The 72,089-nt window shown below is 37.5% G+C and overlaps 2 protein-coding genes across 4 annotated transcripts; one reads left to right on the top strand and one right to left on the bottom strand.

Moving 5' to 3' along the window:
- Positions 1-12,039: 12,039 nt before the first annotated feature.
- Positions 12,040-33,159, top strand: cracr2aa (calcium release activated channel regulator 2Aa). Its single transcript, XM_063004793.1, has 18 exons — positions 12,040-12,140; positions 15,206-15,460; positions 19,523-19,634; positions 19,977-20,172; positions 21,121-21,267; positions 21,762-21,852; positions 22,000-22,095; positions 23,816-24,003; positions 24,614-24,685; positions 24,773-24,818; positions 24,936-25,024; positions 26,011-26,383; positions 27,019-27,151; positions 28,046-28,127; positions 28,701-28,815; positions 28,968-29,069; positions 29,410-29,486; positions 31,515-33,159. The coding sequence occupies exons 2-18, from the start codon at positions 15,269-15,271 to the stop codon at positions 31,597-31,599; spliced, it is 2,196 nt and encodes a 731-aa protein (XP_062860863.1). The 5' UTR covers positions 12,040-12,140; positions 15,206-15,268; the 3' UTR covers positions 31,600-33,159.
- Positions 33,160-35,807: 2,648 nt separating this feature from the next.
- LOC134323306 (protein arginine N-methyltransferase 8-B) lies at positions 35,808-55,366 on the bottom strand. Of its 3 annotated transcripts, XM_063004791.1 has the most exons (11): positions 55,298-55,366; positions 54,131-54,145; positions 51,413-51,643; positions 48,336-48,491; positions 45,169-45,232; positions 43,541-43,683; positions 42,996-43,083; positions 40,549-40,664; positions 37,886-38,036; positions 36,561-36,682; positions 35,808-35,891 (listed from the first exon to the last, which is right to left on the bottom strand). In XM_063004791.1, the coding sequence occupies exons 1-11, from the start codon at positions 55,364-55,366 to the stop codon at positions 35,808-35,810; spliced, it is 1,239 nt and encodes a 412-aa protein (XP_062860861.1). The 3 variants fall into 3 exon arrangements, with proteins under 3 accessions (XP_062860861.1, XP_062860862.1, XP_062860860.1); XM_063004792.1 differs by lacking the exon at positions 54,131-54,145 and having other exon boundaries at positions 51,413-51,620; positions 55,284-55,366; XM_063004790.1 differs by lacking the exon at positions 54,131-54,145.
- Positions 55,367-72,089: the final 16,723 nt, after the last annotated feature.

Genomic DNA, 72,089 nt, shown 5'->3' with positions numbered 1-72,089 from the left:
TCCAGGGCAGTTTTTTACAGCTTATAACATTAACAGTGTCTTTCAACACTCAGTTGCAGTATGTTTTAACACATCTGGCAAACACCTAAGTCCATGGGTTAGACAATGGAAAAAATGAAAAAAGGCACATGTGGTGAAATATATCACTTTGTCAGTCAAAGAGTAAAATCCCTTTCTGCTTTTTAATCTGAGTCAGTAAAGTTTTCTTTAGTTTACTACAGTATCATGAAATGAGCTTTCTCAATACCCACAAGAATAGTGATCCCAGTGCTTAATAATCCAAAATAATGTAATGATTGTGAAAACTGACATTAACAGTGCTGCACTGGTAAAATGTTGTCTAGTCTAGAAGCAACAACAACTTACTCACAAAGATGTAAGCCACACAAGCTTTAAAAAGTAGTAGCAGCATGTATAGAGTAACAGAAGTCTGTTGCTTTCAGCCTAGGAGAGCAACTTCAGTACAAATCCATTCACCAGAAGCTTCATGGATTGTGTTTCCATAGCCAAGCAGTCACACTTAAGCCTAATATCACTATTTGCAAGTGTCAGCTAGAGTAGTACACCACCACGGAACTCTGGAACGGGGGAAATGTATTTCCTGAAGTAATAAATAATGCTTTAAGGTCCAGCAATATGGTGGTCAACTCTAAGGAATAAACTTTTCTAATGGTTTCCTATGTTTGAGACCCCATAGTTTCAGTAAAAGAAAAATACATTACTAGTAAGGAGCAAGCATCAAAATGGGGTTTGGGTCTGCGTTAAGCCTTGCGGTTTTGGATGTGCTGTTGTATATCATATCACTCAAATAACACATCTTTTTATTGTAAGTAAAAGAGAAGGAAAAACACAAACTACATTTGTTTAGTCCAATTAATTAATAATTAGTATCAAAGTACATGCAAAATATACTGAATAAGTGAACACTGCATAGCTAATGTAAATTCTTAACAAATACATTTTATTTGCATGTATCATATAAACAATACATTTTTATTAAACATTCAGCATTCACAAGCATCAAACTAATTACAAGTTATACATGTTATAGTGTGTAATTGAAACAATTTATATTAGAAAATGTAAGTAGAGCCTTAATGTAGTTTTTAAGGTGCAAGGGCAAATACAAATTACAAGTCAACTTAGCACCTAAATGTAATTGCTAATTTTTAAGGTGGAATAAAAACCAGTTTCGATGGTTTGGTGTCTTGAAGGCATTAGTGGGGCAGGTTGTCCATTACTACTTCTTCTTCAATTACAACTGCAACATTGACTGCACTGGACAGTGATCTTGATAAAACAGCACTCTCCTTCACCACTTCAAGAATCCACGTTTTCATGTTCTTTGTGGTCCTGTAATACTTCTGTATACTCTGGAACACATAATAATATCAGAGCCCAATTTATGTGTAAGAAATTGCATAGTAACACAAGCACTGACATGCTAATAAAATGACTGCGGTCAAGCAAGCCTCCACTTCGAAATGCTCAGTCAAATCAGCCCCCACATTGTTTCGAAGGATGTGCATAAACTAAACATTACGGTAATAGTGTATGGTAAAACTGATAAAAAAAAAGTCACTTCAACATGACTACATCAGTTATAAATATACTGTAGAAATATATCAGTTAAAATATATATAAATGTATCAGTTAAAATATATAAATATATCAGTTAAAAAACAGAACTAAATCAGTTAAAAATATATTAATGTATCAGTTAAAAAATATACAGTGTATCACAAAAGTGAGTACACCCCTCACATTTCTGCAGATATTTAAGTATATCTTTTCATGGGACAACACTGACAAAATGACACTTTGACACAATGAAAAGTAGTCTGTGTGCAGCTTATATAACAGTGTAAATTTATTCTTCCCTCAAAATAACTCAATATACAGCCATTAATGTCTAAACCACCGGCAACAAAAGTGAGTACACCCCTAAGAGACTACACCCCTAAATGTCCAAATTGAGCACTGCTTGTCATTTTCCCTCCAAAATGTCATGTGATTTGTTAGTGTTACTAGGTCTCAGGTGTGCATAAGGAGCAGGTGTGTTCAATTTAGTAGTACAGCTCTCACACTCTCTCATACTGGTCACTGAAAGTTCCAACATGGCACCTCATGGCAAAGAACTCTCTGAGGATCTTAAAAGACGAATTGTTGTGCTACATGAAGATGGCCAAGGCTACAAGAAGATTGCCAACACCCTGAAACTGAGCTGCAGCACAGTGGCCAAGATCATCCAGCGTTTTAAAAGAGCAGGGTCCACTCAGAACAGACCTCGCGTTGGTCGTCCAAAGAAGCTGAGTGCACGTGCTCAGCGTCACAGCCAACTGCTGTCTTTGAAAGATAGGCGCAGGAGTGCTGTCAGCATTGCTGCAGAGATTGAAAAGGTGGGGGGTCAGCCTGTCAGTGCTCAGACCATACGCTGCACACTACATCAAATTGGTCTACATGGCTGTCACCCCAGAAGGAAGCCTCTTCTGAAGTCTCTACACAAGAAAGCCCGCAAACAGTTTGCTGAAGACATGTCAACAAAGGACATGGATTACTGGAACCATGTCCTATGGTCTGATGAGACCAAGATTAATTTGTTTGGTTCAGATTGTCTCAAGCATGTGTGGTGGCAATCAGGTGAGGAGTACAAAGATAAGTGTGTCATGCCTACAGTCAAGCATGGTGGTGGGAATGCCATGGTCTGGGGCTGCATGAGTGCAGCAGGTGTTGGGGAGTTACATTTCATTGAGGGACACATGAACTCCAATATGTACTGTGAAATACTGAAGCAGAGCATGATCCCTTCCCTCCGGAAACTGGGTCGCAGGGCAGTGTTCCAGCATGATAATGACCCCAAACACACCTCTAAGACGACCACTGCTTTATTGAAGAGGCTGAGGGTAAAGGTGATGGGCTGGCCAAGCATGTCTCCAGACCTAAACCCAATAGAACATCTTTGGGGCATCCTCAAGCGGAAGGTGGAGGAGCGCAAAGTCTCGAATATCCGCCAGCTCCGTGATGTCGTCATGGAGGAGTGGAAAAGCATTCCAGTGGCAACCTGTGAAGCTCTGGTAAACTCCATTCCCAGGAGAGTTAAGGCAGTTCTGGAAAATAATGGTGGCCACACAAAATATTGACACTTCAGGAACTTTCACTAAGGGGTGTACTCACTTTTGTTGCCGGTGGTTTAGACATTAATGGCTGTATATTGAGTTTTTTTGAGAGAAGAATCAATTTACACTGTTATATAAGCTGCACACAGACTACTTTTCATTGTGTCAAAGTGTCATTTTGTCAGTGTTGTCCCATGAAAAGATATACTTAAATATCTGCAGAAATGTGAGGGGTGTACTCACTTTTGTGATACACTGTATATAAAAATATAAGTTAAAAATGAAAAAATAAATAGACCCATTTCTTCCTGCAAACTGTATTAGGGATACAATTTCAAGCTTTGAAAAAAAGAGTTGGTAATAACCTGACAGCAATACTGATGTGTCATTTCTAAAAAAAAGCCTTTATATTGTCAAATTTCCAATATTTTCGATATAGACTGTTATTAGAAGAAATTCTCTAGTTTCCACAGAACAATTCCACTTCATAATGATAGTACACCATCTGTAGATGGTGCCTTTATTTAAAAATAATACATCAGAATTGCTTGAAAGAAACTGAGTGACATCTACAGATGGTGTACTATCATTATGAAGTGGAATTGTTTTGTAGAAAATAGAGAATTTTTTTTAATAACAGTCTAGATTTAAAATAATGGAAATTTGAAAATATAAAAGCCTTTATTTAGAAATGACACATCAGAATTGCTTGATATTAACTAAGTGACATCTAAAAATAGTGCACTATCATTATGAAGTGGAATTGTTCTGTGGAAACTAGAGAATTCTTTTTAATAACAGTCTAGAGTTAAAATAATGGAAATTTGACAATATAAAGGCCTTTATTTAAAAATGATACATTAGAATTGCTTGATATTAAATGAGTGACATCTACAGATGGTGTACTATCATTATGAAGTGGAATTGTTTTGTGGAAACTAGAGAATTCTTTTCAATAACAGTCTAGAATTAAAAAAGTTGAAATTTGACAATAAAAAAACCTTTATTTTAAAATGACAAATCAGAATTTCTTGATAATAACTGAGTGACATCTACAGATTGTGCACTATCATTATGAAGTGAAATTATTTAGTGGAAACTAGAGAATTCTTTTTAATAACAGCATAGAGTTAAAATAATGGAAATTTGACAATATAAAGGCCTTTATTTAAAAATGATACATCAGAATGTGTTGATATTAACTGAGTGACATCTACAGATTGTGCACTATCATTATGAAGTAGAATTGTTTTGTGGAAACTAGAGAAATCGTTTTAATTACAGTCTAGAGTTAAAATAATAGAAATTTGACAAAATAAAGGCCTTTATTTAAAAATGATATATCAGAATTGCTTGATATTAACTGAGTGACATCTACAGATGGTGTACCATCATTATGAAGTGGAATTGTTTTGTGGAAACTAGAGAATTCTTTTTAATAACAGTCTAGAATTAAAATAATGGAAATTTGACAATATAAAGGTTTTTATTTAAAAATGACAAATCAGAATTGCTTGATATTAACTGAGTGAAATCTACAGATTGTGTACTATCATTATGAAGTGGAATTGTTTTGTGGAAACTACAAAATTCTTTTGTAATAACAGTCTAGATTTAAACTAATTGAAATTTGACAATATAAAGTCCTTTATTTAAAAATGACACATCAGAATTGCTTGATATTAACTGAGTAAAATCTACAGATTGTGTACTATCATTATGAAGTGGAATTGTTTTGTGGAAACTAGAGAATTCTTTTTAATAACAGTCTAGAATTAAAATAATGGAAATTTGACAATATAAAGTCCTTTATTTAAAAATGACACATCAGAATTGCTTGATATTAACTGAGTAAAATCTACAGATTGTGCACTATCATTATGAAGTGGAATTGTTTTGTGGAAACTAGAGAATTCTTTTTAATAACAGTCTAGAATTAAATTAATGGAAATTTGACAATATAAAGTCCTTTATTTAAAAATGACACATCAGAATTGCTTGATATTAACTGAGTGAAATCTACAGATGGTGTACTAACATTATGAAGTGGAATTGTTTTGTGGAAACTAGAGAATTCTTTTTAATAACAGTCTAGAATTAAAATAATGGAAATTTTACAATATAAAGGTCTTTATTTAAAAATGATATATCAGAATTGCTTGATATTAACTGAGTGAAATCTACAGATGGTGTACTAACATTATGAAGTGGAATTGTTTTGTGGAAACTAGAAAATTATTTTTAATAACAGTCTAGAGCTAAAATAATGGAAATTTGACAATATAAAGGCCTTTATTTAGAAATGACACATCAGAATTGCTTGATATTAACTGAGTGACATCTACAGATGGTGTACTATCATTATGAAGTGGAATTGTTGTGTGGAAAGTAGATTTCTTTTAATAACAATAAAAATCAAAGAGCTAAGATTAAATTTTAGTTGACTTTAAATTAAAAGTAAAATCATAATGTCAGGTTATTAGCAACTCTTTTTTTCAAAGCTTGAAATTGTATCTCAAATATAATTAACTGATATATTTACATATTTTTTAACTGATACATTAATATATTTTTAACTGATATATTTATATATTTTTAACGTATATATTTATATAATTTAACTGATATATTTATATATTTTTTAACTGGTATTTTTATATATACTTTTAGATGTTATATTCATATTTTTAACTGATATATTTATATATATATATATATATATATATATATATATATATATATATATATATATATATATATATATATATATAAACTGATATTTTCATTTTTTAAGTGATATTTTTATAAATATTTTAACTGATACATATATATATATATATATATATATATATATATATATATGTATATATATATATATATATATATATATATATTTGTAACCGATATATTTTTATATTTTTAACAGATATATTTTTATGTTTTTAACTGATGTATTTATATATTTTTAACTGATACATTTATAATTGATGTTATAAAAATATCTATACACCACGGTTTGTTAACGTTTATAAAAGCGAAGTCACTGTTTCACACACGTATGTGGATGAAGAAGCATCTGACAGCAGCATCCAGTTGCTTTAACGTTATTTACAATGCAGTAACTCAACAGGCTTCCAAAATGTTTTAGTAAAATGCAGAGTAACGGACCAAGAGTCGGTTCGCTAACAGTGTAAGAGTCGGTTCCTTAATAGACTCGGCTAGTGGTGGAAAGATTCAGTAACTTTATCACTAGTTTGATACGGTGTTTTATCACAGCTGAACAGACTCAGTCTATAGTTATTTAATATTCAGACCAAAGTAAAAGAGGTAGTGGTGGCATGTGGAGTTACGTTTAAAAACATTAAAATGATGGAAACGTCCTCTGTGCAGCTCTCAGTTCAGTTTCAGTTCGTGAATAAGATGTAATGATGTTAAGATACTTACTGTTTGAAATCTCCTCATTAATATAAAACGGTTGTTTGAAAGTCCTCTTCTCTCCATAAAAACTGGCGCAAAGACGTCCCTCTAGAGCGCATGCGCAGAAGTTTCCTCATTCCCACTGTTGTTCACCCAATTCAGTTTTTTTTTCATTGGACTTGAAATGTTGAGTGAAAACAGTTGTACTCGTTTACTGAACCTAACATTTTAAGTTGAAGAGTAAAACTACTACAGCTGATGGCACAACACATTTTTTGTTTTTGGACCAACTATTTCCATAATTCATGTTGTGCCAACATGTATTTTTACATTCTCAGAACATAACCAAACAAGGATTTTTTACAGTGTACACACTAGGCTACCACTGTCCCTCTGTCTCACTGTTTTCTCATGGTAAGACATAAAAAGGCTGGACTTGTTTTGTTTTTTGTGCCACACCTTCAACAGATGAAAAAATAAAAAGTGTCCACCAGAACCTTGTCCACGTTCTGCCATGTAAAAGCCTCAGAGCGTAATATCACCACTGTCACCATGCGTGATTGTAGGTAGTGTTCCTTGGTTTAAATGTCTAATTTATGACAGACATTTTCAGACAGATTTTGCAGCTGTTTCTATCAGTTCCTTGCTGTCAAGATATATCCTATTTTAATGTTTTTATTTACATGGTATTTTAACATATAATCAAATATCTCTTTGACATCCTTTCAGTAAACACTGGGTCTGAATGTCTTTGAAATATCTGGGGGTCTTTTAACAGGTATGCTGTGGCAAGACTGCAATGAAAACCATATGTTCCTCAAAGAGAGACCAGTGGTGAATGTTGCATACGTTTGATGACTATTTTCCCATTACAAACCATACAAAGAAAGGTTCAATGTATGTATGGCTTTTACTGTCTGCCAGATAAATCACTAACAGCCTTATTTAAACTGGGTAATCTTAAACCATTTAGACCTTTGACAGGCAGCAGTGGCAGATTTGCCTTTTTTATCTAGGGAAATCTGGCAAGCCAATCTAATTTGGAAATGAGCCTGAAAATTGGGTGTGTATTTAGCATGACCTGGACAATTAGGGATTGGGTAAATGTTGTAAAACCTTCCTAAACTACAAAGTTTTGTTACATGCGCTGACAGAAATACACTACAGTGTTTAAATATACTTTCTATCAAATATAAATATAATAAACATGTACATTAGAATAGATACAAAACTTTAAAGTTTGTGAAATCTTTTTTAAACAAAATGTTACACATATTTAAGTACAAACAGATGTTACTTGCATTCAGTATTTTGGATCTGTGTTTATAACTCTGACGCCAGTCAGACCAATAATTAGCTGACAGACTGAATTACATGTGTTGGGAGCAAGAAAGGCATCACAACATGCAGTGCAGGAGTATCTCAAAACCAGTAGTGAACCATGACTTATAAACCTCGGTCTTCTGCTTATATCCTACTTATATCCCCCTCATCTACAAACTGTCTAAGGGAAAAAACACTTTAGCTTACTGTGTACTATGACGGTGTTTTGGGCCACTGTCACATTTTAATTTTGATCTGAAGTATCCTCAATGTCACTTATTTTACCAGGAGGGGGTTAATTGCTGTCGCCCTGTTGCACACCCTTTGGCCATAATATTTCGATTTTATTCTCATAGTATTTTGACCTCATATATTTATTGACTGAATATAACAACAGCCATAATTACTGGTGTGTACTTAACTATACTGAAACTTGTGTTACACTTATTTGTATATGTCAAATATGTCCGTAAAAATTCTGTTACACTTATTTCCACACAGCAGGTGGCTCTTGTCATAATCCTGTGATAATAATGTAGTAATCAAAAATTGATGTGATTGGTCAATTTTACTGCCATGTAAAATTACTATCTAATTAAATTAAATGACTCTGGATGGCCTGTCATTTTTCCACCCCCAGCAGAGGGCAAGCTTCTTTAATTTAACCCTTCACATTCCAACACAAATTAAATGGGCAGGTATGTACTGTATATTTGTTTACATTTGTATTTGCTAAAATATTGATTGTCAAATTATGAGTAGATAATAATAATTAGAGGTGATCATATTGCATTATGTATTAGAACTGATTATATTATATTATGTTTTATGATATTATATTATATTTGGAATATCGCAGGGCCTCCCTAAGGGGCTAGAAGGCCCTGATGGTTCCCCTCTACTCAAAACCACAATACACTCCAGGACATGAGACAGCCAGACAAAGAAGATTGTATTTCAAAGAAGAGTGTGCCATCAAGTGGAACTCTGCTGTTAGTACAAGCTTATACATAAAGCAAAATTCATATAAAAGGCTGAACAAATAAAATCTTAGAATATTCAGTAAAATTAAGGTAGTCCTTAAATGTACGTTTTGTATACATTAATTTTGGTTTAATTTTATTGACACGTGAATTCAGTAGTTTAAAACATAAACATGAGCTTTTTTAATGCAGTGGTTTTAAATCTTGCCTCCAAATTACAAACTTGTCTCCTATCACAACTTTTCCATCAGCACTTCAAAAGCGTGTTTAAATTGTTGCATATTTTGATCTATTTGATCAGAATATTCGTGTTAAGTTTTGCATTAATACTCTGCAATTTTCTGTTCACATTTATCACTTTACTAGACACAGTAATGGATTCGTTTGGCTTTATATTTAGGGTTCATTGCCCCTTTTTGTCAACCCTGAATTTTCTATGGCAAGAAATGACAAGGTTGCCAGTCCATCATATGGGCATCACACTACACAGTGTAATTAACTCACACTGACACAGAGGGTGATTTACAGTGTGTGACAGCAATATATTTTCCTGCACCACTGTGTCAATCTTTTTTTTAAATAATGGAAAATAAAATATGTAGAAATAACAAGAAAATTGAACTCCTGGAAACCCTGAGCTGCAGGGCAGGAAGTTATCCTAATGGGATGCTAATTCATGGCATAGATCATCCATGCTCATGAGCTTATATTTCTCTTATTTACAACTAAGGCCAATTACATAGACCCAGCTTACCTTCAGATATGTTTTTAAAAGGTAAATAGAGGTCAGAAGTGAATCTGGGTTACTAACACTGGAAAACTTCTACACCACTCCTTATTAAAAAATAAAGGCACAGAATTAATGCATTCATTTATTCCCCCTTTCTCTCTTTTAGTCATTCAATTCACCTTATACATATTTTTAGGAGGTGGGAGGAAACCAGACTGTCCAAAAGAAACCTACTCTGAGCCAAATTATCCAGAGACAGTGACAGCAGGAGAGAATCTAAAGTCAGGTCTTTTGAATCCATGAATAAAATAGGGGCAACCACCACCTCACTAATATGCTGTTCTCGTGTATTATGTGTCCAGCCTGTATGCTGAATATACAGTATAATGAGAGAAGCAGGACTGGAGGAAGATGATAGAGCATTTAGGATTGGTAGAAATAAAACTCAATAACCTTTGATATGCAAATGGAAAAACTCGACCGAAAAACAGGGAGACTCAAGGGCCCTTAAAAGGAAAGTAAGGAACCACTAACTTTACCATAGATTGAGAAGAGGTTGGCGTGGTAAACAGTAAAGGATGCAGCAGTATCCTTGTAGTCTACAGATAAAGACAACAACAGTAATAATAATAATAGTAATAATAATAATAATTCTAGTGTGAAAAAAATAAATCTCATTACATACATATTTTTTAATTTAATAATGCATTCAGCTTCAGTTGTTGCTTCATTGTGGTGATGTGTTTTAAACCCATTCAGACATTTAATATTACCGCTCCAATGTGTGATGTCAGTCTTTTCCCATCTCTCTACTTATGTGGTCTGGCCTACAACTGCAATATCTCTCCATTGCTCTTTGGCTTTTGCTCTTAGGTTGTTAAATTGGGTCTCTTGAGCCCAGTTATACAGACATTCTGCCCACCTTCAGAGTTTCCTCTGCTAGGTGTTAGAGCTGGAAGTAAACCCACAGCTTAGTAAGGAATGATGTGTTAAAGACCACTAAAATTGACTGTAAGTGTAACCACAGGTGGAAACAATTTCACCCAGCATGTTAAAAATGAATGAAATACTGTTTGAATATGACTGATTCTGCCAGACATCTTGAGAATGAATAGTGCTACCCAAAACATATTTCAGCAAGTTCATACCACCCAAAAACTATAGGATGGATTAATCATTTTCTAAAAGCTAACAAGTGTGAGCACACAAGGTCACCAACCCAGACCAACCCAAATGTCTACATTTGATCTGTAGGCAGTGACATTTTCCGTCAGCAACATTTCTTCCAACACAATCAACCACATTTTATTTTACACTGTCAAGCACATTTCATTTTATTTTCCATTGCCTCTTACAGACATACTCAGACATGATTGTCAAGAACACCACTGAAATTCAAACCCAGATCAGTGGGCTAGCTAATAGATGGCTGTGCCACACTGAGCGCTATATCAAGCACATTATTTTTCACTATTTTTTCATATATATTTGAATGTGATGATTTTTACACTGTTCTGTTTGCACTATTCAACCACATGTATGCGTATGTCCATATTGTTTCACAATGTAAATACTTATATTTCTTAAAATTCTAGCTTATTTTGTGCTGTACCGAGTTATATATTTTATGTACTTTTTTATATATTTTATTATTTTTTATGTTATTTTTATTTTATTATTGCTGCTGGTCTCACTGAAGAGCTACCAAACAATGACAATGTCTACAATGACAATAACGTCTATCTTATCTTATCATATTTAGTATTCCCTTCGTTCTGCACACACCTACTTAATCACAGCCTACTTAATCACTTAATAAATTACACATTGGGGAGATTAAGATCTGTCAATCCACCTTCTGCATTTCTGTGAAGTGAGAGTAATCTAAAGTATTTAGGAAGGGTCATAGGTCTTTCTAACAGAAAAAATAAATACAGTTAACAGTTAGATATGTTCTCATTAAACAGCATTAAACTACATGGTTGAAATTTGTTCCCAGCTGGCTCAGCGGGCTGGTAGCAAAGAATGCTGTCGGCTGGCCGGGCTCTACACATGATTGACAATGTCTGAGGAGGAGATGTCAGAAGCCCTGCTATGGATTGGCGCCTGACCCACTGTGAAAAATATGAGCCAAAAAATCCTGACAAATTAGGTGTAAGTAATAATTTGGACACTAAGTGTATAAACCCATGCCTCAGAGGCTACTACAACAGGTCAGGATGTTGTAATAGTATTGCTGACCACATGGAACAGAACAGGTTACATGGTGGTTTACTAATCGCTACACGGCAACGGGCGAAGCACGCAAAACACTGGCCCCGCCCACCTTAGTACCTCAGCAGTTAGTAAAACTGAAAACACTAGTTTAGCGACAGAAAAGTGAACTGTCCGGGCTAAACATGCCAGAAGTACAATTAAACAGCACGAATTAATTTAAACAACCAAAACTAACCCTGCTGGCTGTTATGAATTCGTTAAATGTGGAGTTATTTTGCTTTGTTTGCTGAGGCGTTCATCGAACAGGTGTGGAGACATGACTTAACTGTGTTCAAACTTGGGATTTTAAACAAGGTAAGCTTTTTAATTTACTTTAAATTCACGATAAGTTATTGGGACAGGTTTATTTACCGTTTCCTAAGTTTACTGCTCAAAGAAAGGGGTTTAAAGTACGACAGAGTTCAAGAAGGCTGCGTCCGTATTATTGTGCCCAAATTGTTGTCTTCTGCTTGTGTAAGTGCACTTTGTCGGGTAAGACTTGAATCACTTGCACTTCCTATGTAGTGTCCTTCGTGTCCTTAGGAAGGCATTTGGGACGCAGCCTATTGGAGCGATGGAATTTTTCATACGGGAAATAAATAATAATGCGTTTATTTATTTAGTATATCCACGTTTTTAAATGTGTTATGATTCTTCCAGTGTTGACCTTTATTTTATAATAATTTTGTTTGTTGTTTTCTTTTGTAAATGTTAGTTTAAGGTGCTCATCTGTTTGACGCACCCAGCTTGCACTTACAATAATTGACCATTTTAATAGATACACTATTAGTGCACTTTGTAGATGTGACGTTGGATATATGGTACATAGTGGTGATGTAGAACATGATAATGAAGGCTGGACTCCTCAGTGTTTGGTTCATTGGCATGCCAGGCAAACATGGGGGCTGAATGTACACAAACATGACTTTTGAAATGTAAGCTGTGTAAGTCATGTAGCCTTATAACATGTCCTAGAAAAGAATTTTAAATAATAAGAATTTTTTTAAGCCTTTAAAATCGTGTTTTTAATAAACTGTGCATGTTAACACTGTCAAGCTTATGTTAAAACTACACTGAATCTAATCTACAAAATCTTTTTTTTACCGGCACTATTTGTTGCATTTGTAAACTAGTACAGTTATGCTACTTTACAGCTATGTTTCCATGAACGACCACTGTTATTCCACTTTTTATCAGTGGTCAGTTTCTGGACTCCATTGTTAACAGCCTGTCATGATCAAAAATTTCAGCTCAGTAATTGTCATAATAATTGTGATTGAGAGAAAACTTTTATTGACTGTATGCAACAGTTACATTTTTCTGTTTTATATTGTTATACCAAATGGGTTCTATATATGATGGAAGATGAATTGCTATATAAATAATGTAATTATTAGTAAACCATCAAATCAGCTCAAATCATTACAATTAGGCAATTGTGTAATAAGTGTGACAGATCTTTTATTGACTACCTTTAGATTGTTCTTAACCCAGCATTCAGCATTGAAAACAACAACACTTTACTGTAGCAGTTTTTCTACCTTCTAGAAAATGGTACACCACCAATATAATATCTTGTGTCCTGTGGTGGTCTTTGTGTATTAATGATGAATTAATGATGAAATAAAGGCACAGTGTCAATATAATTAGTCAGTATGATTGTGTAAGCTGTGTTTGAGCTGTGCAGGAATCTTGTGAGCATATAATCCTGGGGCTATTAGTAACCTGCAGGCCTGATCACACCCTTGGGTGGGTAAACTTTTACCAGCCATTTGGTTCTTTCTAGCTAACTGTAAAAATACAAAACTGATTTAAGACAAAGGCAACCTGAGTAAACAAAGTTGAGTATTTCAATGATTATTGTATTTATTGAGGGAAAAAGTTACCCAACAACAGTTGTGTTTATGTGGAAAAAGTGGTTGCTCTCTTAGTTACTCTTTTAACCAGTTAGCCAAATGTAATAGTTCAATAAAACATTACTTAAATGAATGAAATTTTAATATTAACGACTAGTTTAAAACTGTTTTGGGGTTTCTTTTCTGTAAACATTTAGTGTGACATGTAAAAAACTGAGAAAACCATATGGAGTAAATTCCTTTTTTTTTGCACTGTCTCACTTTAATGTCGAGCATGCTGGAGGTATCTTGGTCACAGTTTGTTTTCCGAACGTCACAGCCTTTACAAAAGAGAATTAATCGTAACAGTGAGTGGACACAATGGTACAGGTTTGCTCTCGACAAACAACAGCTATCCGTGCCAAATGAGTACAACTTGCAGAGGCATTTGAAAGCACCTTTCACTGGTCTCGGATACAAACAGAGTTTAGCCCTGTGTTCCGGGTTCTTCACTGAGTTCTTCTGTTCACAAACAGATCATTACTGAAAGCAACATTGTGTTTAAAGTCAACAAGAGAGATAAAGGCTGTAAGCCAAGCACAAAGAATTAAAATACTTTTAGATCTGGTTCACCAGATTGGTATTGTTTAGTTCTAGCTTTTTTGTGAATGGCTGGCCTAGGTAATGCAATTTACAATGAAAACAGTGATGCTTTCATCAGACTTGCTCTACCAAACGTAGTATAGCTGTGCACCATGGGTGTGTGCATTGTGCTGTGCTATGTTTGTATAATGCCACAAAATAAGTAAGGGGCGTGAAATGAATGACACCTTTTTGTATAATGCTGGATTTACACCATATAATCAAAAGTATGTGGACACCTCTCATTATTATTGAGTTCAGGTTGTTCAGAATGGCCCGTTCCTCTTCCAGTATGAATGTGCCCAAAGTAAGGTCCAGTAAGTGGTTTGATGAGTGGGTGGGGAAGAACGTCACTGACTCGCGTAGAGCCCTGACCTCAACCCCATCAAACACCTTTGAGATAAATTGTAATTGCAAGCCAGACCTTCTCGTCCAACATTAGTGCCTGAACTTACGAATGCTTTTTTGACTAAATGGACACAAATTTGCTTAGACACATTCAAAACTTTGTCAAAAGACGTATCAAATAACTTCCAAGTAATTCAGGTATCAGTTGCAGAACTTAAATTAACAAAGTTAGAAACAAAGTTGATGAGGTAAAACAAAGTGATTTACAAATCATTACTCTTTGTCTCTTTTTTTAGCATTTTAAATACTCACCCAAATATTGTTGAAGTGAGTTTTGTGTATGTATTTGCCTATTTGTGAAACATGTCATTTAACAATATAGAAGAGCTTGCAAAGGGTTCTTTAGTTCTTTCCTGCTACCTCTGCACATCTCTACAGCTTTAGTGACTAATTTAAGAGGCTGTTGCTAAGTGATGGCGGGCAGCAGCGATTTCTAAAAGGCGATGTGATGTTGAAACTCAAAAGCGTTGTGTTCTCTAAACTCTCTGCATCTAGAGCTGACCCATGTAGAGAAGAACACAGAGGAGTCACGCACATACATAGACTTGCAAAGACACTATGGCAGCTTTCAACGGCACCTGTGACTCTAAGGTGAGCCGGGCATCCCTGCGCAGAGGAAAGGACTTAAAAGAAAAGTCCAGCACATATGAAAGTCAGAGCGACAGCAGCACAGTTCTGGAGAAGAGTCAGGAGTTTTTTCAGATCTGTGACATCGAGGACAAAGGATTTGTTACTCAGCGAGACATGCAGGTAAGATCCATGTTACACGATTTACTATGTAATAAACACTGGGGCAGCAACATCAGTTCTAAAGTATTAAATTAATGTTAGTATATACTTTTATCAAAGATAACTAATTTATATGCCAGAATATTTTAGTAACAGGTTTACATTGTTTATTAAGGCACTTAAATAATAAGAATAATTCACTTACAGAAGATAAAAAGAAAAGCAGGTGCTTTCACTAGATAAGATTTACTGTTTGATAACATAATTTTGGCATCCTCAGGTTTATTAGACTAAGATGTTGTGAAATGGATGTTGTCTAAGTTTTAATAGTGCTTTTATCATGTCCTTCCCAGGTTCCTCTAGGTCCTGGTTAGTCTACTTTCCTCTCAACTTTCTTACCTTCCTCTCAAGTTAATATTCCAGTAGATAGATTGTCTGCTTCAAATTTGCCTTAAGCGAGAATGAGTGACAGCTTCATCTATTCATTCCCTGATTCTGCCCAGTGTTTCCTGGATTGGTTCCACAGCCATTAAAATTTTGACAAGGATAAATCTCTTACTGAAGATACAAAATTATAAAAACAAATGAATACACTGATTGTTGAAATAATTTTTTCTAAAATTGCAAACTTTTAGCTAATCGATTTGAGACCATTTCACCAAGTAAATAAACTATTTAAATACATTATAAGCTGTTGGATGGCGCAGCTGTCTGTTACACTAGCCAGTCACCTCTAAAATCCGGGTTTGATTCTATCGGCTGGCCGGTCATCTAGACAGACGTGATTGGCATTGTCTTATGGCAGAAGCCCTGTAATGGATTGGTGCTCTAACCTTGATATTCCTGTCTAGCATCCAGCATTACCTGGTGAAACTAGATGAGCTTACACCCTGGCCAGGATTAAACGGTTGGTGAAAATGAAATGAAATGAAAAGTAAAAAACACATTATTTTGTGGTGTGAATGGGTAAATTGATTATTATACAATGAGATTACATGAAATGAGCTCTAAAGTGTTTGATTGCTTACAGTTAGTGTAAATAGCTGAATCTCGTCTCTACAGCACGTTGTTTTACAAAGTACAGATTATCTGGCACTAAAAGCAGTTGAATGAGGATACTTTACATGCAGATCAGATACTGGTTGTTGATGTGTGAAGGATGTAGTCTACACATGCACGCTGATTATTCCGAAACCTCTGATGCAGTTTGGCAGCTACTGTTAAAGTGGAGACACGAGCGAAAGCTTTGTGAGACCACTCCATCAGTTGCATTATTGTGTAGATTGCACGGCCTCTTTGATTTCCATGCATTTGTGCTGTTCTCTTTGATGATGCACTCACCGGCCCACGCTCTAAAGCTTTTTTTACCCTTTTAAAATGCTATAGCAGATTTGATCTAATGTCATGATAATCAGCTTCTCATCTTTATTCAGGTTAAAGCTTTATTAGTCAAATGTGCAGCAAGTGAAAATCTTTCCTGCATAATCTATCAAATATCAACATGCTCACAAAGACTGCAGGTGGTAGAGCATCTAATAATTAGTTTTTTGGGGGGTTTGGGGGTTATGGAGTTGTATAGCATTGCTCCATAAGACAGGAAAAATATTTGTTAATTATTTATGTTTGTTATTTGTTGTTATGTATGTTATTTGAAGATCAGGGGCTGTATTTAGGATAAAAAGGAGACTCCTTTTTTAACTATATCTGTCTGAAGAATTACATGAAAAATTCATATAGATGTGTCATACCAACTTTTTACTGTAACAGTTCTGTGGTAATAAAATAATTCGGCTTGAATCCAAAACATATATTTATTAAATCAACTTTTTATTTGGAACTTCCTTTAAAACAAAGTTTTACACAGAAGGACTCATTGATGCTTTAGTTCAGGTTCGATTTTAATGTTCACCTATTGTAAAATCACAGTTCATTTAGTGTACAGTGTGGATGCCTTCATACAGTAAATGTTTACATTTACATTTTCATTGACATTTTCAGCATTTAGCAGACGCCTTTATCCAAAGCGACTTACATTACAGTTACATTATACAGTCTGAGCAATTGAGGGTTAAGGGCCTTGCTCAAGTGCCCAACAGCAGCAACCTGGCAGTGGTGGGGCTTGAACCAGCAAACTTTGGATTACTAGTCCTGTGCCTTAACCACTAGGCTACGGCTTGCCCTACACATCCAAATGTTATCCAAAATGACTTGCAAAAGTGCTTTTTATTTTTTATTAAACCATTTTAATTTATTTAAAGTGAAGGGCAAGGTAAGTATTTATTTGTATTTGTTAGTTGTTTGTGAATTGTTGGGTCTTTAGTCTTCATTTCACAAGAGCAAAAGACTCAGCAGTTTGAACCAGTGCAGTGTAGCTCTGCGGTTAAGGCACTGAACTGATACTCAGGTCACTGGTTTAATTCCTACCACCGCCAGGACCACTGTTAGGCCCCTAAGCAAGGCCCATAACCTTTAATTGCTAGCATTATATTCAATTCACTTTGTATCTAAAGCATCTGCTTAATACCATTTATGCAAATGTACAGATAAAAGTCTTAGTTAAGAACCTGGTTGTAATATGATGGATAGTATTTATAGAGTTTAATGTAAGATCAACGATTACAATTCAGTCTTGGGTTGAAGATATCTAATAAAATGAAATTATTCCATAAAAATGATTTATGAGCTGGTGGCATTTTAGGCAGAACAGTTCTCATAATAAAGTAACAGCAATCTTGAGCCCCTCTCACATGTATGTAATGTGATTATTTATTTTTATAATGTATTGATTTATTTTATTTGTTAACCTTTTTATTGTACGTATATTAAAGAAGAAATAAGAGCTAGTTCTAAACAGTAAGTCATTATTACAGGGATGCAATTTCCCCTTAAGGAAAGCAAGCTATACATTTTGTGCTTACTACTTCACACCCCATTTTCACACCCGAACCAAAGTGTTAGTAACTGGCACTTTAAAACTACACAGCAGAATAGCCTCCTGACTTTTGGCCACACCTAAGCCCGATAAGCTCTGTTTGTTCTTAGGGTGTAGAACTCCAAAACATCTTCCAGCTGTTCATGAAGCATTGTCAGTTGGCCAATGTTTAGTAGCCTGTCTTTGTAAACATTTGTTTAATCTACAGGTAATTTTAATATCAATTTGAAAACTACAGATCATCATTAATTCCTGATTAGTAAGAATTAACACTGAAACAATTCGTTCATTACATATGAAGGGTAATATTTGTCAATGGTCAGGGTCGCTGTAGTTTCACCAGGGCATAGTCATAACCTATCATGTCTGTGTAGAGGCGCGGCCGGCCGATAGCACTGCTAAGATACAACCTAAGGTGGTTAATGTAATAGGCCGCTGCACCACCCGAGTGAGTGCCAAAATAAAATGATGTATAATGAGCCTGACTAATTGCAGTTTTCCCAAGTTTAAAAGGAATGGTCACTTTATAAAATTTTGTCTTTGTTGCTCAATTGTTCACCCCAGTAAATTAATATTCAAAATAATAGTATAAATTGTATTAGATAGATAGATAGATTCTTTATTGATCCTTTGCAGGAAATTTCTTTGTTACAGCAGCTCAGACAACAGTCAACAACAACTTCTTGTATACATACAACATTAACTTACAGTGCAAAAACAAGCAATAAGATGTACAGTATGGTACTATATACATGTAAACTTTTTATGGTGCATGCATAGCATACAGAAGTAAGTATTTCTTATAAATGATTTATTTGAATTATTGTGAACTGTTAAACAGTCTGATAGCAGTTATAAGAAAGGATTTTCTGTAACGTTCAGTCCTGCATTTAGGAGGAATCAGTCTGTGACTGAAGGTGCTCTGTCGAAACACCTCCAGGGAGTGAAGTGGGTGTGAATGGTTTTTGGTAATGGTAATGGTGGGTATTAAAATGTTTTATTACAAATGCTACAATGCACTCTCTACTTTCCATATTTCTCAAACTGTCTTTGTGCTGATTAGTCATACACCTCACGCTTTTGCTGTGACTTAATAAGTGCGATGATGGGTTCTGATGGTTCTGGTGCTAATATCCTGGGTTGTGTTTCAGAGGCTGCTTGCAGAGTTGCCCCTGAGTGCTGAGGACCTGGAAAATGTGTTTGATTCTCTGGACGCTGATGGAAATGGATACCTCACCCTAGAAGAGTTCTCCTCTGGCTTCAGTGGGTCTTTGATTTTTAATTAAATCTAATAATGTTTTGGGTTATAAAAAGGTATAACAGTATCAGGCTTTGTCTTTTAATGTAATTTTGTATAATTTGTCAGTTTTCAACTCATTATGCATTGCTACTAAACAGATCTCAGGAGGACATTCTCTTTTTTATCTTAAGACACATTTAAATGATTGTTCGTTGTAATTAACCACTACTGATACAGAACGTTGTTTGTGTGTGCATCTAGTTTTAAAAACAAAGCCTTGTCCATATTTCTTTTTTTTAATTTAGGGCAAGGAAATGATCTAGATCTAGATTTATGAGTTGATGCACTGTGCTGTTTTGGTGCAGGTGAGTTTATATTTGGTCCGGCAGCTGGAGAAGCAGCAGCTCCTTCACCTGCATCTGGAGACGGGACCTCGGTGCAGAGTTTTGAGATGCTCTATCAAAGTCAGTGGGAGGAGAAACTCAGTAAGAGTGAAGATGACGAGGAAAAACACTTCTGCATGCTGATGGAAAACCTAGGTGCCAGCAATGTCTTTGAGAAGTGAGTTTAACTTCAGCATAAACAAGATGACAGAACTGTTTGAATTTGCCTAATGTCCATCTAGCATAAATTGTCACTAATGTTGGGCAAATGTCACCCTCCTTTTCTCCATAAATGTGCATGGGTTCTGAGGAACACAGGCTGAAATGTCCAATACTGTGATCGATCCCAGTCCGAAACTACACTGTCCCTAAGGAGGTTCTGTCTGATTAAACCTTTCAGTTTTATATATTTGAAAAATAGGCCCCACTCATCTTTGAGATTATGAAAGATCGATGTTGCTCATATGTCGCATGACTGGTTTTCTATTTACCACACTGCAGTAACGTCATGGTGGGGGACATCAGGTTGATAAATACATTCTATTGGCTTATGGTGATCTTCCAGACAAGAGCTGACATTTTGAATTACATGCTTCTGTGCATACAGTCTGATGAAATAGTTTACTTCCCTCTGGTCAAATGCCACGCAAATGCCAAGGCATGGTATAGCCAAAAGTATTTTAACACCCCTCCTTATTATTAAATTTAGCTTTGTGATTCAGAGATTGGTGGTTTTCTAGCAAGTGTATTAAATAAAATCTAAATATAATATAAAAATAATTTGAGTATGGTCTTCTTCTACTTCAGCTACTTTTTAATGGTTAAATATGATGAACAGTAGCTGTGCATTAATGTGCAGTGTTTCCATTAGGAACAAAAACCAAAACAAAACATGGAATTTGATCATGAGTGTTCAAACTGTTGTCTAAGACTGTGTGTTTGTCTGTCAGTGTAGAATTATTTACTTCATATCTGGGCTTTAAGCTTGCTACAGAAGCCTGAGTGATTATTTATACCTCCACTGTGGATGCATGATTTTATTTTAAAGCATAATAACAAATTTAAACCTGACCTGTTTTTGCTGTATATTGTGCAGTGACTTATTATTCTTTCACGTATGCTTTAGTCCAGCAGAAGTTCGCAGTCTTTGGGCTCAGCTACGCACGGACGAGCCTCGTCTACTGTCGAACTTTGAAGAATTTCTGGCCAGGGTCACTTATCAGATTAGAGAGGCAAACCAGGAAAAGAGAGAAATGGAGACTGCTCTGAAAAGGTATTCCACAGTATATAACTGCTTGATTACTAAATACAGTGCAGTGGAAAAACACATGTCCCCTACTGATTTAATGTGTTTTTTTATATTTGTGATGCTTCATTGTAGTCAACACAAATTCCAATTTGTATTACAGAAAAAAAGGTATTTAACACAAACTAGACCTGTTTGGAAAATGTAATTCTCCACTTAGTGCAAAAGGTACCAATTGCAAACAAATTTTGCTTGGTCACAGCACTCATAACTAACGGTTAGTACCATGTGCATAGATGGCACTGTCTTTAGATTATCAATACCTTATAGATGCAAAAGACAGAAAAAAAGTGATAATAAAGTAATAACAATTTAATTCCTGCAAATGTAATTAGTTTTTGGTACATGGTTCTCACGAGTATTAATGGTTTTCAATGAGCATCACATTTATTAGACAAACTATTTATTCTTATGTGTGTAAACTTTTTTATATTCCAATTTCTGTTATTTGTTTTGTACAGAAAAGCAGCTTCCCATGATGATGAAATCCAGCGACTTTATGAGGAAATGGAACAGCAGATCAAAAATGAGAAAGACCGGATCCTTTTACAGGTGAAGTACAGTAATCCATTCAGGTATTCGAAAAACACATTGTGTATACATTTGTTCTGAACTAATATAAACTTATAGAATGATTTGTATTATATAATAAATTTGAACCGTATAAGCCACTACATAATAGTACAATTGGTTGTACAGGATTCTGAGAGGTTCATGATCCGGAGTCAGGAGCTGGAGGATCAGCTTGTAAGCAAAGAGCGAGAGCTTGAACTGCTAACAAACAAACAGAAAAGGGTGAGCGGTTATTTTACTTTGATTTAGACACCAAGATTTATATGTATAAGTAAACATATAAAGTGATTTGGATTTAGGTTTAATACAAATTCGTTCATGTTTGTTGAGTCGTAACTGCATGCATTCCTGTATTGATCTTCAAGACTGACTGAAATACGTCTAACTGAAGAAGGTTCCCATGTCACGAGCTGTTTTGGCTAGGAGCTGGAATCCAAAATTGAAAAGAGAACTGCAATGACTTACAAAATGTTGAGTTACAAAATAAAACCCTTGCTCACTCCAGTCATTTAAAAATATTGTAATATCTCCATCATGTTAATGCAAATAAGGAAGAGACCAAACTCATTCTTACTGTTGGCATCATTTAAAAAACATCTGCATTCTTATGTGCCAGTAGAGTTTAGTGAAAGTGTGTAGCACTAGCAGCTAGTGTTTTAAACTCCCTTTTTATGAAATGATTTTTTATATATATATATATATTCAAATAAAAGCAGATTCTTCAGTGTTTTGTTTGCCATTGCAATCTTTATTCTACACTACATTAAATCTAAGTGTTGTTTCTACCTCAGTAGGATGACAGTGCCACTGCTGCTCTTGAGATGGCATGTATTTCTATCACAGTCTATTTTTGGAAGCAAAACAGTGCTTGGCACCAGTATATACGCTTTTCTTATCAACATGGGTCTTGCACACAATTCTTTAGCCATCTTACTCATGACAGCACTCAGTAACTCCAATCAGGTTCTGTTGGAGTTGCATTCAGTGTTTTGTTTACAAAAGTTTATTACTTAAAGGAGTTGAGTAAACTCCCCCTAGCCTGACTGTGGAGGGCCATAACTAACACACACCCCACCAACACCTGATAAATGAAATATAGAATGGAAGGAGGGTGCATTTTCTGTTTCCCATGACTGGGGCTTGGCTTACCATGTTGATATCTTTAGCCTTCGAATTATGGGTGACCAAGAAACAAAGGGGAACAGTTTAATTAAATAGAGACACACGAGAAAAGGAAGACAATACAAATAAATGGTGTGACAGTAGTGCATATTCTTCCACATAGATTTACAACGTGGTCTGGGTTCACTTGTCCTATTTAGAGCAGTTGTACTCATTTTTATACAAATAAAGACACAGGGATGCAGGTTTTATACAAATCGGATATAAGCTACACCTGGTTTAACATGATTAATTGGTCTTGGTCCTTAAACTACTGATGAGTAAAGTCAGATGAAGCTCCTGCATGGTTCGTATAAAATGTTACTGTGAAGAGTCAGTGAAAATGAATACAAAAAAGTTAAGTCTCTTCCAGCATAACAGTGCCCCATCTGCAAGATAGAGGGGGCCATTAAATGGATTTATGAGTATGAATATGATGTAAACCATATGCTGTGGCTTATAAGTCACCACATCACATCTACATTCCTTCAACATCAAAGCAACAGTTAAGGAAATGTCTTTGGAATAAAGGTGTTTCATTTCTGCAGTACAGTTCCAAACACTTGATAGTAATAGTAATGTCTGTCTGCATTCCAGATAGACAGTTAAGTACTTGCTTTTACTTGTAAATCTAAATATTTTAATTTGTTTTTTGGTGTTAAGGTAAGTAGAAGAGTTTGCATTTGCATTGTATAGATTACATAATACACACTTCTGTGAAAGCAAGTCATGAAGACAGTAAAAACCATTATACCTGTGTGTGTTGGTGGGTCTGTACCAGTTAGAAGAGCAGTGTCGGGAGCTACACAGCGAGCAAAGGGAAACAGCAGTGGAAAATATGAAACTAAAGCAGTATAATGAAGAGCTATCACATGACCTGGAGCATACTACTCAGGAGTTAGGCATAGCCCAGGAGCAGCTGGATCTGCTGCAGGAACAGGCCTCCCGTCTGCAAGAACATCGAGAGATGTGAGAACATTTCCATGCTTTATACACCCTGTTCACATATCGTATCACATCCCCTACACATACATTCACATACAAGTACATTAATTTTATTCATTTATGCAACTGTTTTTTTTACATGGTAAAGATCTTTTGATCAAATGGTAAAGGAAAACAGGAGTAGGAGTATGGGCCTTTTCTTCCCCATGTCTTAGCAGCTTTTAATTCATGACAGACTTGTATTTTAAAAGTTTCTGGATTACATCTGACTATTCATCTAATAAATTTGGATTTTCTTCACATACTTGCCAAAAGACATTTGTTCTATGCACTTTTTAATGGGTGCAGTCATACCAGCACTAACAAGAAATTAGAAAGCCCTGCCAACGTACCACAAACATGATATCCGATACCTTTCTTCACTAACAGATATGGATCTTTTAAGTCAGAGCTGGAATCGACTTGACAGCACTTAATAATAATAATAGAAGTAATAATAATGATAATAATAATATTAATGTTTGTAAAGTGTATACCTTAAGTGTATACTGATGGCAGTAAATTGCCTCCAAGTATTCTTGATATTTTTTTTTTCCCACTTGTTTAATGTTTGATGTTTTTTGCTGTTTTTTAGGGAGGTGTACAGAGTAACAGAGAGTTTGCAAAGAGAAAGAGCAAGTTTACTCAAACAACTTGATTTACTAAGGCAAGAACTTTAGCACAAATACAGTCAAATCATTTTATCTTTTACAAATCTAAATACTGAAGAGCTACTTAACATGCTGTTTTTTAGGGAAATGAACAAATATTTACGAGATGAGCAGGATGTGACCTATCAGGTAAGTTAATCAGAATTTTTGTTTTAGACGGGGTTTTGGCTTCGCAAATTGATGTTTTCAAAATTTCTGAAGTGCTTACAAAGTAGAAAGCTTACGTACTACGATTTTGTTTCCTAGAAACCAAAGAACTCTGCAATGTTATCATGGACAGAGAGATCAGGGGCTATTGCTAATAAATACACAAACAGAAAACAATCATTTAGAAGGTAAGTCCTTTATACAAAAAGGTCCGTGTTTATGAAAACTGCATTTATGAAAACTGCCACTTGTTCATAAACTTGCTTTAAAATCTTTGTGATTCATTAGCTAATTGGCTAATGTTAGGTATCATATTTTATTGGCTCTGTGTTATTAAATCAAATGCTTTAATTATGTCCTAACTACTGTATTTAAATATTTATTTTTTTCATAGTTTAATTGTGCACACACATCTAACATTTTTGGTACTTTTAAGCATTAAAATACTAAGTCAATTTTGATCAGTTTAGTTGGATTGTGTCTACACTTTTGACTTAAATTGGCTTCTAATTTAATAAACATTATGTTGATTCATGTTTAACAAAAATGTATTGATTGTATTGGTGGCACAGTGGTCTATTACGCAAGCCCACCACCATTTAAATCCAGGTTTGAATCTCAGTAGGTTCAAATCTCAGCAGTGCTATCGGGCTGTTAATGTCTGTATGTGCTGCAATAACAGCTTTGATTCTTCAGAAAAGCCATTCCACTTGATTTTAGAATAAAACTGCAGTGATTTACCTGAACATAAATGAGGTTGGAGACTCATGTTGAACTATATAAGCCCAATCATGCTAATTTAATTATTATTAAATATATTGGATGGGGTCAGGCTCTGTGCAGACGGGTTCTGCTAATCCTATATACCAATATTCATATGCCTAATTCTGCTAGAATGTCCCTGTATGGAGTAAAATGTAAATAAATCTACTGGGGTCCAGCCTAAAGCACCACGAGTAAGTCCATACTGTCATTGGTATTTTTATGACTAAGCAAGATGTAGAGTATTCTAAGGCAACTATAGCAGCACAAACATCTACTTGTTAAAATGGCAGCAGCCTCTGGCAGTGGAAAAATGTCAGCAATTTTGTTTTAACTGAAATTGTGCAGCTATATTCTTTGTTGTATGTACCTGCTAGATTCCTATATATCTACTGTTTTATGTTTTCTTTAGTGATGATGAGCAGGAGGTACCACCACATTTTAAAAGAAAGATCACAGTGGGTATAAAAGGGCAAGGTTTGGTTCTGGGACCAGAAGACCAAGCAGACCACCAGCCTCCTTCTCCCAGACCTCATTTACCGAGGATCATCTCTATTGAGGAGGATCACTGTCCTCAGCTCCTGCAGAGGGATTTTCAGACTGAGCTTATGGACTGGAGTGAGCAGGAGGAGGACCTGGAGGAAGGCATCGACCTTCAGATGAACAATATTTACCCTTCTGTCAGCACTCCAATCCCAAAGTCTACTCCTCCTGCAGAGAGCAGGGTCACTCACACTCCCACCTCACCCAGAAGGCAACCTGTGGGCAAAGAGACTGCCCAGCTGGTGAGAAGGCAATTATAATGTGGCTAAAACTTCTTTATTGACAGGTTAAAGACTAGATGAATGATAAGAATGATAAAAACAACAAAATAATTATTTTCACAGCAACATACATTGTGCCAAGAGTGCATTCATGCTCAATTTCACGTTCTGCGCATTAATTTATAATAAGCCAGTAACCTGAGGCATAAATGTCATGTGACTCACCTTGCTAGAAAAGGTAATTGGCTGATGTCACTGTTACTTGGAAAAAGAATGAGCTACAATGTTAAATGCCACTTTAATACAAATAGCCATTAGATTAAAAATTAGATTAAATATGTTATGACACAAAGACAAATTTAGATTATTGGGTAAATATTTTCATATATTTATTATATTAAATATTACATTATATTATATTACTTTCCACAATATGTTTAGTTCAGCAAATAAATAGAAACAAAGGGGTTATTTTGTTTTATTTTTATCTTTTTCTTCTATCTTACCAAACTTGACATTCCACTAGGTCAGTCGTTTTCATTTTACGCCAAAGATGTTTGAGGCCATTCAGCTTTATTTTAAACAAGTCCTGAAATACTGATATCGTTATCCTTAGTACAGGTCTATTTAAGTTTCTTTTTAACTTCTTTGTTTAGAAAGAAGGAGGGAATTCTGGGCCAGATCGTCTGTTTAAGATTGTTCTGGTAGGCAACTCCAGTGTTGGCAAGACCTCGCTGCTGCGCCGCTTCTGTGATAACTGCTTCTACCCAGGAACCTCAGCTACTGTTGGTCAGTTTTCACCCATCTGTATGTCCTCTGTGTGTGTGTGTGTGTGTACATGTACATGTGTGTTTCTCTCTATCTGTGTGTATGTTCGTGTGTGTTTGAGTCAGCTCTTTTAAGGTGTTTCAGTAGCTTGCAAATTCTGACGAACGTTTCTCACATCAAAAACACTGAACAGTGAAAAAGAGCTTTTCCATATTTTCCCACAGCATTTTTTCAGCACGTCTTTAAAGCTAATGTATTCAGCTGTGATCTGTGATGTCAGATCTGCATGGCGTCGTCATCTTCAAAAGCAGCTTAACAGACGAGCAATTTTAAAAGCACGTTTCCCTGAATAATTGGAAGGTGTTACTGGATTTGCAAACATGTTATATAAAGATAAACAGGCACAACATCAATCCTTCATGCAAACTTATAATATTGAAGACTGTGGAAGTGCTGTCAAATTATTGCATTGAATTTTACACATTATAAACTAGTCCGACTAGAAGTTATTTATTTATTATGATTTTTTTGAACCAGTGAGTTAGCAGTGAGTAAAAAACATGAATTTATTATTTTGGATGAGTGTCCACTTTTAAACAAAAATCTTTTTTAAAACCATTATTAGAATGCCATATTTACTTTATTTGTATGTTGACACAACCCATGGTGGCCTTTTACATGAGGAAGCTTATTCCCTGTTGAAGTATATAAATACTACTGTCTGCCCTTTTCTCTTGAAGTGAACTCCTCACATGCTCATTGATGTGTTCTTAAGCCACAGGAAGGGGGAAAGCTTCAAAAGATGAGGAGGATGAAAAGAGAGAAACGTTCTTTGACTGTTCTAGTAACAGCAATATGAGGCAACCATCAAAGTTATCTTTACCTTTATTTTGTTTTATTATTATTTGCATCAAGGTATTGATTACAGTGTGAAGACCCTTACAGTGGACAGCAGCCAGGTGGCGCTGCAGATGTGGGACACAGCAGGACAGGAAAGGTGAGCGAGGGCACTAGTAATCTCTCTGGGTGCGGTTTCTTTTTTTCTGGGTCTGTTTTCACCAGAATCATTAACCGCAATGCAGAAACACATTTCAGACTGGATGGCAATTCATTATCATTTCTTCTGAGACTAATCCAATCATCCTGTGTGTAGACACCCGACCTGCTAAGAGAAACCACTGAGAATTTGAACCCTTGATTCCATCGGTTATGGGCTCGCACAGGGTTTTTAAATCCCGGGTCAAAAAATGGGTCACAGAGAAAAATAATAATAATTAAACACATGGATTTTAACAGGTACATAAACTAAACTTGTATGCGAACGCCTTCCCCTGTGGAGGGAATAAGATAAATTTTTTGTGTTGCCTAGGTCATGTAAAAATCATGGACAAAATGTGGGTCACTTAAAAAATAGTTGGAAAAACCCTGGGCTAGTGTAATTTACTGCTGTTCCACCTGAGCACCGCTAATTAATCATAAAAATTTAATATTTACATCAAACCAATCACTTATGTGTAAGGAACAGTCATTCCTAAGTTTCTGTTTTATTTTCTGTTTTATGCCCTGGCAGGTATCGCAGCATTACGAAGCAGTTTTTCCGCAAGGCAGATGCCGTGGTGGTCATGTACGACATCACTAATGAGCAAACATTTAGAGCAGTGAAGTCATGGCTGGCCAACGTACAGGTAAACCAAAACTCAATCCAGGAATTTAAAAACAGGCACCCCAAACTGTTGACTAACTTCACATCCAATTATGCATTCTCTAAATTTTCCTTTTCTTTCATTTTATATGTAATGATTTTCTCTGTAATGAATTACATATTTTTTCCTTGTAGGAAGGCGCCGGAGAGGACCTTCCTGTCATGTTACTGGGGAACAAGACAGATTTGGAGGGTCAGAGAGAAATCCACTTTAGAGAGGGAGAGAAATTAGCTAAGGTGAGTGAGTGATACAGGCTTTACCAGTCTTAAGAGCTCTCATTCAGTGTATAAGTGTTTAAGTAAAAATGTATAATGAAGAGCAGAAATCCCTTTATCTCTTTATTAAGTATTCCATTCAGGCATGTCAGCCTCGCTCTCATCCTCAAATTTATTCAGTTCCTTCTGTCTGTGATGTTTTGAGTGCTTTTGATTTCATAAAAGCTCTTGAACGTGTTTTTTTAAGGACTTTGATGAAATGAAGGGAGAAGTAAATGCAATAAATGTTCTAGTCTGTAATCATATTCTAGTGAATGTATTTAAATAAACTGATTATGTTTTGTTTTGTATTTTTTTGCAGGAATCTCAACTGATTTTCTTTGAGTGCAGCGCGTTTTCAGGCCACAATGTTATTGAATCCATGGTGCATTTGGCAAGGTATGTTACAGTTTCATTAACAGGGAAGGGGATCACATAGAATACTTAATAAACAAATGTGTCTTTTATGTTTACCTCTTATGGTTAGTGTTAGCAGACCGTGTACTGCTTGTCAGTTGTAAAATATTTACTGAAGAATGTTAATAAAAATAAATAACTGTTAATAAATATAATACCGGTTTATGTAATACCTATTAAATGTAATAGCCTAATGTACAGTGTATCACAAAAGTGAGTACACCCCTCACATTTCTGCAGATATTTAAGTATATCTTTTCATGGGACAACACTGACAAAATGACACTTTGACACAATGAAAAGTAGTCTGTGTGCAGCTTATATAACAGTGTAAATTTATTCTTCCCTCAAAATAACTCAATATACAGCCATTAATGTCTAAACCACCGGCAACAAAAGTGAGTACACCCCTTAGTGAAAGTTCCTGAAGTGTCAATATTTTGTGTGGCCACCATTATTTCCCAGAACTGCCTTAACTCTCCTGGGCATGGAGTTTACCAGAGCTTCACAGGTTGCCACTGGAATGCTTTTCCACTCCTCCATGACGACATCACGGAGCTGGCGGATGTTCGAGACTTTGCGCTCCTCCACCTTCCGCTTGAGGATGCCCCAAAGATGTTCTATTGAGTTTAGGTCTGGAGACATGCTTGGCCAGTCCATCACCTTTACCCTCAGCCTCTTCAATAAAGCAGTGGTCGTCTTAGAGGTGTGTTTGGGGTCATTATCATGCTGGAACACTGCCCTGCGACCCAGTTTCCGGAGGGAGGGGATCATGCTCTGCTCGGTATTTCACAGTACATATTGGAGTTCATGTGTCCCTCAATGAAATGTAACTCCCCAACACCTGCTGCACTCATGCAGCCCCAGACCATGGCATCCCCACCACCATGCTTGACTGTAGGCATGACACACTTATCTTTGTACTCCTCACCTGATTGCCGCCACACATGCTTGAGACCATCTGAACCAAACAAATTAATCTTGGTCTCATCAGACCATAGGACATGGTTCCAGTAATCCATGTCCTTTGTTGACATGTCTTCAGCAAACTGTTTGCGGGCTTTCTTGTGTAGAGACTTCAGAAGAGGCTTCCTTCTGGGGTGACAGCCATGCAGACCAATTTGATGTAGTGTGCGGCGTATGGTCTGAGCACTGACAGGCTGACCCCCCACCTTTTCAATCTCTGCAGCAATGCTGACAGCACTCCTGCGCCTATCTTTCAAAGACAGCAGTTGGATGTGACGCTAAGCACGTGCACTCAGCTTCTTTGGACGACCAACGCGAGGTCTGTTTTGAGTGGACCCTGCTCTTTTAAAACGCTGGATGATCTTGGCCACTGTGCTGCAGCTCAGTTTCAGGGTGTTGGCAATCTTCTTGTAGCCTTGGCCATCTTCATGTAGCGCAACAAATTCGTCTTTTAAGATCCTCAGAGAGTTCTTTGCCATGAGGTGCCATGTTGGAACTTTCAGTGACCAGTATGAGAGAGTGTGAGAGCTGTACTACTAAATTGAACACACCTGCTCCCTATGCACACCTGAGACCTAGTAACACTAACGAGTCACATGACATTTTGGAGGGAAAATGACAAGCAGTGCTCAATTTGGACATTTAGGGGTGTAGTCTCTTAGGGGTGTACTCACTTTTGTTGCCGGTGGTTTAGACATTAATGGCTGTATATTGAGTTATTTTGAGGGAAGAATAAATTTACACTGTTATATAAGCTTCACACAGACTACTTTTCATTGTGTCAAAGTGTCATTTTGTCAGTGTTGTCCCATGAAAAGATATACTTAAATATCTGCAGAAATGTGAGGGGTGTACTCACTTTTGTGATACACTGTATGTGTAATCACCCATACCTTATATGCTTATAGTTTTGGAATGGGATGTCCAATAAACATGGCTATATACAGTGTATCTCTCTAAATGTCTCAAATTCAAAACTGGGTGTTTTGTTGGCATTATCTTTTAAATGCTCAGTTAAAAATCTACTTTTTGTCTTTCTTTTAGGATTTTAAAGGAACAAGAGGACAGAGAAAAAGAGAAGACGGTCTCCCTATTTGACAACCCATCAAGAAAGAAATCCTGCTGCTAACAGAGAGCTTTATACGCACATCCTGTTGATGTGTTACTCAGTTCTCCCCACCTGTACCGGCTTTTACATCTTCTGACATTTTTAGATGCATTTCTATAAGGGATGTTCTTTTACTTTTAAACAGAACCACGTTGCCATATGAGCAGTGTTATGATTATAAAAGATGGGAGTTGAAGAGGGGAGGGGGTGAGCAGTCTGAATTTTGCACTAAAAGGTTTTGGTGGCTTAACTGTGCACCAATCATGCTAAAAGCAATTATGCTGGATGCATGACTTCCCTATAGCCGAAATGTGCAAGGTGCAAGTCTGAATTTAAGTTTTTAAATATCATTCCATTGTTTTCTAAATGATCAGAAATGTCTATTGAGGACGTGAGTATGAAATTTATTTCTTGAATTAAGGTTGCTAATAAAACAGTTCAGCAAACCACTAAATGGCAACCATTAAGAAAAGAATTATAAATGTGTTAATTTTGGATATAACAACTCAAATTCAGGCATATGTTGTTTACAGCACTTTTAATATTTGACGCCAAACTGGAATTTATTCAACAGGGAAATAAAATTATGTTCCTTTCTGTAATTCTTAAAAAAAGCACAATCATGTTTTATTTATATGTCAGAGATAAAGAGTTAAGAGGAAATACCATAATTCACTTTTATTGTAAAGGTTCTTTTTGAGAAACAGGATTTGTGTCTGGATGTTTGTGAATCGTGTTAAATGTTTGATATGTGGCCTGAACGCACTAACTTTGTGCGAATGATTTAATACAGTGTTCACACTCCTGCCAAATTTTACACAGAGTTTATAGCTGTTCATGTTTTCTCTTGATACAACTTTATTTGTACTTATTGTCATCCGGTGAACATCACTGCCAAAACTACAGCTGTTTTGTGTTTTCACTTTGGTGCAGCTATGTTTTCTCTGATTCTGCTCATTCATGTGAACACCACTGCCAAATCTTAGCAAAGGCACAAAGCTTGTCATGTTTCTCTGTGGTGCAGCTATTTTTATTACACGTGTTTTTGATTTTGTCTGTCAAGGAAAATATTAATATAATATTTAATAAGGATTAAATGACCTATTTTTGTTTATAACTTAAAATGCATTCAAGGCCATGAAACAAATCACAACGGGAGCTCACAATCTTAATACAGGGCCCTATCTGTTTTTATTTTTAATCATTGTCACACTCCATTCTGCGTGCCTGGTTATATAATGTGTATCCTGTGTCTTTGTGAAGTGTATGACTATGAATATCACACTGTTAGGCCTCTGGTTACCCTGTTCATATTTTAATACTGGCAGTGGTTGTGTGTGACATTTATATATTTAAACAAGTTTTCAGTGGTACTGGATATTTCAGTCTTTTTCCTGCTTTAAACACATGAAGACATTATTATTTACTGATAAGCTAAACGAGGTGTGTCCAGAGCAGGAGAAAGACAAAACCTTGGATTCAAGGAGTACATGAGTGCATGGAGGGTATAAATGTTCAAATAGAACTTGATTGTTTCAATACGTTGAACTAAATTAAATAAAGATTAATTATATTTATAAACTGATGGATAAAAATTTTAGTTCTTCTTGAAAAGATTAAAATTTTGGGCCACTTTTGGAAAAATGTCTAATGAGGTATTTTACATATTTTAATATGAAAATGCTAATATTTTCCTTTCCTTTTACTTCACATTAAGTTAAACCGAGTCAATTTGGTGTCAGTACAACGATGTCTGTATGCGGTACTTTTGTCACCACCTTGTGGTCAAGACCAGCTCTTACACGGGACGTGCTTGTAAATCCCAGACCTGAGAATTCCACTTTATTTAAAAAAAACAAAAAAACACATATTCTGATCGTGCTAGTTTGCCTCATTTTGTTATGCAGTCTTTCTCAGAGTCAGGTGTGTTTCAACACTGATTTCTTACCATTTTTCTCTAAACCTACTGTGTTCAATATTCCAGCACAAGACATGATATTCAGCCTTTTGTAGCTTTGCTAAAATGACAAAAGGGAGTGGTTTTAAACTTTTTAATAGCTACCGCCTAAATACATGTACTCAGTTTTTACACACATGATACAGAAAAGAAGTAAATTAGAGATTATCAAAATTCACTAATTGATTATCTCTTTTTTTTCTTGTAAGTGAGTAATTAGAACTCGTACTTCGTCCAAAAATAAACTCTCACTTTGACTGGAAATTGTTGCCAGTTACAGCTTAATAATTAGCTTTTTTCAGCATTGGGGTTCAGTTTTGGTCTGCTGTTCTTTGCAAATTGTCTTGAGTTTTCAATAGTAAACCCATCAGGTCTTCTGATGCACTCTGAATTTCAAAAGTCTCAGTCACAAGATTGCACCTTTGACTTTAGAAACCAGATTTTTTGAAGCCGGATAAAGCAGTTATTGAAGATGAGTAAAAAAATAACAAAGAAATAGATGACTGGCAAGTTTTAGCTGCTCTAAGACTAAAAGCTTATATAAATAACTCAACATTCATTCATTCGTTGTCAATTAGCACTTCATTCTGGTAAGTTACTAGGCAAGTTTACTGAGCCCCAGCCAGATCTGCATGTTCTAATTACAAACTGATGTGTTAAGTGTATACGCAAAATTGTGTAGCACACAAACCTTTCAAGCATTTGACTGATTTTGATTAGGAGTCCTTCCAAAGTGGTAACACAAATCCTTTAAAAATCTGATTTAATGTTTTTGACAGTATAATCATTACCACCTCTGGATTTCGATTCTATTCCATTAAATTACTAATTACATTATAACACTTTTTCCATAATGCATGCTTTTTTATCACTCACTTAATACATTATTTAGGTCGGCCTGTCACAACTGTTACACAACTGCCTAATTGACAGTTATAATTAGTGATTGATCATTGTAATTGAGAGAACCACAGTTCACTTAAAATCCTTCAGTTCTGTGTATTGTAAACACCAGGTATAGTATTAATGGCCTTTTCATGTTGTCAAATGGTATATTCAAAACTGCACAAGACTAAATTACTTACTGCACAATACCAAACTACTTTTCCAAAATTTGGACTAAAATACTGGTTTAAAATGTTTTAGAGATTTAAAATGCGCTAATTCAACCTCAGTGTTCTAATCCAACAGTCACACACAATACCGAACAAACAACCAAAACTGTTATGGTAATAACAGTCAGAAAAGACAATTAAAATCTGCATCGTGAAAAATTGTATGCCAGTTTAGTGGGGTAGAATTTACAATTGTGACAGGCCTACATTCATGAGCAAAATACACCATATTCCTTATTTCAAATATTTTCTTCATTACTGCATTATCATGGCTTGGTGAACAAAGTTAACATAATGTTGGATAATTTAAAATGTAAAACTTAAAAATGTCTTTGGATTAAAGCAGAATAAAAGGTCCTTTACCTTAGTGATGTCAGTAAGAGCACAGGTGATCAACACAGATAGTACTGTAAAGAGTCACTGCCGAATTACTCCAGGAGGACATGTTTTCTTTCTCTGCTCTGTTGGTACTAAATGAGTAATAATATATTCATCAGAACATAAATACTGACATATTTAAGAGAAAAAAAAGATATGACCGTACAACATATTTCACAGAATACATAAACACAAGTTAACAGTTGTGCTTTCCCTATCTGATATTCATTTTAATTAATTATTGAATCCTAATTATATATACTGTAGGAAACTGTCTGCAGTCTATGAAAAATAAACCTTATAAACTGAGTGTTCATTCCTTATGTGCCTGCCTTAATCAGATAAAATGCTCTATTGTAGTGCAGTAGAATTATGGTCTAATTTACTGGCTTGAATTCACCTTAAACTAAAGAACAATAACATTAGCTAGCTCCTGGGCCTCTTAGGACTTCAGGCTCATTCAATAATCTGTAATGGTCAACCGAAAGGAAACTGTAAACTGGTTCTTCACATTCATTAGTAACATTCTTAAGCTTGAAAACATTCAGAGTTGCATTGTTGAACTAGTGCAACAAACTATTGTTCTTGGCCATGACAAGGCTCCTATTGCTCAGAGAGGCACTCGGCTTCAAAAATAACTGCCCATCTCTCAGAGATAAGCGGATTCTTGGACTGGTTGTCAAGCTCTCAGCTGGCTTTTAGAGCACTCGCACTGCAAGTAGGGAAGTGCCATTTCCTCTGCTGGTGTGCAGGCACTTTCTTCTTTCCCTATAGGATATTTAGCGCATCTTATAGTCATGAAAGATGGCAGCCTCACTCAACTGTCCCTTAAAATCCAGCTCGAAAGTGAAGTCCAGATCACGCTGTACAAGGGTAAAAAATGAAGAAATTTTAGTATTGGGATATTAAATGCACAGCAACAGCAAAGTTCTTATCATTTACATTCAAATTCTATGACTTACAGAGAGCCACTGTTGGATGCAAATGGTTGTTTTGTCTGTTTCTAGACAAGAATAGCCAAAATATTCTAGTAAAAATATCCTAGTTATTAAAATTATATTTTGGAACTATCATAAAATTAAATATACAACAGCTGTTCAAAGTGCTCCCACATAACCAGCTATATTTACGAATGCATTCCTCTTTCATTCATTAAACATGCAACTTCCACAATTCAGCTAATGAAGACCCACCCACCCTCTAATGCTTACATTTGAAAATATTATGCCTAAGACAAGGCTAGGTGAGACACAAGAGCATGTTCTAGGTCTTTTGCTTCACACCTAAGTTCTATAGAACAATTTACATTAACAGTGTAAACTTCATTAGGTAGACATGAATCTCTGGGTGGTGTTTATATAAAACATCACAGCTGAAGCAAATTACAGGTCGGTGTTGAGTTCCCAATGGTTTAATCATAGCACCCAGCTTTAGGCCATACAGACTAGCAGTAGGTGTTAAGATAAGCAGTATTATGTGAAGATTTGATTACTGTGGGTTGAAAATTTCAGACTGTAGAGCTATGTACTCACTGCATTCTTTTCATTAGGCCTCATGGTGACAGTGCCCACAATCTCCTCACCCTTCTTTACAGTCAGATACTCTTCTAGGTAAAAGACTGTCTGCTTCCAGTGAGTGTAGGGTGCATCGGGTGCTATAAAACACAAAACACAAACAGAAATTAGGCCCTGTACACCTTCAGGTCTGTTCATTGTGTTATTATTTTGTAGTTGTAGCAGGCTAAGTGGAGCAAGCTCAACTTCTCTCTTGCTGTAAACAGATTTGAGCTCATCCTGAGATCTTGCTCTAAAGATTATTTTAGAGATCTAATATTATTATAACAGCTTTTCCTAAACATATTCTATTTTAAAACATCTAACTGCTCAAGGTTTATGAGGCTTTATGATTAATGTATAAGTCAATTAAATTAGGGCTGCTTCTTAATCATAAAGCCTATAAATGCACAAGTATGAGTAAATCAAGCACAGTAGCATTACTGGTGGTTTTAAACACTGGTATTAACTTGTTGTAGCTGAAGCTTGTCTGTGTTTGTAGCCTTGAATTCCAAGACCTTTGAAATAGCAAATGTTGGGAAAGGGGTTTATTAACTAATGATTGTCTTCTAAGATGAAAGAATTAAGTTCATTCAGGTTTGAGGTTAGGGTTATGTGCAGGTCACTGTTGGTTTACACCAAACTCATAAAACCATGTCTTGATAGACTTCACATTGTGCTAAAACAGGAAGGAGCCTTCTCCACACACAAGCATATCATTAAAAACAATTAATTATGTTTACCTGTTAGCAACCTGACCTCAATAATTAGGAGGGGTGGCCACACACGTTTGGGCTTTTAATCAAAAGTGAAATGAGGGGCCTAAAGAGTGTTACAGAATTGAAAATTGATCATCATGTTGTGGCATGCACGACCACAAGATGGCAGTCACACTTCATTAAAAAAAATACAATACATTTAAGCTAGTATGTACAGTATCTGTTACGTTTTCATGTGTGACATTTAGCAGACGTTTTTATCCAGAGTGACTTCTACTTGTTACTCAATACAGCAATACAAATAATATGTATTTATAATATACTGTCTGCTGTGTATGCTGAAAAAATAAACCACTGTAGTGTTTCACAACACTATTATTTCTTCCCTGTTGTTAATGAGAAATGAAGCTGAACTTGTAGTTTCTGCCTGGCACTGCCAAAGGGCACAAAGCCATTAGGCATCTACATAGTGACTACTGTTTATCTCTGACTACTCTTCAGTACACGGTTAGATAAACATCCCAGTGCTCTAGTAGCTTTTCAGTACAGTGTACTGAACCTAAAAAAGCAAATTACACTACCCACCTGTAGAAAAACTTGTCTTTTTATGACACTTGGTGAATTCAATTTTAAAGTAGGTGACAAGTCCGTGGACATAGTCATTCCTCTGGACCTGCAGGCTAAAGGATGAGGTAAAGGACAGGTCCTCTGGCTTTACTGTGTAGATGTCCACCTCCTAGAAGAACAAAGCAGCACTTTTATTTCAATTAGTTCACATAATGGAAGCTTAGAACTAAAAATCAATACTGCATCACTATACTGTTGAGCAGGAGCTGCTTCCATGGTTTAGCAGCTGCACAATTTCAAATGTCAAGTGGATTGGTGTAATGCAAACATATTCTTCAGAGTTATATATCATGCATCATCACTCGAAAGGCTGACAGATACATCTATCAAACTGTCTAGTGGAAAAGGAAAAATTGGGGCATTTATGCTGTATGCTGGGCACCTTAGTTTAATAATGGGAACTCATAATGTTACAGCAGAAAAAGCAGTCTGGAATGTTTATATTTTGTGTGTTTAATATTGTGGCAGCAGTTCTCATTTCACTATAACAAGGCTCATGTATAAATGTGTATGGATCAATATAATAAATGGTTTACTAGGTTTGATGTAGAAAACACAACTTATGAGCATTCAGTCCTGACTTCTTTGTAATAAATCGATATGCTGATTAAAAGCAGGTGTTGACATACTGTGGCAGCAAAATTGTGTGTGTGTGTGTGTGTGTGTGTGTGTGTGTGTGTGTGTGTGTGTGTAGGACCTATCTTAATAACTTTTATTGTTTAGCGTACTGCAAAATCTGTTAGATGGCCATTATAGAATATGACACCTCTTTTTAAAATACCAGCATGGTAATGTTGCAGTAATGCCATTATGGTGCTCTTACTGGATTCTTGGCATGGATTAGACACTCTGTGCATGGACACAAACATTTTAGAAAACTCAATCAGGTCCCATTAACAGGCTACACAATGGCAATCCTCGTCTCATCAGTGTGGCTCACGCAAAATAGTAAACAGACTGTTCTTTTTCACCACTCAAGCTGAACTACTGCGGTATACGGATTGTCTGGTTGGTGCAGATTTGCCCCAGTACAACGTGTCTTATAGAAAAACAGAAGAAGAGATTGCTATGCCATAGTGCTAGCCAATTACACACTGCAAACTTTGGAAATCAGCATCAATCACTGCATAAACCAATTTGTTCTGTGTGTGTGTCTGAGAGAAAAAGAGAGAGGGAAACAGAATGGCCTTGGTAGGTATTAAATATTCAGGATTTTTTAAATCACACTATAAGTATGTTTAGATAAATCCAGAAATACAAGGTCATTTTAGTTCAAACTAACAATGTTTTCCAAAACACCCACTATCAGTTCAGTTACTTAAACACATAACAAACGAGTTTTCTCATCATGTAACTGCTTCTTGTGTTTACTTCAACTGATTTAAGATTCGATGCATTTTAAATGTTTACAGCAAGGTGCAATCAATAGCATTTTTAGGGCAACATTTACAGCTGATTGGCTGGGTGCCACACACCAACATGGAACTTAAGCTCCTCGGTAAGAAGTTTCTCCCTGTGTCTGCATGGGTTTCGTCAGCTTTCCTAAGATAGTTTTCCCACTGCTTCCCAAAAACGTGAAAAAAATTGGCTAATTTGGATAAAATAAAAAAGTGTCACCCTGTGATTAATTGGCAGCCTATTTAGGGTGTTTCTGTGTGGCACAGTGAACCCTCAACCACATAACCAGGATAAAGGGGCTAATAAAAATTTATATTCATGCATGTGTACAGGTTGGGTGCTAGAAGATCTGCATATTTTGTAAACCATGATGAGTAAAAACATGAAGATAGACGACAGTTGCACCATCTTATCTTGTATCTCAGTTGTTTAGCAATGAAACTAAATGTGTTTGGCAGGTAAATAAGGTTCAGTGCTTTTAAAATAGGTCTCTGTCCTATATATTCGAGCTTCTCCATGTATCATTATCCAGATCCATAACAAGGCTTTGGCCACAGCACCTACCTGACATAGCTAAAAGCAGACCAGTTTTTATTTCCAATCTCCTGATACATCATGCAGTCCAGGATAACATTAGTTCTTATAGGGTTTTTTGGGTCTTTAAATAAAATTGCCTCTAGTCATCCCAGCTACTATTCATAGCTGTTTTATTTTGGTCAGGGTTGCAATGGATCCAGGCACAAAACACTAGGCACAAGGCAGGAATACCTGAATAGTGTACCAGTCTATCACAGGACACAGCCAGTCATGTCTGTGTAAGCAGCCAACTTTATAAGGGTACCTGCACCACTAGGGCTGACTCTAGGTTATTTTGTACAGCTCTTTAAATTTCTGCGAGCCCTCATACATGCATACAAATGAATCTGATCAAGCCAATCATCATCTCTTCTAGTCCATTATCCAGTGCAGCACTGTGAAATGAGATTTCCTTTCCATGAATCATTAAACAATAGCTTTGCTTCGTTACTGAACTAATGATCAGCAAAATATAGAAATGCAGAGTTTAATCACACCTATCACAATTATACAAATGTTTAACTACTTTCAAAAACATACAACCACAAGCGAGTCAGTGATGTATTTATAAAGTGGCTATAGAAGGAGCACACACACAATGTAATGTGTTTAATTGCATTTGAATGTAAAACATTAGAATGGCTCACTTTGATAAGGCAAGAGTTGGTCACCACTTGCTTTGGATCCACGGTGTCCACCAATGGCTCTCTCATTGCTACATTTCTAATGCACGTCATGTCAAAGCCGTATACATTCTCCCACCCTGTAGATACACAACACATACTGATAAGATTACTTATATTACAAGTATATATACCCAAACTCTGTCAAACTCTGTCTACCCAAAACACAATGGGTGCAATTATTATAGCAGTCAATATTAGTTTATTTAAAAGCATGTTTCTTTGTGAATTCTTTAAATAAAGGTTCACTATATGGTCAAAAGTATTGGGGCATCTCTTCTAAATTTATAATGCATGTGTTTTCTTGACCAACATCAGTGCCCAGTTATATAAATGTTCTTCTGACTAAATGGGCACAAATTCCCACAAACATACAGTTTTGTGGGAAGGCTTCTCAGAAAAGTGGCAGTTGTTATAGCTGAAAGGATCACACAAAAGTCATTCTATTTTTTATTATTCTTAAATTGTGAGAGTGAGAGTGTCCTCTCTTCTCAGTACTGGAAAATGTCAAAATTATTGTCACATTCTGTTGAAATCACACATGCTACCAATGCATTGTAATAGTGGTCAAGTAAAAAGCTAATGAAGTACAGAAGATACAGACAACAACCCCATGAGGTTATACCTTTTTAGTAAAGAAGACACAGGGTCATTATTTATGAACTTAAGTTTGAATTACAGTGATCAATATTGCAAGATTGAGCTGAGCTTGTATTATTGATTTGGCAAAACAACCATTATCTCAGGGTGATTGTAGTTTCAGTGCCTGTAAAGTGGTATTTATCTCAGCAGCAACCCAATGTAGAAGTCACTCCTTTCTCTTTTTGATTTTACCCCATTATCTTCCTTTTTTTAAACCAACTTTTAGTTCAATCCTGACAAGTAAAGGCTAATGAGTTTTCTCTGAGACACGTAAAGCCATACAGACTCCTTTCAAACAGCAGTTAAAATCAGCTTACTGGAAAGAATAATGTGGGTAGTTCAAGACATTAGATCAGAGTAAGGACTGATATTCACCTGTCTGTAACCACATAACACTGCTGAATATACTCTTAAGAAGCCTGGAGGATTTTTTCACTCTCAACTCTTGGACTTTTTGGCATATTATGACACTTCCTATTCTCTCACAGACAGGTTCATACCGTTGCCTGGTTTATGTCTAATCCTCAAGGCAATATGAGTATTATGAGTAAGGGAATTTGATGTCTGTGTCACCTACTATAAACATACCCAAATGAAACAGGTAGTCATGGTTGACCTCGTTAAGTTACATAAACACTCATAAAGTAAAATGTAAATGAGAGTATGCTTTAGTTACTTTTTGTTATTGCCGAGGCTGGATAAAACTGTGACGCATGGTATTGGTTGAGTTTTATCTCCTAAAACAGTAAAAGTAACGAATAATAACTGTGAAAAAATAAAAGTAAAATTGAGCTTTTTAACCAACTAACTATCCACCAAGGTGACCAATAATTTTGGAGCCTACTGTCTGTTACGCTTTTACATTGTGTAGTGTATTTTTGAATATCACTTCCCCTACTGTCTCGTAATCATTAAAATTTTTAATAGTGTTAAAACACAGTTTACTCTATCTTGGTGTAGTGTGGATCACAGTTGGTCTGTAATTGCCACCTGGTGAAACAGCTGCACCAGCTGTTGCCATTTTTCTCATGCAATTATTGATGCAGATGGTACAACTCGCATTACAATATGATAAGCAACAGCATGTCCTGTTTTTGCCTGTGGGGCAAAGCTGGTAGAAAGAGATGATGTTGGTAGGAAGTAGTATCACAAAAACATTTGGCTAGGGGGGCAGTTTTTGACTACCCTCAGAACCGTCTGGACTAAGATCTTCTGTGATGTTTTTTATGGATGTGAAAGGTGGCCAATAAAAAGTAGGACAGGGACAGTAAAGAATAGGATCCTCGACCAAATCAAACATCTCACAGAGAACCAAAATAAAACTCTCTTATTCTGGACACATTATGAGTGAATAATAAAAAAAAAAACATTAAATGAGGAGGATGACCCCCTCCCTTTTCAGTAAGGGTTGTGTGGTTGTGTCCTAGCACAGCCTACTGAGCAAACTCCACCCATGTGAGTGTGTGTGTGTATGTGTGTGAAAGAGAGAGAGAGAGAGAGAGAGAGAGAGAGAGAGAGAGAGAGAGAGAGAGAGAGAGAGAGAGAGAGAGAGAGAGAGAGAGAGAGAGAGAGAGAGAGAGATTTTTGCCTATGACACCTGCCTTCACTGTGATACTAATGGTCACACTGGCTAAGTTGCAGTAATATCATACACATTACCTTCAGATACACACTCTAATTACTAATTAATAATTAAAATGTATTTCTCTGTGTCTCTTTGTCTCTTCTTTTTTATTCTCAACCACTTTTCAGTTTGTGGAAACACTCACAGTGTATTTTGAAGTCTTTGTACTGTCTGTCTTCAATAGCCACTACATAGAGAGCAGCTCGATCTGGAAACATCAGACCACCAGGTTTCTGTAAAACAAAAATATAAAGGGAAGATTAGAGCACAATATTTCACAACATATGTATGTATATGTATATTTTAGTATGATAAAAAAACACCACAGATTGGTGCACAGTTTTACCACAAAACAACTGGATTAAACCAAAAAACTGCTGGTTTTAACAGGCCGAAACTCCTTTAATAACCACATGTACATCATTAATAACAACTCATTATGTTATATTTATTGCCACAGAAATTACAATTACAATAAGCTTGTAGTTTTAAGTCTTTTAGTATTTGCAGGGCATCATTTATGCATTAAGAAAAACATTAATTTATCTGAATGCAAGTGACAAAGGAAATGTGAGAAACTCCTGGCAGTGTTTTTGGCACTGTTTGACCCTCCTTGACCACCTTATTTGACCACCTAACTAAAAGGCATCATGTGTGTATTGCAAAAAAAGAAGTAATGTGCATACTTACCAGCCACTTGTCTCTAGCATAGATGACTGTATTGAGCATGGACTCATAGAAAAGGCAATAGCCCATCCATTCTGAAATAATGATATCCACCTGCTCCACTGGCAGTTCTGTCTCCTCTACCTTCCCGTTAAAAATGGTAATAACTGCAAAAAAAGCACCAAATGCAGCTCATCAGACACATAAATGCAACCAGCAGAGCACAGAAACACTGAGCAGAATGTAGTTCATAATTTATGAGCCTCCACTTTGAGCCTTAATAAACATACACTCATTACTCTGTGTTTGTGTGTTTGTGTGTGTTTGTGTGTGTGCACATTTAATGCCCGGCCTTTGATCACTTTCCTTTGGGAGTCATTGAATTTGCTTTGATAATAAGATTCCTTGTTGGCAAGAAACCTGAAGCGTTCTGTACCCTTCCCAGCATCCTGCCACACTGCAGTACCACTCCAACTATTTAACTTGTAAAAGAAAAGTTTTTAAATGTCTTTCCTTAATACACATTTCAGATTCTCTCTTCTATTTTACCCATACTCTCAAACATGAATGGCATGTGCCCTTGAATCATGAAAAGCTGGGGTGCCCAATCTAATCCACAAAAAGCCTTTGTTGCTACAGGTTTTCGTAAAAATCAAGCACAAGCAAGACTTAGTTCCACTTGTTTAACCAGCTGGCCTACATAAGCGTTAAGACATCCATTCTGGAGCAGGTGCTTCTTTCTCGCTCATCAGCCTCAACACACATGGTGAAGTTGTCACTTGGATTCTAGCAGCTTCTCAACTATGGTAGACAGTTTTTGATGTTTTTTTGGATTACACCTGACCATTTGGATGAATTTAGATAGATAGATAGATAGATAGATAGATAGATAGATAGATAGATAGATAGATAGATAGATAGATAGATAGATAGATAGATAGATAGATAGATACTTTATTAATCGCGAAGGAAATTGAGGAAATTTACGTAAAGTGACAGTTTAAGTTTCTTTCCTGAGCTGCTGTAAAACACTGTACTCCATGTACTTTTGATCCTGGAACCTAAAAATGCATACAAATGACTTTAGGGGACATTTTTGACTCTAATAAAACTATAATCTGTTTTTTAAGATTTGATGATAAGATTTTTTTATTTTCTAGACCTCCCAACTGTACTATTTTGGCTCAGTCAAACTAGCCCTGTTCATAGCACAGAAAAAAACTAACCAGCTATAGTCAATCATAACCACGAACAACAAATTAGGAGTCTATGCCACAACGTTAAATTAATTTTTACAAGAGTAGGCCACACCTTCAACTATAGTAAATAAAGCGTAATAATGAGACTGTAAAGGAAGGGAGAGGGAAGTGGCTTTTTTGTTGTTCTGGGCAGCTACCCAACCCCACCTCTTCTTTTTATTTATATATTTAGGAAAACAAAAATGTGAAGAGCTGTGGAGATAATCTGGAGGAGGTGGGTGTGAGGATTCATCACACAGGAGAAAAGGGAATGATGGGTAAATGTATAGGCAGTCAATTAAGAGTCAGGGGGAGTTTGAAGTGTGTCCTTTTCTCCCAACATAAGTTAAAAATCTATTTTCTACACAATATTGTTATAAAACTTATAAAAGAATAAACTAAATATGCACTTACCATTGTCCAGATGATTGGCTTTGATGATCTTTTCAGAGTACTCTGATATACTGGAGCATTCAATCTGAAATCATTAAAAAAAAACACTGAATAAACAGAACCACAGTTGTTCATTATTAGTCCATCAGTTTGTTCTTACTCCATTTTTTTTTTCCTCCTACCTAAAATATGCCACTGACAGAGAAAACCAGATGGCAACGATACTGCAAGGTTTGAGTAAATAAACCCCAAAAATCCACAATGCTTTGCTTCCATGATTTGCTTCAATGACCTATCCAATGATCTTTTTTAAACTAAGTTTATTTGTGCTGTTTTTTGCTCCATAAGGTTTATGGTTTATTAGGGCATTAATGAGAATGGTGTATCTTGGCTTTAATTAGAACACAGAGAGAAGGATAAGGGAAGGTAGGAAAAAAATCATATTTAGCCTGCAAGATTAGGGATGCATATATATATATATATATATTTTATATTTTGACCAAAATTACTACTTTGATAAAATGCTATAGAGATCCAACTTTTATCACTCAGTAAAACAACTTGTTTTATTTCCTACCAATGTAGTTATACTCTATTTTCTATTGCAATTGCCACCCCCATGTTGATCGAGAAGGGCTAGAGGCAAGCCCTCGGACAGTCCTCCATGCATGAAGATACATGCCAAGCTCTTAATAATCCTTTCCCGCTCATGCTGGCATCGCAACCAGACTGCTGTAACTTAATACAAAATTGGTGCATCCAGTGCAGAATTTTTTTACATATAAGCTTTAAATTACCTGGTGCTTCTTACATCTCTCGACTGGCACAGTAAAGTCAGAGCCCTCCCCAGTTCTATTATTTATGTCAGCAGCTCAAAGGTCATGATTCTAAGTAACACACATCCAACAAATTCTACAGTAAATATGTCTCTTCATTAGTAAGAACAGAGGTACCTAGAGTATGCAAAATTACATAACGTTTAACTTATACTGTTTGCAGTGATCTGTAGCCTTGTTTAAATATCTTGTATTTCTTTTACTCTCTAACTCTTTGGGTTATATTTAATATTGGCATCTAAAGTGCCAATGCAGATGCCAAGTAAACACATTAATAGGTATATGGAAAAAGAAATGCACATTTTTAGTGCTAGACTGATGCTATCTGCACAATTCAACAACAAAAGTGTAAACGTGCACCTTTTTACACTATCTATTTAATGAACTAATGCTAGGGCAATTAAAGATGTTTGGTGCTCATTTTTGCCTCTCAGGACCATGTGTAAAAGAAAATCGACCACAGCTGCATTGCTAGTAGCAGTTGTCAGATTTAATTTTTCCCTTTGAAATCTGTAACTAACTGTTTGCTTGTTTGTTTTTGCATTCAAGATCAAAGTGTAGGCATTTTTCATACCATATATTACAACTTAAACTAGCACCCAGGCACTTTGATGGCTTAACAGCAAGCCCACCACCACTGACATTCAGCTGGATCTACAAAGACAGTGTGGGTGTGTGTTTGAGGAAATGTCAAAGGTATTTGTGCCTTTTACACTGGACCTGGACCTGCGGTGACCCTGATAAAACGTCTGATAAAAATTAAATGAATAAAAAATGACTAGCATTATTTGCACATGGTGACTGTCTATACATTCCCCATTCAAGCCCACTTTCTAAAGGAAACCCAAAACTGTCATCTGTGCTATAGAGATTACCCACTAACACAAGTCTGTCATTTACATTTTCGGCTTTTAGCAGACGCTTTTATCCAAAGCGACTTACAGATATGACTGAACAGGATTTTGAGCAATTGAGGGTTAAGGGCCTTGCTCAGGGACCCAAAAGTGGCCACGTATTCAGAAACAAACTGAAGTCAAACTTTAAATTACAGATTTTGGAGCAGGTTTGAATGGTGGCCTGTAAGTCTATGGCAGTGTAAAGCTTGCTCAATCACGGACAGTCTCACTCATATTCTATCTGCGCATAATTCCCTCACAGCATCGTGTGACAGTTTTTCCTGTGCTAACATGATATACTGTATGGCCAAAACTATGTGCACATCTGACCTTGGGCTTATTGGACATTCCATTCCAAACCATTAGCAAAATCATGGAGGTGCCTCCACTCACCCTCATATTCTGGGAATGCTTTTAATGTGATTTTGGAGGGAGTCTGTAGAAATATGTATGCTCATTCCAACAAAAGTGTATTTGAAGGATCAAAATATTGTTAAATGAGTAGGTCATCAACATTTACAGTTAATCCCAAACTCATTAAATCATGTCTTTATTGGCCTCACTTTGTTTGCAGGGACACAGTCATGCTGAACAGAAAACTCATTATCCAGTTGATGGCAAAAATCTAAAAGCAGTAAATTTATGTTTATAATAACATGCAAACTCCACACAGAAAAGAATCAGACCGCGCCACCTGGGAATTAAACCCAGGACCTTCTCGCTGTAAGACAAGAGTAATACCCACCAAGCCTCCCTGATGTACAGTATATAAAGACAGTGTGTAATACAGTCATGTAAAACTTTTGTCTTTAACTGTGTCAAAAAGAAAAAAAAAAGCAGCAAGTGTAATCTAACGCAATAATAAATAAATGAGACGTCTAGAAGAAGCTAAAGTTTTGAGTGTTTCATTGACATTTATTTCGTCATTTTGTGCATTGCAAAAATGCTGATAAAGCTTTTGTTAAAATATTGAAAAATCTTCTAGCAGTGCATGTTTTTTCAGCACATTTAATGCATATTCAAAGTACCCAAAATAAGTGTGAGCCACTTGGTTTTACCTTCCATTTTGAAGAATAGTGTAGGCATTTGTAACAAGCGTACACCCACTCTTTGTGTCTTTACACACTCAGCTCTCTGGCATTTAGCACTTAGGATGCCCTTTAGGGAGGTGCTAATTACCCCAGTGCAACTGAATCAGAGCAGAGAGGTGCAAATCAGATGAACTCAATTACAGCTCATGCATGGCACCGGCCTAGAAGAGCACTGCCTCAGCTGACACCCACATAATCTGAGCTGTGAGTGTCAGGTACATCTGAGCCTCCCAATGCAGTCAGAGTGCGCCCAAACAGTAGCAGAGGTAGTAAGTGCTCACTCCTCAGATGATGCTATTTCAGTACCAGAGCACTGTGCCCACATGGTGGGAAACTGCAGGTCCATCAAGTGCCAGCCCACTTACCCCATAGACATGCTTGGCACCAGCCTTGGCAGCGAACATGGACAGGATGCCAGTGCCACTCCCTACATCCAGCACAATCTTGTCCTTAAAGACGTGTTTGTTGTGGTACATGGAGTTTCTGTAGGTCATTGTCCTGACTTCATCTTTCAGCATTTCCTACAACACAACACAGTGAAGGTAATTAATGTAATGTTTTAAGCAGCTCCTATAGTTTACATCCTGTAAATTCATGACACGGTGATATTATTTATTCTTTTATTCATTTATTCATTCACTCATTGTTTGATTAACTGCTTCATCCTAGTCAGGGTCATTTAAAAAAATTGAAAATAATTATATATTATTTTATGTTTAAGGTTACACAAATGACATAGCAGCTCCAGTTACTTGGGTTCACTCCCAGCCTTCTTGTGTGGAGTTTGGTATGTAGATTTTCTCCCACACATTCAAACCATGTATTGGCTACTGTACAACTAGACAACAGTAGGTTTGAAAAAAGTGTATTTTCCTGTGATAGACTGGCACCTTGTCAAGTATTCCTGCCTTGCTACCAGTGTTCCCACAACCCACTGCCTAGAAAATAATAAATTAACTTTAAAAAACAACTCTCGTTTTATGACAGCATGTGGGTACAGTGGGTAGTGCTGTCACCTCACAGCAAAAAACCTGGGCCTGGGTTTGATTCCCCAGCCGGATGGCCAGTGTCCTTTCTGTGTGGAGTTTGTATGTTCTCACTTTGGTTTTTTTCTGTATAAAATATAATTTATATTTCTTGATGGGATTGAGAAAGTAACAAAAATGCAATTTTCTTAACTTTAAAGCTTTACCATAGTAATTTCACACATCTGTCAGCATGGATTTGAATCTATGGTAAAGTGAACCATTTTTCCGAGGAACAGTTTGATTGAGATCTTCCTTGACGCTTCCTCATCGAATATAAAATAGCACATAATCATATTAAGGAACAGAGTGATAAGGACAATGTCTGCCCTATATGCTAAAAATAAAACTCCTGCAAGTCTCACAGGAATCCCTAAGCTACAAAACCATTTTTAAACTCACTGGGCTTGGCATTATCTATTCTGTCTTTTTTAATATTCTCCTGAACTGTTTTAGTAGCCTTATGAGGCCAGCTAGCATCTCTAATAAGATCTGATGTGTGGTGAGGGTCTTAATAAAAGGCAGTTTTAAACAGTGTTGAAAATAAGCAAGGCTATTCCCACAGACTTCCTAAAGACATACAGTGTATCACAAAAGTGAGTACACCCCTCACATTTCTGCAAATATTTTATTATATCTTTTCATGGGACAACACTATAGAAATAAAACTTGGATATAAGTTAGAGTAGTCAGTGTACAGCTTGTATAGCAGTGTAGATTTACTGTCTTCTGAAAATAACTCAACACACAGCCATTAATGTCTAAATGGCTGGCAACATAAGTGAGTACACCCCACAGTGAACATGTCCAAATTGTGCCCAAAGTGTCAATATTTTGTGTGACCACCATTATTATCCAGCACTGCCTTAACCCTCCTGGGCATGGAATTCACCAGAGCTGCACAGGTTGCTACTGGAATCCTCTTCCACTCCTCCATGATGACATCACGGAGCTGGTGGATGTTAGACACCTTGAACTCCTCCACCTTCCACTTGAGGATGCGCCACAGGTGCTCAATTGGGTTTAGTCCATCACCTTTACCTTCAGCTTCCTCAGCAAGGCAGTTGTCATCTTGGAGGTTGTGTTTGGGGTCGTTATCCTGTTGGAAAACTGCCATGAGGCCCAGTTTTCGAAGGGAGGGGATCATGCTCTGTTTCAATATGTCACAGTACATGTTGGAATTCATGTTTCCCTCAATGAACTGCAGCTCCCCAGTGCCAGCAGCACTCATGCAGCCCAAGACCATGATGCTACCACCACCATGCTTGACTGTAGGCAAGATACAGTTGTCTTGGTACTTCTCACCAGGGCGCCGCCACACATGCTGGACACCATCTGAGCCAAACAAGTTTATCTTGGTCTCGTCAGACCACAGGGCATTCCAGTAATCCATGTTCTTGGACTGCTTGTCTTCAGCAAACTGTTTGCGGGCTTTCTTGTGCGTCAGCTTCCTTCTGGGATGACGACCATGCAGACCGAGTTGATGCAGTGTGCGGCGTAAGGTCTGAGCACTGACAGGCTGACCTCCCACGTCTTCAACCTCTGCAGCAATGCTGGCAGCACTCATGTGTCTATTTTTTAAAGCCAACCTCTGGATATGACGCCGAACAAGTGGACTCAACTTCTTTGGTCGACCCTGGCGAAGCCTGTTCCGAGTGGAACCTGTCCTGGAAAACCGCTGTATGACCTTGGCCACCATGCTGTAGCTCAATTTCAGGGTGTTAGCAATCTTCTTATAGCCCAGGCCATCTTTGTGGAGAGCAACAATTCTATTTCTCACATCCTCAGAGAGTTCTTTGCCATGAGGTGCCATGTTGAATATCCAGTGGCCAGTATGAGAGAATTGTACCCAAAACACCAAATTTAACAGCCCTGCTCCCCATTTACACCTGGGACCTTGACACATGACACCAGGGAGGGACAACGACACATTTGGGCACAATTTGGACATGTTCACTGTGGGGTGTACTCACTTATGTTGCCAGCTATTTAGACATTAATGGCTGTGTGTTGAGTTATTTTCAGAAGACAGTAAATCTACACTGCTATACAAGCTGTACACTGACTACTCTAAGTTATATCCAAGTTTCATGTCTATAGTGTTGTCCCATGAAAAGATATAATGAAATGTTTGCAGAAATGTGAGGGGTGTACTCACTTTTGTGATACACTGTACATGCATGGTTAATAGGCGAATGCATACACCCAGCTCTAGAATCAGCACCTTTAACGAAGTCTGTTGCTACATACATGTATAAAACAGTTATTTGCCGACAATGACCAGAAACATGTTTAAATCAGAAGATTAAATCAGGCATTTAAATGCAGCAACACTGTAGCTCCTGTCAAGCATTATTAAATAGCTCAAAATAATGAACTCTTCAATGTAAATATTGACTGGGGAAAGTCCATTTTACCTCATGGATACCAAAGTGAGCATAGGAGTCAAAGTAGTAGTCTCTGGAGGTCATCTCTTCTGGATTGAGGAACTTGGCCATTTTGCCTCGACCGGGGCAGTTAGACAGGGAACCCGAGTGAGGTATGTGTGAGTTGTGTGTGGGTCGAGGACCATGATTGACTGATGGCACTGGTTTAGGCAGAGGAGAAGGCTGCATTGACTGGGACGTTGCTGCGCTCAAGGGCTGTTGCTGTGATGGTCAACAGGGAACAGAAAGAGAACAAGGGAGAAAGAAGACAGATTACTGTTGTATTCATGGGCTATATTTAGAAAAGGCATAGAAAAGTTGTCCTTCATGACCTACTTGTTATGTCCTAGGGCACCACAATCTATACAACATTAAGTTTAAACCAATTTTTAAGATAACTATATTTTTCAGGTTAAAGAATCTTTCTCCACAGACAGGGTGTATAGCAGTGTGTGTTACAGTGGAAAAGTGTTTAAACACACACCATCCACAGGAAGGCTGGAGAGGCTGCAGTCGGTAAACAAAGCAAAACATATGACAAGCTTCTGTTTCCCTGAATAATACATCCACTACCTGGAGTACCTTGAGAAATAATAATATGAGGAGAAAATGCCAATCTTCCCAAAGAAAGTGACCATTCTATTTAAAAGTGCACTTGTAACCTTGAACTTTTCATACCACTATCTAGCCAGACTTGTGCTCATGTCTGAATACATAGCATAACATGGATTTACACCGTACGAAAAACATTTTCTGATCAGCTTGGGTTCAGTTATATATGGAAACTGCTTGCTGCCATTCTGTCTTGCTGTATAATAATGAAAAGAACAGTCTGACAATCACATGATGTCTGTGGGAGATTCTGCTGGGTATGTTTGGGTATGTAGGTGGATTTAGCAGTGTGAATATATGTGTGTGGGGGGGGGGGGGGGGGGGGGTATTTATTCAACCATGTGTGAGCAATCACATAGTCAGGGGATTTAAGATAACGAGTAAACGCAACAGGGTAACTGGCTGAATCAAGAGGCATCAATGTGTCAAGATAATATCTAACAGAGGCTGGAAAGGACAACAAATGTCCTTCTTCTTCTAGCCAACTGACAAATCCTATTTCACATTCTATTTTTAGTCGAGGTATTTGCTAAGTGGGTTTGAATTGCAGATTCAAGTCAAGACAAATGCTATCTTTGTACATATAACAACACGTGTTAAAAAACATTGTTTCAAAGCACTTAAGATGCCCTTGGGTCACTTTTTACTGACAGGATTAAAATAAAAAGAAAATCTGACGGAAGATTTTGGCTTAAAGGTAAGTGGGAATAAGGACTTGAAATGTGGTACCCAACCATTTGTATGTATTAGCCTTTGTGGATTGAGATGTTTAGCTTTTATGTTTTGTGGGTGATGTGTTAATTTGTATTATGTTTTTTTATTACATTTTATTTTATTTTTATTATTGTGAAGCACTTTGTAATGTATCTTGAAAAAAGTGCTTTATAAATGAATGTGTCCTTACATACTAATCACACCTCAACAAAGGCTGGGCACAAAGTAAGTGCAGTGACTAAAACTGCTAGTAATTTGATTCAAACTGTGAGTCCAAGGTTGGGTTGGGTTAATAGGAAAGGAAACTAACCTAGTCTTTAGGACTCTTGTGTGGGTGAATTCAAAACAATTAATAACATTGATTGTTAATTAAAAAAAATTAATAATAAAATTGTATTAAACATTTTAACGACCATTTTCAAATGGCAAATGCTCCTGCTCCTGTTTTTTTCTAAGTGCCGCAGCAGCTTATCATACTGGTCTGCGTACCAGACTTGGCACAGTATTTATGCCAGATGCTCTTCCTGATGCAGCCCTTCTTGTTTTATGTGGGCTTGGGACCAGCACTGAAAGCACACTGACATGTGCAGATAAAAAGCGATAATAGTAAATTAATATTAAAAATATTATTGATTGAATATTTTGGATGTGTTGCCACCACATACTTTAAAAGGCTTAGTTTTACTTTTTTACATCATTCATTAAATTCTGCCCCTCTAGACAGGATTAACAATCTCAACAGAATTATGGGAAAAATATTTATATTGGGTGCATTCCTCTTCTATCTGTGCTAGCCATGGACTAATTCAACATAAAATGAAGAGGTTCCATTAGTTAGTTTAAACAGCTATGGGGCGATTTTGTGATCCATGCTGAGAAAATACTGTTTCGGACAATATCAATGTTCCAACACCAATAATACCAACACAATAGAAAGTACTAATGAGGTTTTCTAATTAGGGGACCGTGCGGCATGGTGGCTAAATGGGTAGCACTGTCGCCTCACAGCAAGAAGGTCCTGGGTTCGATCCCCTGGTGGGGCGGTCTGGGTCCGTACTGTGTGGAGTTTGCATGTTCTCCACGTGTCTGCGTGGGTTTCCTCTGGGAGCTCCGGTTTCCTCCCACAATCCAAGTGAGGTAAATTGGAGATACAAAATTGTCCATGACTGTGTTCGATATAAACTTGTGAACTGATGAATCTTGTGTAATGAGTAACTACCGTTTCCTGTCATGAATGTAAACAAAAGTGTAAAACATGACGTTAAAATCCCAATAAACAAACAAACAAACTAGTTAGGGGACCCTTTTTTCTTTTTAATTAATTTTTTTCAAGAAAGCTTTTGTGAGGTTGTAAGCTGAAGTTATACTAGAAGGTCTGGCGACTGATGACCAAGGTTGCTCTCAAAAGCTCTCAAAAGTGGACCAGTAGCGAGCAGCGTAATAGCTTTGCTGGTGTATCGGCAACAACCCGTGGACCCAGGACGCTTTTCTGTTAGGAGTTTTGCATGTTCTCCTTTTGTGCCTGGACGAATAGTTTTTTATAGAGTATTCCTGCTCCGTGCCCAGTGTATTCTGGTGGCACCAAACCAACCACGACTCTGATCAGGAGGAAGCAGTTACTGAAAATGAGTAAATGAATAATTGAATGAATGATATTAAGTTTATTAGGATTTTAAGGTCATGTTTTACACACCTCGGTTACATTCATGACAGAAACGGTAGTTACTGGTTACACAAGATTCATCAGTTCACAAGTTCAATGTCAAACACAGTCATGTATATCCACAAAGTTGAAACAGTTCATCTGAACAAGTTTCATCTCCACCACCAGCTCAGACTGAAGAAGTCACTCGGATTGAGTGGCGAAACGTATCTCTACAACAAACTTGTGCCCAGATGAACTGATTCAACTTTGTGGATTTGTGTACCTGGATTATTGAGCATGCATCAACACAGTCATGGATAATTTAGTATCCCCAATTCACCTCACTTGCACGTCTTTGGACTGTGGCAGGAAACCGGAGCACGCGGAGGAAACCCACACAGACACGGGGAGAACATGCAAACTCCACACAGAAAGGACCCAGACCGCCCCACCAGGGGATCGAACCCAGGACCTTGCTGTGAGGCGACAGTGCTACCCACTAAGGTGTAAAGAGATGCACGTGAGAGAAGCTGCGCGTGGGCAGGACCAAGGACAGCGCTCGCGCTCCAACAGCAAGCGCGCAAAAAGGAACCGTTTACTCAATAAAACTTGGCCTAACTTGACTATTTTACTTTGATAGTAACAGTATGTATTATTATAAATGTACATTTAGGATTTGGTGACATTAATTTAAGTCTGTAGATAGACTCGGTTGTGTGGTGAGTGAGAACCTGAGGTAAGAAGGCTAACTTATAGCACACATTGGATAAAAAAACACTTTAAACGCTTTAAATATCTATATCAATATCTACGTAAAATAACCTAAGCAGTAAGCATTATTATATCAGTCTGCCATGTGGTGAAAACAAACAAATGAATAAATATTTGTATTTTGGAGTACTTACCTCAGGGTTGTCCGACTCCGCCATTTTCCTCCTTAGGAGCAAACAGCGGGAGGAGTGTTTAATTCCCATAAGAGCCACCGGGTATGTGCTCAACCAGCTAAACGACTAAAAGCTGTTCCAAAGGCTTCACCTTATGTCACAACATGAAAACAACAACATTAAAAGTCCAAATTTCAATAACAGTGCAGTGCACAGCGTCAGATAAGGCTGATTACAACCCAGGACCTGTATAAAGTCCCGGCAGAAACGCTCTCCTGACAACTGAAGGATTTTCCTGAATCCATAGTGTAAAAGTTAGATGTCAGCATTAAAAGCTCATTAACCACCTGTGTTAATAACAACACAATGTGCAGCCTGTTGAGTATTATTTACTCATATCTAACACACGTTCACATTCCCGTGCAACACATTTAGATCTAAGAGGAGAGATCCTGTGCGATTCATGCAGCTCCATGCGCAAAAATGCGCAAAAATCCTCATTTCCTCTCAGCAGACACACATTTAGTCGAAAGCGGTTGTTTTAGCTGGTCATAATAAATGATCGCCGTGTATCCTTTTATAAAAAATGTCCTTCTAGTTTTCAGAAGCTCGGAAAACACTGAAGGCTCCTTTTAAGATGCGTGTTTTTCCCGCTGAACAACTCAAAGTTGCGCTCACTGCAAACCAAACCGGTCCCAACCAAGCGCCTGCAAGCAGCATTCAGGTGAGAGTTTGTCATTTAGCCCCTCATGTCCTTGTGTGATCCACCTTCTCTTCTGATCCTGAAGGACGAATGAGTTGGATTCCTTCAGATAAGGCAGAGAACCAATGAGATCCGTTTTCACCTCTCCTATACAGAAGCAGACACTATCGCACCCCCCCTCTCCCAGTGTGTGTGTGTGTGTGTGTGTGTGTGTGTGTGTGTGTGTGTACTGGAGTTCCCTACAGCTTGCGCACAGGTGATAAAGCCTAGGCACATACACTCCACTAGTAGTCCATACTACATAATACGTTTTACAGGTCATACGATTTGAATGGATGGATTCGGCTTTTTTTTTTTCTTTCTCAGTGCTTGAAACGACTTGAAATCAAGCAAATCGTTTATTTATTTATTAAGATTTTAACGTCATGTCTTACACACTTTGGTTACACACATGACAGAACAGGTACCTGTTACTTGTTTCATCAGTTCACAAGTTTAATGTCAATCACAGTCATGGACAATTTAGTAGCTCCAGTTCACCTCACGTGCATGTCTTTGGACTGTGGGAGGAAACCGGAGCTCCTGGAGGAAACCCACACAGACAGGGGAGAACATGCAAAGGTGAGAGTTTGTCATTTAGCCCCTCATGTCCTTGTGTGATCCACCTTCTCTTCTGATCCTGAAGGACGAATGAGTTGGATTCCTTCAGATAAGGCAGAGAACCAATGAGATCCGTTTTCACCTCTCCTATACAGAAGCAGACACTATCGCACCCCCCTCTCCCAGTGTGTGTGTGTGTGTGTGTGTGTGCATGTGTGTGTGTGTGTGTGTGTGTACTGGAGTTCCCTACAGCTTGCGCACAGGTGATAAAGCCTAGGCACTTGCACTGCACTAGTAGTCCACAATAAAGCATCGTTTCCCACGTCTAATACGATTTAAATACATATCCATTTTTACCCATTGCTTGAAATTACTTGAACAGTGGCAGTTCTAGACCATAGAGGGGCCAATTACTTTCTGCCCAAATGTGCATTGTGGGCATTAAGAGGAAACAGTCGATATTCAATAGAATTCAACATTTTATTTATTCATTATATTTTCAGTCTACATTTTCTTGAGTTTGATGTAAACAGATCAACAAAGAATCACCATTTAAGGTATTTGCTCTGCTTAAATGTCATTTATTCAGTCCTTTTCTTTTTCATATTCAATTTGAGTTACATATACTGTATTCCTAGGGGGGCCGTAGGGGGGGCCAAGCTGGTTGTCACAGGGGCACTGGCCCCCACTGCCCCCCCCCCCCCCTAGAACCACCACAGGACTTGAAATCAAGCAAATTATTTATTTATTTATTAGGATTTTAACGTCATGTCTTACACACTTTGATTACACTCATGACAGAACAGGTACTTGTTTCATCAGTTCACAAGTTTAATGTCAAACACAGTCATGGACAATTTTGTATCTCCAATTCACCTCACTTGCATGTCTTTGGACTGTGGGAGGAAACCGGAGCTCCCGGAGGAAACCTAAGTAGACACGGGGAGAACATGCAAAATCCACACAGAAAAGACCCAGACCACCCCACCTAGGGGATTGAACCCAGGACCTTCTTGCTGTAAGGCACAAGCAAATGGACACACAAAATTGGTTGCATCAATGTACTTTGTAACCTGGATTTTTATTTCCATTTTTTACCAATAATCACATTTGTTACTGAGTTTTAGACATTGATAGTGAATAAAAGTAATAAAAAATAAATTAAAAAAATGGGTTGCAAGTATAATTCCAAGAACACCATATCAACAATGGAGTATGGAAGTGCTTCTTCTTCTTCTTGCATTAACCTTTTTAGCTGTTCACTTCCAAGGCTAACAAAACTTTATGTATCAATCTTGGTCCCATATTTCATACAGCTGTCACTGCATTGTCTGCTCACCAGTTTTTCTTCCATTTCTCCACTGCAAAAGGGTGCTTGGTCAGATTCACGACTGTCAGACATCTAATTTGAATAATTTATAACTGAGGTGTAATTAGAACTTGTGGACTTTTTACAAAGTGCATGAGAAAATGACTAAATGTCCAGTCCTATTTTTAAAATCAATCACCTTTAAACATACTTGGCTCTATTTTAGCTATGCCAAAATGAGCCTGACCATGTTAATATGGAAATAAGAACAATGTAATTAGCTTTAGTTTAAATTCATATGAATAAAACTATATGAACATGTATACAAGCTAATCAAGCCCAAGCTTACACCGATCAGGCATAACATTATGACCACCTCCTTGTTTCTACACTCACTGTCCATTTTATCAGCTCCACTTACTTTGTAGTTCTACAATTACTGACTGTCCACTATATTACACACTCCTACCTAGTTGGTTCACCTTGTAGATGTAAAGTCAGAGACAATCGCTCATCTATTGCTGCTGTTTAAGATTGTCATCTTCTAGACCTTCATCACTGGTCACAGGACGCTGCCCACGGGTCCAGCAGTGACAGTGCGGTGTTAGAAAACTCCATCAGCATTGCTGTGTCTTATCCAGTCATACCAGCACAACACACACTAACACACCACCACCATGTCAGTGTCACTGCAGGGCTGAGAATGATCCACCACCGAAATAATACTTGCTCTGTAGTGGTCCTGTGGGGGTCCTGACCATTGAAGAACAGGGTTAAAGTAGGCTAAAAAAGTATGTAGAGAAACAGATGGACTACAGTCAGTAACTGTAGAACTACAAAGTGCTTCTATATGGTAAGTGGAGCTGATAAAATGGACAGTAGAAATGTGTGGAAGTGTAGAAACAAGGAGGTGGTCATAATGTTATGGTTGATCATGTATGCTGTAACATTTAATATTCATTAAAATCATTAAGTATTAGTTACAGATAGTAAAAAGTTACAGACTAAAATAAATGCTCAGCAAAAACATGGTGGTGAATCTCCAGAATCATATTATTGTTTATATGGATAAAAAAAGCAATCAACCACTTAATCATAAATCCTAATCACACGCCGTTATCCAATTCTTACTCGGTCTGTACTTTCTTATGCATGGCATATGCTGTTAATAGACTACTGAAAATGTGGCACTAAGGCATGAAGGTTATTTTGAGCCTAGCCTATAGCAGTCCTCCACCCACCCATCATCCTTCCTGTATAATTCAGCAGGTTGGTGGCAAGTGATGCATAGCGTTCTGAGTCGACTACTCAGTGTATAAACCCACACTGTTGTTCAACTTGGCACAGTCCCTGCAGAGCAATTAATATATATTTACACAGCATGCATATCCATGTCTGTGTTTTCAACATTTACCTCCTTTGAACTGCATGATTGTTCTGGAATAGTTTATTTTCAAATGAATTAACTTTTAAATAAATGTCCTTCTTAAGTATATATGTTTTTTTAAATATAAAACCATTTTGGACAAAAATGTATTTAAATGTTTAATTCATTGTCTGTTTAAGGGAGAACACGCAAACACCACACAGAATGAATTCTACCCTGTTAGATTTGTTTGCATATTTTCTGTAGAGGTGTTTTTTCATACTGCATTTATGACATCAGTGCACCCTTAGTGCTGTTCCCAAGTCTGGATAAATAGGAGGGTTGTGTCAGTTAGGGCACCCGGTATAAAAACTGTGCCAAATCAAATATGTGGACGAATGACCTCTAACATGAGCAGCCGAAGGGAATCATTTAACCACAGATTATTAATTTGGTTATATATAGACATTTTACCACCTAATTAGGGCAATATTCAGAGCAAGTATAATTAGATTTGCTTTCTGGGTGAAAATGTAAGTCTTATCAATCTGAGCAACCCTAGCCTTCCAATAATATTTGTGAGCTCATGTGTGTGAAACAGGTCATTTACATGCCTTGTACAAAACATGGGTGTGGCCTTACTTTCTAAAATCTTCAGCTGTAATATGCATGCTGCCTCAAAAGCACAAAGTCAGAATGTTTTCAACAAATAACCAGCAATTAAAATTTTTTATGCTATGCCAACTATGGGGTCTATTAAGATAAACCAAAAATGTGTTTGGGATCAGTGAGGTGAACAGTGGAAAATGTAAGAAAGGGAATGTGGATAAAAAAAAGACTTACTAGATCAAAACACTGTATGTATTATTTGTGCAACACATATTGATGTTATTGTTAGACATGATTGGCTATGTCTAAGGCAGAGGCTGAACACTCTAGTGCTGGTTCCAAGCCCAGATTAAATTAAATTCCTTCTGTAAATATCTTGTAATAACAGGTATATATGGTTGCTTTACATCTTCAGTGTCTGGAGGTCCAATATGTATTATTTAAATACTACATTAATAAGGTTGATTAATGTAGAGTACAGACATGACAAAATATTACATTTATGGGGGCTTATGCATAAAGAAGGATTATAAAACACAGACATTCAAAGAGTTTTCATAGTTGCATTGTCATAGCTTAAATCTCAACTAAGAAATTATGGATCATGCGAGAATGCCTTTTAAAATACTTATTTATTTCATCAACTATGTTATCCTGGACATGCAGGGCGTCAATCCAATCAAAACTATGCCCATGGTTTTGAAGTAAGATGTCAGCATAAATGAAAATAGTGTTTATTTAAGGATTTTTACAGCATTTTCTATGCTAACAGTAATTAGCATAGAAAGATTTGGATAAAAACCATGACAAGCCTTTTAATATTAACCAGTTCTGCAAATTGTAAGAAATTAATTATAGCCAATTGTGGTGTCTGCAGATTACAATTGAACTGTCTGTCATGGATGTCTTACTGGATGACTGACAGATAATTATGGCATGTTAAAGGGTTATTAAGCTTGATGTGCCACTACTCTGTCAGAGAGTCTTTCCTATCTGTTTGTTTGCAAAGTAAATATGTACATTCATCTGCATAATTTAAACTTTGTGCTTTGAGGTATGACCATTTTCTTAAGTAAGTACCAGGACAGCATGGTGGCACAGATAATAATATAATGCGTGCCTCACAATCATATAAATTCTAGGAAATAATGTTTCACCTTCTTCTGTCAATGTCTGTTAGCAGTTTGATTATTCTTCTCATATCTGTTTGTGTTTTCTCTGGGTACTTAGCTCCAACATGCAGAAAGCAAACTGCCCCTAGCTAAGAATTGCCTCTAGCTGTTCCGGGTTTTCTGGTGGCACCAGACCCCGACAGGGATTAAGCTGTTACTACAAAGAGTAAAGAAAATAAAGGAAATGTGACCATAAAAAACATAACACTAGATCAGTCATGCTAAACCACTCTTACGACTGTCCAACAGCCTACCTTCTTAGATACTGTTATTCAATATCATGTTCAACAGAGGACTGTAATGACATAGCATTGTAACTAACATGTGATTTATCACTATCCACAGTTACAGCTTGCCTTGCATTACCTTTTCTTTGCTGTTTCTTTATGTTTTAATAAAATATGTTTACTACAAGAGAGTCACAGTGGCTCAGTGCACGTTAAATTGTTGATTTACAAATTATGAGTAAATATGATATAATATATATCATATATTAAAATATTTTAGGCAGACAGAGACTTGACAGTTCTCCTCTGCAGTGTATCCAGATGTCTGTAGATTTCTGCCGTCAGACAAACTGACAGGACTTTGTCATGCTTGATTCCTTGATTCCATCTTGCAGGAGCACATCTTCTAACATTAAGAAGTTTGCATAGTTGTCTGACTCCACTTTTCTTTTCTACACTGGCAGCTTGGCCAGAAAAGCTTGTAGTGTCTCAGCTGCATCAATAATGGTTACTGCAGGGCCTTGAATAGAATGATTATCTAATTTAGATGGCCAAAAATATCTGCCAAGTAAGCTAAGCTAAACCTCTCAATGTCAAACCTCTTCCTCGCTGTCAAGATGATATTAAGACTTTCTGTTTCTCTTAAAAAAGAAAAACTTTTGCCTGAAGTTCAATCAAGAGCTTTAAGATTTGTTCTCTGGAAAGACAGAAAACCTCTGTGGGGTAAAAAAAAATTTACATTTTGCTCCTAATTCCTGCCAAAACCTCTTTAAAAGGCAAAAGCCCTGGCTCTTATGAAGTTAATGATTTTATGCCAGTAGACAAGTCTTCTGTCAGGATTGAGTGTTTGATGCCAATGCATGGCAATGTAGAACACAATAGGTCACAATGACCTGAGGAGCTACTATTTTCTACTATCTTTCCCAAAGCAGCCAAACCAGATGTGCTGCCAAGAATTGAAGGTGCTCCATCTGTGCACCGAGTACTGAGATTTAAGCTTAGAGCAGATATAAGGTTAATCACATGTAGTAGGGCAAACTAAAGGCAGTCTGGCAGTTGTGCTGACATAACCTACCTTTAATTGTATATTTTGGCATGTTAGGCTGCAAATCTGAAACTTAGATACCTTTCCATGTTACACAAGTACATTCTACTCCACCAGTCTCCGAAGCTCCAAAGCTATGAAACAACTTGGCAAAGCAAGCAATGCCCCCTATGTTGTGCATCCAGCTGTGCTGAAGTGAAAAAGCTTCCCCTCATTTATCCAGGATGTGTTCAGTCTGGCTGCAGTGCAGCACTAGGCTCCACAGTGACTGCAGAAAAGAAGGATGTGCCAGCTGATCATTTGTGGTACAACAACAGCACGGTCATTAAGCATTAAATCTCTTCTTCATATTCATCCTCCCAGCAGTGCCCAGAGATAGAAAGAACAACCGGCAGCAGTTGTGCTGTTGTTTCAAGCTGAGTAATGTGTAGGTATGCAAATCCAGATGGCAAATTAGATCAGTTGTTTGGTTGTAAGGTATAGAGCAGAGTAAATTAAATGTATTGAGTGTGAATGCACACCTTTTGTATGGATACGATACTTTTCCTCTTGTTTTATGGTCATAAAGTTACCAGAAGTCTGAAGAAATTTTGCCTTAATAACTGATCTTATGTTGTACTTGAATAAAATCAATAGGTTTGAAGAAGCCTGACAGTTTATTATGACTGTGATGACAATAGATCGATTGCAGTTCAGAGATTTAGAAGAAATATTCCTGTGCTAAAATAAAAAAAGAAATCAATTCCTTCAAACCAACAATTTTGGTTTTAGCCTTGTAAGCATATACTGTATGTGGTGAGATACATAAACTACTTTCATGCACTACAAGTTCACAAAAACAAGGTGAATAAAATAGCATGAAAAAAATATTATTCAGCTGTTATTTATAAACAAATAGGAGTGTTTAGGAACATCATAACTCAGTCTTTCTTTCTCACAGATGTTGGATTCAATTGTAATAGTTCAGTAATGTGGAAATGAACCATGAGCTAATGTGAGAAATGGCTGCCATTACTGCCCCAGACAGTGGAAAAAGGCATTAGCTTACCTGAGCTTCAGATATTGTGGTTTTTGGGTAACACAAAAACAGCATTTCTTTTTAGTTTTTCCATGTTCTGTGAATATCCCACTGTGTGTATATACACTAATCAGCCATATCATTATTCTTGTTTCTACATTCACTGTCCATTTTATCAGCTCCACTTATCATATAGAAGCACTTTGTAGTTCTACAATTACTGACTGTAGTCCATCTGTTTCTCTGCATGCTTTGTTAGCCCCCTTTCATGCTGTTCTTCAATGGTCAGGACTGTCCCAGGACCACTACAGAGCAGGTATTATTTGGGTCACGGGTCATTCTCAGCACTGCAGTGACACTGACATGGTGGTGGTGTGTTAGTGTGTGTTGTGCTGGTATGAGTGGATCAGACACAGAAGCGCTGCTGGAGTTTTTAAATACCGTGTCCACTCACTGTCCACTCTATTAGACACTCCTACTTAGTTGGTCCACCTTGTAGATGTAAAGTCAGAGACGATCGCTCATCTATTGCTGCTGTTTGAGTTGGTCATCTTCTAGAGCTTCATCAGTGGTCACAGGATGCTGCCCATGGGGCACTGTTGGCTGGATATTTTTGGCTGGTGGACTATTCCCAGTCCAGCAGTGACAGTGAGGTGTTTAAAAACTCCATCAGCGTTGCTGTGTTTTATCCACTCATACCAGCACAACACACGCTAACACACCACCACCATGTCATTGCCACTGCAGTGCTAAGAATGACCCGTGACCCAAATAATACCTGCTCTGTAGTGGTCCTGGGACAGTCCTGACCATTGAAGAACAGCATGAAAGGGGGCTAACAAAGCATGCAGAGAAACAGATGGACTACAGTCAGTAATTGTAGAACTACAAAGTGCTCCTATATGGTAAGTGGTGTTGATGAAATGGACAGTGAGTGTAGAAACAAGGAGGTGGTTTTAATGTTATGGCTGATCAGTGTATGAAAATAATAAAACATTCCCATCTAGACATAGACAAAACATATCTGTGTAGACGCCTGTCCTGAAGATTAGCTTTAATGGTTTTAAATCACAAGTTCAGAGACACTTTAGGGTCTATCTGGAGTAACTGTGTTATTCTGGTCATGGTAATGGTGGATATACGTACTGTATGTCTAACCTAGAAATGCAGGGGTGAAAGCAAGGACCACATTCTGGAGAGAGATTGATCATGTAGCTGTATGGCACCAACAATATCACTGTGCCACCCTTAGGACTAGTACGTAGCTTAACCACACTTAAAAAATGCAACACTGCTTTTCATGGTGCTCCATTTAATCTCATGAAACGAGCCACAAAAAGATTGGTTACTTTAAAAGACCCAAAGGAAGTAGTAGTGAACATGTGTTGTCCTTGCATTGACAGAGATGCTATTGCAAATAAATAAATAAAAACAAATCCATATTTTCAGATGAAACTAAATGACAGTCCTTGACATGTTACCACAGCGCCACACAAAGACACAATTAATATTTCTGTGTCTGTTTTTATTGCTACCATGGAAACAAGAAACTTATTTGTATCGTTTGCAAATCAGTTTATTTAGCAAATTAAATAATGAGCAAAAAAAGAAGAGGAAATCATTTACCTGTTAACTGTGACCTAATTGCATGGATTAGTTTTTTCCAGAGTTTATGGATATAAATATGGGATATAGGATGTTTGTTTCCTGCTATTTGTAATCAGTTCTTCTTGCGGATCTGCTCAGGCCTGCAGGCTTTTGTTCACGGCGCATTTGCAGTTCCCCTTTCCTAGTTATGATTTCCTTCTATTATAAAACCTCACTTATCAGCTAAGCTTTCCAGGCATGAGAAATATGCAAATTGATTGGAATTTATGCAGATAGGCTATCAGCTATTTGGGTAGGGAACCCTATCATCCTTGATCTTTATCTTATTAAAGAGAGAAAAGGGCACAGAAAGATCAGTGCTGTACTTGTTATTCTGACAAAGCCAAACACCATCATCTAGAAGATGCACTTTTAGTAATGGAGGTAAAGTTCTTTTATAAAGTGGCTTTGGGCTGCAGTGAAAACCAGTCTTTTTGAATTCAAGTCCATGAATACAAGACCATAAATAGCTAAGATCACTTCCAGACCAGGTCTAAAGGGAGCCAAGTCCAAGTCATTACCAAGTCCTAATAACATACAGTGTATCACAAAAGTGAGTACACCCCTCACATTTCTGTAAATATTTCATTATATCTTTTCATGGGACAACACTATAGACATGAAACTTGGATATAACTTAGAGTAGTCAGTGTACAGCTTGTATAGCAGTGTAGATTTACTGTCTTCTGAAAATAACTCAACACACAGCCATTAATGTCTAAATAGCTGGCAACATAAGTGAGTACACCCCACAGTGAACATGTCCAAATTGTGCCCAAATGTGTCGTTGTCCCTCCCTGGTGTCATGTGTCAAGGTCCCAGGTGTAAATGGGGAGCAGGGCTGTTAAATTTGGTGTTTTGGGTACAATTCTCTCATACTGGCCACTGGATATTCAACATGGCACCTCATGGCAAAGAACTCTCTGAGGATGTGAGAAATAGAATTGTTGCTTTCCACAAAGATGGCCTGGGCTATAAGAAGATTGCTAACACCCTGAAACTGAGCTACAGCATGGTGGCCAAGGTCATACAGCGGTTTTCCAGGACAGGTTCCACTCGGAACAGGCTTCGCCAGGGTCGACCAAAGAAGTTGAGTCCACGTGTTCGGCGTCATATCCAGAGGTTGGCTTTAAAAAATAGACACATGAGTGCTGCCAGCATTGCTGCAGAGGTTGAAGACATGGGAGGTCAGCCTGTCAGTGCTCAGACCATACGCCGCACACTGCATCAACTCGGTCTGCATGGTCGTCATCCCAGAAGGAAGCTGACGCACAAGAAAGCCCGCAAACAGTTTGCTGAAGACAAGCAGTCCAAGAACATGGATTACTGGAATGCCCTGTGGTCTGACGAGACCAAGATAAACTTGTTTGGCTCAGATGGTGTCCAGCATGTGTGGTGGCGCCCTGGTGAGAAGTACCAAGACAACTGTATCTTGCCTACAGTCAAGCATGGTGGTGGTAGCATCATGGTCTTGGGCTGCATGAGTGTTGCTGGCACTGGGGAGCTGCAGTTCATTGAGGGAAACATGAATTCCAACATGTACTGTGACATTCTGAAACAGAGCATGATCCCCTCTCTTCGAAAACTGGCCCTCATGGCAGTTTTCCAACAGGATAACGACCCCAAACACAACCTCCAAGATGACAACTGCCTTGCTGAGGAAGCTGAAGGTAAAGGTGATGGACTAAACCCAATTGAGCACCTGTGGCGCATCCTCAAGTGGAAGGTGGAGGAGTTCAAGGTGTCTAACATCCACCAGCTCCGTGATGTCATCATGGAGGAGTGGAAGAGGATTCCAGTAGCAACCTGTGCAGCTCTGGTGAATTCCATGCCCAGGAGGGTTAAGGCAGTGCTGGATAATAATGGTGGTCACACAAAATATTGACACTTTGGGCACAATTTGGACATGTTCACTGTGGGGTGTACTCACTTATGTTGCCAGCTATTTAGACATTAATGGCTGTGTGTTGAGTTATTTTCAGAAGACAGTAAATCTACACTGCTATACAAGTTGTACACTGACTACTCTAAGTTATATCCAAGTTTCATGTCTATAGTGTTGTCCCATGAAAAGATATAATGAAATATTTGCAGAAATGTGAGGGGTGTACTCACTTTTGTGATACACTGTATATATATTTGGCATTTAGCAGAATAAGCATATTTGGCTAGACAGAATACCGTCTAAGCAATTGGGGATTAAGAGCCTTACTCAAGTCCCAAAAGTGGCAACCTAGCAGCGGTGGGGCTTGAACCAGTGACCTTTCGATTACTAGTCTAGTACCTTAACTGCTAGGCTACAACTGGCCTGGAAAACAGTGGAAAACAAAAACATTTCTTAATAAGTGTGAGACCCATTCAAGATCAAGTGATTAAACTTTAACCATCTATTTGTCAAAATGTACAGTTAAAAGTAAAATAAATTGAACTTGAGTTTAAATCTCAGCTGTGCTACCGGCAGGCTGGGTGCCTAGACGAACAATGATTGGCCTGTTCGTAGACAGGGTGCCGGGTCTCTGTACACAAAGCTGATCCATATATGAACTCACCTCGTGCAAGTGAAAAGATGCAGTCGGTACTGCACACGTGTCGGAGAGATCATGTGTCAGTTGCGGCTCTCCTCCATCGGGCGCGGAGGTCTGCAGCAGTAGAGAGGAAGCATAATGCATTCAGGGTAATTGGGCACGACTAGATTGGGAGGAAAATTGGGGGGGAAATGCCAAAAAAGAGAGAAAATGTCCACTTATAAAAGGCTAGAGGAAGACTAACACACATTGTGAATGAAAAAGTAAATAGCTCCAGTCTCTGGGTGAACAGGGTTTGAGTTTCTATAAGGAGACCAGTAGGTTTACATATTATTTAATGTTTAATCCCAACAACACTGCAGCATCTGTTACACTATAAAAGTAGCATGCTAGTGTCATTGCAGTGCTGAGAATGGTTCACCACTCAAATATCATCTGGTCAGCGGGGTTCCAATAGGGTCCTTTCAACTGATATATGAGGAACGGGGGGGCAACTTTTAGGCTAAAGGCAGTTTATCTGCATTGTACATCTAGCCTATAAGATAATCACACTAATTAGCCAAAACATAAGGATCGCCTATTTTATAACAGTTGTGGATGTGATGGCCAGGGATAGATTAAATGTTGGGCTGATGGTTGTTACTTGTAATATAAATGTTAAATGGAGCAGATAGATTTATTTTTAAATATGAAAATAGCAAGTTGATTAAAATAGGATATTAGTCCTATGGCCCACCAAATTAGCAATATGCCAGTATTACCCCTGTAAATTATTACCCCTGTTGTGCCTGCATGAAAAAAGCTACTGCATAAGTGCACCTTAAAGTCATTATATTACACTTATTTATGTGCCAGTGCACTCACCCAAAACCTTTCTAAAAACCTTTCTAACAGTAATGTAAGGTTAATGGAGTTCTGTCTCCAGGCTTGGACTAATCTTTGTTAATGTAGCTTTTTTTTAAACTCGTAATTATCTAACAGGCATGAAGCATTAGTGTCGGGTTCTCACTGCGACAGACTGGCACCCAGCAATGTAACAGTCCTTCTACCATGGCATTACTGCATGTATAACAAATGACACACTTGGTCTTTTGTGTGTACAAAGAACTACTTTAGCTCTGCCAGCATCAACCATTCTGTTCAATTTCTCTCCTGCCACACTCTTAGTGATCATAAATAGCTTTGAAAATGAAAAAGATGAAGTTGTTTGATTTGCAGTGTTCAGAAACAAAACAGATGAAGATTGCTTAGTGTCAAGTACATTCAGTTTTGTCATTTTTGTGACATGTGCATGGCAGTGGACAGTGGACATCTGTCAGACTGGTTTGGATGGAAGTACAGCCAGAAGCCCTAAAAATACCATCCTTACACAAGCACTCCTGTTGCAGAATAGAATATGATCAAATATTGAACCCCTGATGCCAGACAGTAAATAGCTATATTTTGATGAGCAGGACAGATAAATGGAGCTACAAAAATGCAATATAAAAGAATACCACACAAAGTGGAATATCCCAATATAGTGTTTCTGAGAGCTTAATATAGCTGACACATTTTCTTTGGGATAGCAGAATTTAGAATGTTTTAAAGTATATGGCATGCAGCAGAAGGAAAATCTGGAAAGGAAAGATAACATAATGTTAACAATGTTAACATTGTTAAGTGGCACTTTGTGATGCCAGTCTGCTGATCAGCTAGTTTAGATTATAATTCCTGCTTGTTGTACAATGTAAAATCTAACACTACAAAGTTTTTGGTGCAGCATATTCTGTATGTTTGCTGAGCAAGCCTTCCTTCCTTTAGTATTTTTATGACTTTATATTGTAAATTCATCATATGACACAATCAGCTTACCTTGATTTAAAGCAGCAGTTAGATTTACATGCCCATTGTGATGTACAGCAGCAGTTACAGCCATACATAACCTTGATAATATAAAGCAGCAATTACAGACTTACATGCCCATGATGATTTAAAGACTGACTGGACAGTGTCACCCATGTTCCTGCAGCTTATGATTCATGGTGCTTTCTGTATTATCTAGTCATCCTGACTAATTTTGTGTCCAAAAAAAAAGAAAAAAAGAAAAAAAAAAAAATATATACAGTGTATCACAAAAGTGAGTACACCCCTCACATTTCTGCAGATATTTAAGTATATCTTTTCATGGGACAACACTGACAAAATGACACTTTGACACAATGAAAAGTAGTCTGTGTGCAGCTTATATAACAGTGTAAATTTATTCTTCCCTCAAAATAACTCAATATACAGCCATTAATGTCTAAACCACCGGCAACAAAAGTGAGTACACCCCTTAGTGAAAGTTCCTGAAGTGTCCATATTTTGTGTGGCCACCATTATTTCCCAAAACTGCCTTAACTCTCCTGGGCATGGAGTTTACCAGAGCTTCACAGGTTGCCACTGGAATGCTTTTCCACTCCTCCATGACGACATCACTGAGCTGGCAGATATTCGAGACTTTGCGCTCCTCCACCTTCCGCTTGAGGATGCCCCAAAGATGTTCTATTGGGTTTAGGTCTGGAGACATGCTTGGCCAGTCCATCACCTTTACCCTCAGCCTCTTCAATAAAGCAGTGGTCGTCTTAGAGGTGTGTTTGGGGTCATTATCATGCTGGAACACTGCCCTGCGACCCAGTTTCCGGAGGGAGGGGATCATGCTCTGCTTCAGTATTTCACAGTACATATTGGAGTTCATGTGTCCCTCAATGAAATGTAACTCCCCAACACCTGCTGCACCCATGCAGCCCCAGACCATGGCATTCCCACCACCATGCTTGACTGTAGGCATGACACACTTATCTTTGTACTCCTCACCTGATTGCCGCCACACATGCTTGAGACCATCTGAACCAAACAAATTAATCTTGGTCTCATCAGACCATAGGACATGGTTCCAGTAATCCATGTCCTTTGTTGACATGTCTTCAGCAAACTGTTTGCGGGCTTTCTTGTGTAGAGACTTCAGAAGAGGCTTCCTTCTGGGGTGACAGCCATGCAGACCAATTTGATGTAGTGTGCGGCGTATGGTCCGAGCACTGACAGGCTGACCCCCCACCTTTTCAATCTCTGCAGCAATGCTGACAGCACTCCTGCACCTATCTTTCAAAGACAGCAGTTGGATGTGACGCTGAGCACGTGCACTCAGCTTCTTTGGACGACCAACGCGAGGTCTGTTCTGAGTGGACCCTGCTCTTTTAAAACGCTGGATGATCTTGGCCACTGTGCTGCAGCTCAGTTTCAGGGTGTTGGCAATCTTCTTGTAGCCTTGGCCATCTTCATGTAGCGCAACAATTCGTCTTTTAAGATCTTCAGAGAGTTCTTTGCCATGAGGTGCCATGTTGGAACTTTCAGTGACCAGTATGAGAGAGTGTGAGAGCTGTACTACTAAATTGAACACACCTGCTCCCTATGCACACCTGAGACCTAGTAACACTAACAAATCACATGACATTTTGGAGGGAAAATGACAAGCAGTGCTCAATTTGGACATTTAGGGGTGTAGTCTCTTAGGGGTGTACTCACTTTTGTTGCCGGTGGTTTAGACATTAATGGCTGTATATTGAGTTATTTTGAGGGAAGAATAAATTTACACTGTTATATAAGCTGCACACAGACTACTTTTCATTGTGTCAAAGTGTCATTTTGTCAGTGTTGTCCCATGAAAAGATATACTTAAATATCTGCAGAAATGTGAGGGGTGTACTTACTTTTGTGATACACTGTATATATATACAGTATATATATACTCTGTGTGTGTGTGTACATATATACAGAAAAATGTTTTTTGAAGAGTGTGTATGGGCACAGAGACGTTATTAAAGGAGAAATTATGCAGCAAAGCTAAATGACATCAAGGAACTTTTTACACTTGTTTACGTGGTCATGGGTTCTTTCATATGATTCCATGTAAATTTTAAATCAATTCATTGTCTGTTTTACAACCGCTTTATCTTATTAAGGGTCACAGTGGGTCCAATTCACTGGGCGAAAGGCAGTTAACACCCCAGACAGGTCGCCAGTCCATCTTAGGGCAAACACACACATACACACACACACACACACACACACACACACCTAGGCAATTTAGTATCTACAATTAGCCTGACTGCATGTCTTTCAACTGTGAAAACATCATGAAAATCATGAAAATCATGAAAATCATGAAAATATGACTGAAGCTTTAAATTGATGACCGCAGGTAATGCTGTTATCTTTAGAGAGGCTTTATGGATTTCTTTTAACAGGTTTTAAAGGATGCTTTGATCTTCAAATGGAGGTCAGAACGAAAGCCATCTAGCTCCCAGTGACAAAAGCCCTTATCATATTCAATTCTGCAGCACCACAGAGAGCTTTGCTCGAGTCTACTGCTTGGCCGGAAAAGGACACCTGCATCTGACAGACTAAGAATACTACCACAAATAGCATAAGAGCTAAAAATAAGCCTTTGATGGGTTTATCTTTTCTTTTTATGACATTTTAAGGGCTTCTCATAGGGGGACAATGGTCATCTTATCACAGAACATAGGGAGCAGAATTTGAGGCTGATAACGTTTATCTAGAGATCTCTC

The sequence above is a fragment of the Trichomycterus rosablanca genome, chromosome 11 (assembly GCF_030014385.1).
Source record: "Trichomycterus rosablanca isolate fTriRos1 chromosome 11, fTriRos1.hap1, whole genome shotgun sequence".
Classification (NCBI taxonomy): domain Eukaryota; kingdom Metazoa; phylum Chordata; class Actinopteri; order Siluriformes; family Trichomycteridae; genus Trichomycterus; species Trichomycterus rosablanca.
The sequence above is the reverse complement of the archived record's forward strand: the minus strand, read 5'-3'. Positions and strand labels throughout refer to the sequence as shown.

What these genes read in the sequence shown, in the direction of transcription:
- cracr2aa (XM_063004793.1), top strand. Translation starts at nt 15,269, where the DNA reads ATGGCAGCTTTCAACGGCACCTGTGACTCTAAGGTGAGCCGGGCATCC. An exon ending in AGAAAACAATCATTTAGAAG is followed by an intron (nt 25,025 to 26,010) that starts GTAAGTCCTTTA and finishes TGTTTTCTTTAG; the next exon opens with TGATGATGAGCAGGAGGTAC. An exon ending in AGGGAGAGAAATTAGCTAAG is followed by an intron (nt 29,070 to 29,409) that starts GTGAGTGAGTGA and finishes ATTTTTTTGCAG; the next exon opens with GAATCTCAACTGATTTTCTT.
- LOC134323306 (XM_063004791.1), bottom strand. Translation starts at nt 55,366, where the DNA reads ATGGGAATTAAACACTCCTCCCGCTGTTTGCTCCTAAGGAGGAAAATG. An exon ending in CCAACTCTTGCCTTATCAAA is followed by an intron (nt 38,037 to 40,548) that starts GTGAGCCATTCT and finishes TTGTTCTTCTAG; the next exon opens with GAGGTGGACATCTACACAGT. An exon ending in GGCCTAATGAAAAGAATGCA is followed by an intron (nt 35,892 to 36,560) that starts GTGAGTACATAG and finishes ACCCTTGTACAG; the next exon opens with CGTGATCTGGACTTCACTTT.